Genomic DNA, 71,865 nt, shown 5'->3' with positions numbered 1-71,865 from the left:
GTCATGCTACCTCTGGTCCAGGTGCATGGGAAAACTGCAGATGCAGCGACATCCTTGGTGTTTGAGATCATTGCAGGCGCTGAGTTAGTCTTCATTTTCAGCACTTGGCATACGTTGGGAAGAGTCCAGGTCTTGAGAAACACTGCGGATGCTGGGAGAGTCTAAGCATCTGAGAACACTGAAGGTGGTGAAATATTGCAGGTGTTTGCACATGTTACAGGCTCAGAGAGGATTCAGGTGTTTGAGAAGAAAAAGTCGCAGAAGTCCTCCAGGTGATTGAGAACACTGCTGAGGCTGAAATACAGCAGGTGTTTGAGAACCCCGAAGATGCCAGGAATATTTTGTGTGTTTGAGTTCCTTTAAGATGCTGGATTGCCCCGGTGTTTGACAACTTTGAGACCCTGTAGAGTCCATGATTTTGAGACTTTGCAGGCACTGGGAATTTTCCAAGAGTTTGAGAACACTGTGGACCCAGTGTAGTCTATGTGTTTGACAACATTGGATAGGGTGTGAGTGCCAAGGTGTTTGAGAACATTGCACACTCTGAGATAGCAGAGACACTGCCAACACTGCTATGATTGGATGTTTCAGATCTTGCACATGCTGAGATGCGCTCGTGTTTCGGAAACACTGAAGGTGCTGGGATCCTCCACAGCTGAGAACACTGCAGATGCTGATTTAGCACAGGTATTGGAGAACATAGCAGAGGCTGAAGTAGCCCCTGTGTTTTAAAGCTCTGTCGAAGCTGGGATAGTCCAGGTGTTTGAAACACTGCAGTCGCAGCAATTGCCCAGCTGTTTGCCAACACTGAAGATGCTGAATCATCCAGGTGTTTGAGAACACTGCCAACAAGGGGACGGTACCCGAGATTTGAGAGAAAGAGCACAGGGATAATCCAGTTGCTGGAAGAAACTGTAAATGCTGTACTATTCGATGTGATGAGGGGGCAATTGTGTTCGTAGTGATTGTCCAGACTTTGAACATGAAGACATTGGGATAGTCTTGGTGTTTTCGATGCGGAAGTCCTGGCATAGTCACGTAGTTGTAGAATATTGCCGACGCTGGATTGTTTTAGGAGTTGAGAACATTGCAGGAGATGTGAATAATCACAGAGTTTGAGGTAGGTGCTGGATAGTCCAGTGTTTCAAGCACTGAAGATGCTGAGATCCACCTGTGTTTAATAAGATCACAGTCTCGGTGATGGCTTAGGTGTTTGGGCTGCCGAGCGGGCTGGATTTGTCCAGGTGATTGAGGCCACTGAAGATGAGGGAATAGCCCAGGTGTCTGAGGACAGGGCAGATGCTGGAACAGCCAGGTATTTGAGAACATTGCTACACTGAGAGAGACCTGATATCTGAGCAGAAGAAGATGCTGGGACACTGCCTCTGTTTCAAAGCAGTGCAAATGCTGGCAGACTTTAGAGTTTTAGAATCTAAACCTGTGTGGAAGAATCCAAGTGTTTTCTCAAACATTTCTGATGCTGGATAAAACCGTGGTGTTTTTGAAACATACAGGCCTTGACAAGGCTCAAGTGTTTGAGAAACCAGAAAAGGCTTGACTATTGCAGGTGTAGCGGAATATTGCCGATGCTGGAAGAGTAAAGATGATTGAGAACAAAAAGATGCTTATTCACCAGTTGCTAGGGAACATGGCAGACACTTGGGTATGCCTGGTGTTCGAACACTGAAGATACTGGTGACTACCCAAGTGTTTGTTTGAGATCATTGAAGATGCTGTGATGTACTGGTGTAAGCAAACAGTGAAGACACAGAGAAACTACGGCTGTTGAGCACTTTACAGATGCTGGTGCACTCCAGAAGTTTGAGAGGTTTCCAGACGCTGGAATAGACCAGGCAAGTGAGAACACTGCAGGTGTTGTAATAGTCCAGGTCTGTGAAAACCCAGAAGATGCTGGGAATTTATTAGGGGTCCTGGACTGTGGTCACAAGTTGTCCTTGAAAATCAGTTGACGACCCCCTCAGATTTCCTTTCAACTCCTGTGTTGCAGTAAAGCTTAGGGTGTGCAGACAAGGGCATTTCCCAAGGGCCAAGTACATTGTTAGCCAGAGGACTAATGGGCTCTGGCTAACCTGAAGCTTCTCCTCCTCAAGGTGACCCAAGATCATTCTAAATGCTTGGTCCTGGAAGGACCAGCGGTGCTACTTTCAGTGACTCCTGAGAAAGAGTAGGATACCTGATACATTGCTGGCCTGACGTGGCTCTACAGCACGTCTCCATTTCTCACAAGGTCAAATACCGGTATGAGGACTGTCAGGTGATTTGCCTGTGCACCCCTTGGCTACATGGCAGCCCGGTCCTACATATATGTCAGTGGAGTCTTCCCACCAGTATGCCTGGAAGGCTCCCTGTCCTTTATGAACATCCACAGTGAGCTACACTGATCTTTGACAACTTGTGTGTTCCTCTTCTGAAGACTCCTCAGTAGACGTCTGTGCATGTGAGCTGTATTTTTTTGTGGTTGTGATGATCAGGCTGTAGGGCCTGGCAGGTCTGGGTGGGCTGATAAGCCTTGCGCAGTGACTCGTGCTGTGTGTTAATCTCCTTGGTGCCTGCGGAAAGTGTGGCCATACGTGTTTAACTAGACATTGTGGGGCAAGAGCAATGTTATGAAAAAGGCCATAACCCCAAAGAGAATAAGCCCCAACAGGTTCACAAGAAAGATGCCAAGTGATTGCTCTCATTGGCTGGTGTGTGTCCTGATTTCCTGGAGTCTGCTTCCATTGGCTGGTGTCTGGGCCCACGAGCCGGGACAAATGTACACTGAGTACACCACACAGTGACATCTCCCCTCTCTTGTTGGTTTCAACCAGAGAGTACACTGATGGTGACCAGGTGTTGATGAACATCTTGTTGTGCCGAGGCACCAGTGATGTGAGCCGTGGTCACATTGTAGGTGTTCTCATCGCTGGCTGTGTCCATTGCTGTGACTTGAATCCTGGTGGTACCTGAAGACGTGGAGGGGACAGGAATAGATGTCAACAAGCAGCATGGCAATGCAAATTAGCAGGGAAATCTGAAATGCAACATGTTCCCTTTTCCTATGGATGTTAGCACTACATATGAAGTGACATGAGCAGCAAAATCAATCCAAGAATTGTAACAATATCAACGTTATTTGTTTACTCACCTAGAAACAGGGCTTCTTCTGACACGGCTGTAGCTGTGGGGACACAGTCCCTCATGAACATGAAACTGCCAGGGGCATGAGAGAAGGGGATGTGGCCATCGGACGTCTCACATCTCTGCCTCTCCATATGCTCCCAGGCTTTCTGTCCTTCTTTCCCTAACAACGTCAGGGGCGTCCTGCCTGGTACTGTCCTTGTGTCAGAAGCTGGGGCTGAGCACATAAGCCAGGGAAGAGAGCTGGGTGGGGGCAGTGCTTCCTGGTGCCTCAAACCAAGACTCAAGCCAGCTGGTGTCACAGGGATAGGCGAGTGTCCTCAGCTGCCTGTCACAAGACAAAAGACTTGGAATCCCGCATGTATCAGGCTCACTGATTCCATGGAGCATCCTTCTTCCACCTGAGGAATATGGGTCCAGCTGCTGACAGGTGTGTGATAGGGGAACGTAAACACCCAGCTCCATGCACTAGGTTATTTGAACCACGCCAACTATGCAAGCAAGGCTGAAACACAAGAGCCTGATTATGATTCAGTTAGGGATCCCAACACAACTTTCACAACACAGGTCAGCCGTGCTGTGAAGGTGGGTCTGCACAAGGGCAGGAGTGACAGGAGGAGGGTTTGGGGAACATCTTGGGGGCTGGCAGCCAAGCTAGGAATGTGTTTTGTGGAAGTAGGGAGAGGGAACACATTTCTACACATCTTGAATCACTCGGCTGGTTAGGAGAGTTTCAGGGCCAGTAGTGATGGAAGGGGTGGTTTACGCAGCCTATTGTATTTCAGTTCTGGCCCCTCTGCCAGCGTTATACCAGGACTCTGCCCTTCTGCCATGGCCCATGCCGAAGGCACAGTACTATGAAAATTTGGGGGTTCTCTCATGGGGACTGCCCAGGGAAGGAAAGAAACTCAAGACACACAGCTTTCTTTAGAAATAGAAGGGGGAAAAGAGAGAGCAACAGTGGGTACCGCTTATGGAAATCTATGTTGTTTATATAGACACCCTTCACAAGCCTGGCCCCAGGGGAGGAACACAAAGGCCATCCTTCCCTCTCATGGAATTTGGGACAGTTCGGACAGAGGCTGTCCCCAGGCTCATTTCTCAGCCAGGGCTGGGCAAGGGGATTTTCCACAGGTTTTACTTACTACAATGTGCCTGTATCTTGTGAACAATAGGGGGCTGCCCAGGTTCAGTGGCACAGTGTGGTGACCTGCAGAGAGAGAAGTCTGCAAACTCATGCACCCTGCTCAGGGCAGCCGAATCTATGTGGAGAAACCAGTGATGTCTGCTCAATGACTGAATTTGGACCCAGCCCTCTCCCCCATCCATATCTTCCCTTTTCCAGCATTGAAGGCCAGGAAGCCTTGACCACTGAAAGCATTATAACCAGAGGCTTGTGACAGCTTCTGCCTCAATTTGAAGTGTCAAGGCAAAAGGCTGCTGTTGCCCTTGCCACGGCACCAAATAGAGAACTGGCACAGAATGGTTGAGAATCTTGCTTTGGCTCACACAGTTGGAGGGGGCATTTCTGACACTCAGACATGGTAAGGACTGAAGCACAGTGTGGATGCTGTGAATCACGATTTGCAGACACTGAAGGCAAGCAAGGAATGAAGCAGATCAGGTGCCCAGAGGCGGCCTGGCTGACGTCGAGGCACATGCGCGCGCACACACACACACACACACACACACACACACACACATCCCTCCCTGCCCTTCACCCCTGAGTCTCAGAGTTCTGAAGACACCAGGACAGGATGCAGGAGAAGCCAAGGGAAGCGTGGGGTGTGCCCAATAAGGAGCAAAAGCCCCAATACCCGGGACCCTAGGGAAGTCCCTTTCCCGGTGAGTCTGCCTCCATTCCCTTTCCCTGGGCAGTACCTAACTAGATTGACTCCACCCTCAGGCCTTTGCAGGAGTTCAGTAGCAGTGGCTGACCATATGGGTTCTCTGTGGTCCTCCTGGAACTCTATATCTTCAGTGATAGGGAGAATGAGGTATCTGGGCTTCCAGTTAGTGTTGCAACAGAATTTATTAGAACACAGGATGGAAAAACCAGGAGTACATTGGTGTTGACATTCCCACAGTGACTGCAGAACTGTTTGTCTGTCACATCTCTTTTCATGGGTGCAGAGGGTTTCTTTAACAAGTGCCTTGTCTACTGATGACACTCTTGGGGAGAGTAAGGGGCCAAGTCACTTCAGCTGAACTCTGCTCAGAGCTGCGGTATGAAGTGTGTGGGCTACATTTGTATTATGGCACGTGAGGGACTACTCAATGCTAATCACGTATCGACCTCTATGAAAAATTGGGGCTACTTCTTGTAGAGTGTCTCTTCTGGTGTCTCATGAGATATGACTTCTGTGCAAAGCCTCGCCCACAGTCCCTACAAGTGTAGGGCTTCTCCACAGTGTGCGTCTTCTGGTGTAAGGTGAGACCTGACTTCGACGAGAAACAGTGCCTACACTGCATGCAAACATAGGGTTTTGACCCTGAGTGGGTCCTCTTGTGTTGCACCAGAACTGATTTCTCTGTGTATCCCATCCCACAGTCTTTGCAAACATAGGTTTCTTCCCTTGAATGAGTCCTCTGGAGGGTCATGACATCTGACATTCCTGCAAAGCCCTGTCCCCACTCCCTGCAAGCATTGGCCCTGTCCCCTGAGTGTGTATTCTGGTGTCTCTTCCACTGTGACCCATCACTGAAGCCTTGCCCACATCCTCCATACTTGCTAGTTACACTTCTAGGCACTCCTCCTCCCACAAATAATATTCCTGAATCCTCTTGATGCACTTTCTGCAGTATGTTCGGCTCTTCCTCCACGATTCTCCCACCCTCACTAGAGCTCCCCTTGGGTCCAGTGGGTGTTGTCAACAAGGCTCCTGAACGTCCCCCCTGTCTGATCCTTTTAAGCAAAGATTGGGCCCCCTTTTTGACCTCTTGACCTTCATCCTTGTCATTCCAGCTCTGCGTATCAGCATCTTGCTTCTGCTGACTGTGATCCCCTGAGCTGGGTTCCACTGATTGGAGGTGTTCTCTTGCAGATGTTCCCGGGCCAATCAGAGAGGGGTGACGGCGTTTCACATGTTGGCAGAGCAATTTCTTACTGGAGAAGGTCCGAGGGCAGGATGAACAGGGGTGCATCTCTGGTTTTGGTTGTACTGAAAGAGAAATTTGTGGTCAGCGCACATGCTGACAAGCCTGCCAGCATCACACACTTGTCTCCTGGACAGAAGGACAGCCCTACGAATCTATCTCATTGTGCTGACAATGAATGCAGCCTCTGTGTCCCACAAAGGATTCCTTCACAGTCTATTTTCCTTTTCATTCCCATGCACTGCCTCATCTTCAGGTATGCACAAAGCCCACATTAATTGTCTTTTCTACAAAGTTCCCAGACCAGGGACTTTCTAGCACCATCAGAGTCCGCTTGACAACCTCTATGGATGGAACTGCAGTGACCTTTCCCATATATATGTATTTTCTAGGTAGTGTTAAAGAGAGTAACTGGAGGCCCCAAGAGGAAGGGGCCTCCATTTTCTCTTTTCCAACATCATAAAAGAAAATTATGTCCTCCCGCAAACCTCTCACCAAGTGTCCACCCCTGATTTCATTCCCTGTGAGGCCAGTGCAAAAAAATAGTTATACTGATTTCTAAATATTCCTCCAAACATGCTTCTGACCCTGCTGACTCCCATACAGCTCCAACTGAACAGCCATACTCTGCCCCTTTGGAATGACGTAATCTCTGAGGGGGTCCACCACTGATATTTATTTTCCAAAAATTAGCGACACAGAATCTTAAAACAGAGATACCCCACTCTGCACTGGAAGACTGCACGATTGTCTCATCTCACTCAGAAAAATCCCTAGTGGCTGAGGTTATAGCATAGGCACTGCATTTTCCAGCTGCTAGGCATCCATCTGACTACCGTTCCTACTCTCTGTGTCCAGACTGAGACCTGAGTGGCCTCAGCCAGCTCGGTGCCCCACCTCACATCTTTCCTGCACTAACCGGCCCCACTGTTGCAATCCTTCGCCCACAGGTATCATGGTAAGTGTTATCTCCCGAGAGAGCCCTTTCCTGGCCATCTGCCACACCGCACCGCCCCCCAGCCGCCCGCACTCATAATGATATCTAGGCACTTGTCCTGCATTTGTTTTCTCCAAGCACTAATCTCTGTGTAATATTAGGCACATGCAAGCACGTGTACCCAGTTATCCGTCCTTCATCTGACAGCAGCTCAAGAGCCCTCCAGCACCTGTTTGGCTGTTATTAGCAATTCAACGCACAACTAAGTAAAATGATGATTCAGTGCATACAGATATACACATTTCATTTAGATAGACAAAGGACATTAAAAAGAAACAGCAAAATATGTTCAGAAAAATTTCTTTGTTGTCAAAGCTGGTTCTAACCTTCTGCACAGGGCAAATAAGCCCTTCAGTGCTATAGGCATTGGCATATTTGTGCGTGCATCGTTTTAAAAATTGGAAGAAAATTACATATATAAATATTGTCCCTAAGGATGAAAGGTATATGGGCTGAACCCTTGATTGATGAAGCGTCTCACTGGAAAACTTACTCACTTTACAGAGGATTTCACTCTACTTCAGTATTGGTCCATGACAATTTCTAAGGACAGACCTCTATTTTTTTTTTTCCACTTTGAAGAAACACAGTGGTGCCCCACTTGTCCCAGGTGGAAGCTCTCTCTTCCACTTACCGACTCCGTTGATGCCCAGCTGCTGGGCATACTCGTCCCCATACCAGACCAGCAGCTCACAGCCTGGCCTGATGACCTGGCAGGTTCGGTAGAATATCTGCCTGTGATATTGAAAGGCCACCAGGTTCTGCTCTTCATCATGCCGGGCACAGTTCACATACCTGGGATTGAGGCAGATGAAGGGAAAGAAACCATAGCAGTGACCTGTCACAACCACGTGTGTCTCAACCTCATTGACACTTCAGGTCCTCAGGCTTCCCACTGAGACACAACACTCCCGGGTAACCTTCTGTTCAGTGCCTGAGCCTCTGTCAGAACGTCAGTTAGAATGCCTGTCTCCAAGACCTGCTTACAGTGCCCCTCCTCCCTGGTACCATTTTCCAAAGTCCAACTGCAGACTTAAGCTCCAGCCTGACTGGCCATGAAGTCCAGTGAGCTCTGCCTTCTCTAAACGCTAATCAAATTTTCTTTCACACCACAGAACGTGGAGCTTGATCTAGGCTCTGCTTCCACATTAGCTCACAACATTCGATTCCCAGCACAAGTTCATCTTCTCTTGACAGGCCTTTCTCCAATCTCCCCCACACCGTACCTGGGGTACTTTTCACTTGTCCCCACCAGGTTCCCATAGCAACTTGGATCTCTCTGTGTCTTAGTGAAAGAACACAGAATAATAACGGTCTACACTCTCTTCCCACAGTTAAAAGGGAGCCTCTGAGGAGAGAGGCCCATGAGCGTTCCTCCGCAGGCCTCAGAACACAGTTCTAGTTAGAACAAATGCTGGGATGCATTGGCACTGGGCACTCCTCAAAAATTTGGAACACTACACTTAAGTGTTTCTAAAAGCAATTGCTTCTTGCCTGTCTGCAATGAGTCCTCCATGACAATACAAGTTGTGTAATATGTTCAAACAATGAACTCATGTGTGTAACCTGGAACACAGTCAGTGTCAATAGAAGTGCAGTCCAGTGTCCCTGGGGATTCGTGGTTCCTGCAGGTTTTCCCTAGGGTCCAAACTTTGTCTGGCATAGGGATTTATAGTTTCAGGACATGCGCTTTTTTTTTTTTTTTTACCTCCTTGTCTCTAAATACCTCTTGATTTGAAAGAGTACTGTGTAGAGAACAAAGAGGAACAGACGATTGGGGAAGAAAACTGAGGGAGGCATGATGACAGGGAAAGAAACATGGGCGGGTGGGGGATGAGAGTCCTCACTGGCACCCGGATACCTAAAGACCTTACCTCATCCAGTTGGAACAGGATTTGTCCTCTCCATCCACGTACTCACAGCAATTACTTCCTTTGGTGATCTGTAGGGTAGAAAAAGAAGTTAAAGATCTTTTTGTTTTTATCCTTTGGTGGGGAGGTAATGGTTCAAAGAGTTGTTTTACTCTACTGACACTAAGGCTCTTTCAGCCCGCCTGGGGATTCACCTGCCTCCTGTGACCACAAGATATTTTTCTTGCTTGTCATCTACACATCCAAGTCGGTCTGTCCAAGGAGGGCAGGAGCCCCAAAAGGGAGAAGCCTCTCCTTTGTGTCTGCACATCTTTGACCCTACTTCTGCTCTGACCCTTAAACAGGAGCCCCATGCTCATGCAAAATCCACCCAGTACACAGTGCTAGCCATATTATCCTCAGCCATGTGTAGCATGGGAGGCGAGGACCCACCAAGCCACAGAAGGGATGTGGGAAGCCAGAGAACAGGGTAAGAGGAAAACACTTCTCACCACCCAGGCGTATCCACTCCTGGATGCCTCTTCATCTTGTGTGACCTGGCCCTCAAAAGGGCCAAAGCAGAGACCCACCGGCAGATCAGATGCCTCATTCCACACTCCAAGCCCAGCGTGAGGGATGCCTGATGGTCCAATTCTCAAGCCAGGGGGCAGAGTGAGAGCTGAGCGATTGGGATGCCCCTTGTCCACTGCAGTGTCTTTTATAAATGTAGGGGGCCCATGCACAGGACAGCTGTCAATGAAGAAGTGCTGACACTTCTCACAATCTGCAGGTGAGAGGAGCAGGGATCAGGAAAGGTATAGGGCATGTCCTTGCCCATGAAGAGCTTCAGAGACAGCCCAGGAACTCACATCACAGAACCTCCATTCTCTACTCTGGGTGGAAGGGAATTCTCCACTGGGGGAAGGGAATGATTTATGGAACAAAAGACTACGTGAAATCACTATACCAAGACATGCCATGCTATTGTGTGAGAGGGTCACTTACAGAGGTAGTCATCATCCTGGGGCTCGCTGACCTCTTCGTACACATGGCCCCTTCCTTCTCGTAGGCCATACCTCTTCGTGTCAGTATCGTTTGTCCTCCGCTCTAAGTTGGAGAAGAGCAGGTGAGCAGGGTTGGTGGCATCTGTAGTGTTAGTCTCCCTGTGAACTAAAAACGCACAGTGTCCTCCCATCAAAATTTCCTCCTTCCTTCCTCATCGTCACAAATGCATTTATTGGACAATTGCATGTGTCCATTGTTTTGGATTTAACTTAATGCCTTCAAACAAGATATGAGCTATGTATTCTTAGTTTCACTTTACACATTAGCATTCAGGGGCTCAGAGAATTTAAAAGGTTTGGCCAGAGCTCCTGTGCCAACTTCAGTCTCAGCTCCATCCAGCATAAATCCAGGCCAATCTGTAGTGCACTCCACACAATGAGGCTATACTTATCAGCTGTTCTAGAGGACTTAGAGGAACTGTAGTGCCCAAATTACTTGCTCTTACCCAATTCTTTTCTGGAGTGCTCTGCAGAGATACTTGCTTCTCCAGGAGGGGTCACTGGTTTCTGGCCCTGCTCTGAGTCACATTTGGTCAGCAAAATTATTCTTCCGGACAATTTCTTGAACTTAGATTCATTACTAAACGGTGTCCTGGGCATTGCCTTTAATGTAAGAGTCACATACCAAAAGATCACATGCACTTATTTAATTCTTACCACATATTTTCCCATGTATGGCTTTAACTGCTACTTCAACAAGTCTTGGAAATGCCTGAGGAGGATGAATATTACAGGGAGGAAAGAGGGCCCATATGCATACCGAATTCAACTAGAACCCATGTCTTAAGGAAGTTTTCTTTTAAACTTCTCTATCCTAGTGAGAGTGAGGGATATGGGACAACGAGATATGGGACAACTCCTGGCAGAGTTGGCGGAGACACACGTAGACAATAAAGGAAATGATGCCCATTCACTAATCTTTATAACTAGGGAAGAATACTTGTACTTGGATTAGTTGGACCCCAAGGTTCTATTTGAATAGAGTTGTACCACTGGTAATGAGTTGTCTTCAGTTTCATGATCTATAACATGCTAATTCATAGTTTTGTGGTGACCATGACATATACAGTTGACCACTGACATGCTTTGTGAGCACCTAAGACCTCACAGTCTGAATGTGAGATTATGGCCGTGCTATCAAGTTACCCCTCAGCTGACTTCATATTTCACACCTCAGGATAAATTATCTTCAGTGTTCATTGACCCAATCTAGTTTAAACTGTAATTGTGAAATCATCCATGCAGCAACTTTTCAGGGGGCCCTCAGGGCCATGAGACTTTCCAGATGAATCAGGTATGGACCGGCCTCTCAAAGAGCTCACAATGCAGAGGCCAGGCAGGCTTAACAAATGACTCCAAAGAGGAAAATGACTGGCCTAATTAGCACTCAGAGAAAGAAGCTGTTACTTCCTCCTACATGGATGCACATTGGAAGTCAGTTGTAGACGGATGAGTTTCCGTCGAGTAGTGTGTAAATCTGTATGAAGTCTACTGAGTTACTTGCAATCCTTAAGTCATTGAATTACTTGTTTTTCTATCATGGAACGTGATGCTGCCCAGGGATGGCAGCTGCTTTCCTTGCGTGGGACACTGTGATGCTGGGGAGCCTATATCCTCCATCATCTAGGACCACCCGCTGTACAAATAGCCTGTACATCAATAGTCTGCCCTCAGTCAGAGAAGAAAGAAAAGTTCTTTTCAGTAGAAGAAAAGAACTGTGGTTGAAATCGTCAATCTGATGAAAGATATAGTGGTATATGGATATGATGGTGTAAACATTGTAAAACTGTGACAGTCTTAATGAGTTTTGAAGCACTTTAGAGGAGGTATGGGTTGGAATGCACTAGCACTGACACAGTGATCTGATACATAAAACCAAACATTTCTGTGTGTCGGAAACTCTTGGCATGTTCCTACTCTTACCTGCATTTGTATCCATGGGAAAGATTTTTTTTTTTTTTTGTTAACACACTTTGGGAAATACTCACCCTCTGTCCCCTTCTGAAGGTCACCCCAGAACGTTTGACTACAAGATAATGAAAAATCAGTGTTTCAATAGGAATGTGTTTCCAAAATCTGGAGATGCTAATTAAGTACACAAAATTCTGCATCAGAGACTAGACCGTGGCCAGTGCAAGGATGTTTGGAAAATGTTTTCAGAGCTATCACTAAGGCCTATGCTTCTCTTGTGGGCGTCGCCTAGTATTATTCAAATACCGAATTTCAGCGGAGCATTATCTGGGCTTTTCCCTTTGTTCATAAGCTATCTCTAAAAATAAGTTGGCCTTTCAGGACAAAAACATAATAAAGGTCCTGTATCCTTGCACATAGTCCATTTATGTAACAAGACCCTCTCTCCAATCTCACTTCCTCCTTCCAACTGTCCTGGCCCAGGCTCATGGCCCTGTGATAGGCTTGTCTCCTTTATTTCTTACCTTTGTACCACCTACCTTAATCATTCGTTCTGGTCAGCCTCAGAAATTCCTAGGAACAGGGTCTCTAGTCTCTTTACCACAGCATCAAAATTCCCATCAAGTTAAAGATATCACCTTGACTTCAGCTGTGTTTCAACTCCAGACCCATGAAAGTGGGCCGCCCCTACCTAGCACTGGCTCATGAAACCAGAGAGGATGACAAGATGGCTGACACCAGGAAGTGATACAAAACCCAGCTACTACCCCCTCTTCCCACAACCGCAACTTCCTTAGTCACCATGATTAATAATTTTACCCACATGCCCCCATGGTCGTCATCTGGGCATTCTAGTCAATTCTCACAGCCAGACTGACAGCCTTCCCTCATGATGACAGCTATTCCAAAGTAGGTATGTGTATTATACATTTTTATGTTTGCTACATTTACTGCTTGTTAACATATGTATAAGTATGCATAGTTACTTTACACATTTACAAAATTTACACGAACAGCCCCTTATTTTACAGTACTCTGATTTGTATTTTGTTTTAATTGTTGAATAGCAAAGACTTCCCTTGTTGCCTCCTGATATGCGGCCTGACCTAAATAAACCAGGTCCACGTCAGAAGGACAGCTCTGTTTCCTCTGGGCCCTTACCTTGCTGCCTCAGAACACATTCTTCATCAGAAGCCTCACTGTCCTCCACCGGGAGTATCGTGTAAAACATGCGTTGACACATGAAAGCTGGATGGGGGCTCCGAGACCTGGATAACAAACAAAAGCTTTCTCCTGAAAGTGAAGGGCTTGAGGGAGGATCACCCACCACAGAGCCATCGCGATTGATGCCGATGGGTCGGCGAAGATCAGGACAAGGCGCTGTGAGCTCTCCATTGCCGGTGCCAGCTCAGCTCTGACACAAAGGTGCAAAATTCACCCAGGTTGGTGTCCACACATAAGAGAGCTGGAAGCAGATAGAGCTACCTAAGCCAGAGCCAGCCTAGTAGCCCATCATGTTTACCGCTGCTCCAGCTCCCCTTACCACCACCCCATTACAAAGGCTGCAGCGCCTATGGTAACTACTTTTCATGTTCCTGTACTGGCTTTTCTCCCAGTTCCCCATCACTTCCCTCTTTTCCCTGGTGAAGTGATTGGAAATGTCCTTCAAAACTTCTTTGCCATGGAGAACATAATAGATCTCATCAGTAATTGAGTGATGTGAGTGAGAACCTGGAGAGGGCCTTCTCTTCCTCCTCAGTGCAAGGGGCAAGCTGAAGCCACTGGTGGTCTCTGCTCAGTGAAGAGGAAGCTCTCTGTCCCTGCCTCTACTTGTGTCCAGGTTGCCTCGGGACCCCAGACCTGCTCCAGTTTCACTGACATTGTTGTGCAAGGCTGGGTCCTATCGTCCCCATGAGTATTCCGTCCCATGCCCAGAGAGGTCCAGCCCATTATAGGGGTGTGGGCATAGCGTTGGGGCAGCTCTTTCAGCAGCGCTGTCCCTCCGAGTAATCTTCCTGGTTTCTAAGAGAGGGAACTCTGCGCCCTCTCTTAGGTTTGCACTGCAGTGTTCTGCGACCCCAAATCTCTGCTACCCCCCCGCCCACACCATGCATCTGAACATGCTCAGAGAGGACCAGTGCTGCTGCCAGGTGTTGGTGCAACTCACGTTGGCCCTGTCACGTGGAACACTGTTCACACCCTTACCTAGTGCAATACAAACAAGGGCAGAGGCTCCACCTGGCATGTCTGGTGCCGTCTGATTACTGGTGCTTCCCTGTGGCCAGCCCTGTCCCTCTTGGTAGAGTCCCTGGTCCCTGAGACTACCCTGGGACTTCTCCCCAGTGACCTCACAGCAACATAGGAGGCCCGGTCCTCCTTTCACCAGGTTCGCACTGCATAAGCACATGGTGGGCCAAGCTAGAGGCCCGGTGACATCGGAGTTCTGGGGCAGCTCTGCACCCGTGCTGGCCCCAAGCTCTTCAGGGACGCTACCACTCACTGTCGGCTTCTGCACCCGTTCTCGCTGATTCTTCCTCAGTGCGCTACTGTGGCACTATATCAGTGTTCCTGTTCCCCAAGCCTCGAGGACGAGAAGCCTCAGGAAGGAGAAATGGTGCAGAGTGCTGAGCACCTTCCGCCCCTTTTCGCAGACCATCCAGAGAGGGAAGACGTGGGATGGATGCGGCATAAGGCGGGGGGCAACACTGAGCACCCCACCGTGGTGTGCAGCGTTCCCGCCCTGACCCCATCGAGGTCGCCTCAGCAGAAGCTTGTTCTCTAGAACAGAGGCTCCCCCGACCTTTCGGAGGGTCTGCGATGGCGATAGAAAACGCACCTTTACCAGCGAAGGGGTTCTGGATTTCAACCGGGGTCCTGAAGTAAAACACGTGAGAGGCTGAAGCAGGCTCTAGGAGTCAGAAATCTCTTAGAGCCCAGGACTTGGGGTCCTTCAGGACAAGAGCTGGGGCCATTCAGTCTGAGCGCATGTGCGGTACTTATGGGGACAGGCTTCGCGACCTCTGAGGCTGAGTGGATTTGGTGTCTGTCAGTATGGGCTTTTGGTCCACTGACATTGCGTACCCCAGAACACAGGCATTCAGGGTGTCTGAGTAAGGGGAGATTAGGTCTTTCTGCGGGATCAGTGGGTGGGGTGGCCCGGGATGAGGAGATTGGGGTTTTCCAAATGTTTGGGGGTGTAAGCTCTTGGGGGATCCAGTGTTTTTCAGGGCGAGGATGTTTGGTGTCCTCCATGTAAGCGGACAGGTGGGGACCTCGAGGCTCAGGATGAGGTTACCTAGGCTCGCTTAGTCTGGGCTTTGAAGGTCGAGGCCTAAGGGTTTCACACAGCAAAGTACCCCATTTACCCGTCTGTCCCATGGAGCTCCTGCTGCGCAGCCACTCTTGGAGTAGGGTCCCCTCACGACAGCTGGTCTCCCTGTCCTCCGAAGGCGTGATGTCACAGAGGGCGAGGTTCCTGGAGGTCAGGCCGCGTGGTCGCAAGCCACCAATCAGCGCTCTGATCAGGGTCCCTGCCCACCAGTGGGTGGTAAGAAGAAGCTGAGAGGGCGGGGCAGGGAGTGGAACCTGTCTGTGAGATCTGTGCTGGGACTGGTTGGAGGAAGACGCGTCCCACCCCGCCAGGATTGGCTGTTCTGCGCCTGGCGCGTGCCTTTCACTCAGCCTCAGCCAGAAGCAGCGCGGCATGGAGGTTTGCGCGGCATGGAGGTTTCCACGGCTTGTTTTCCAGAGGCTGATGAGGGAGGGACCCGCCGTGCAGCAGCACGGAGCCCCGAGCCTGGGCAGGTCTTTAGGGTGGACGTGGCCCTCCTGCCGCCTGACAAGTGTCTTTGTTCCACCAGACTGTGGCTGGGATCTCCAACTTTCCTCTAGGCCCTGGTGCCCTTCCTTGTCAAGCCCGCTATCCGCAAGAGATGCATAAAAGTGAGGATGCACTCAATACTGCATTGCTTTCCGGGAAAACTGATGAGTCACGAAATTCTGCCATACACTTCATAGACACGAAATAACTTCCACAGTGTTTAAAGATTCAAACACAAGAAGTGGAGCAACAAGTGACCTAGGAAAACCAGGGGGAGAAGCACCGATGTCAGTAATGGGTATGTGAAAGTAACGCAGGTCTAAAAAGGATTCAAGACAAGATACAACTAAATGGAACACGCACGCGCGTGCGCGCACGCGCGCGCACACACACACACACACACACACACACACACACACAAACTCTGCGAAATCCTACAAGTATTTTACAGAAAAATGGAGCATCTAATCTACGGACATGTGTCCACAGACCAGAGCCACTATAGCTGCTGCTGGCTTTCATGGAATAAAATGGGGAGAGGATTCCTGGACCTTGCCTCTTTTGGACCACAGAAATATAACTTCATGTCCATGGATTGGAAACAAGCCAACTAATGGAAATTATTAATTATGTAATGGAAGTCATATCTGGTTTGACTTTTTCTTTAATTCCTTGGGGGTCAGAGCTCCGTGCAGTTTGATTTTCTGGCATCTGGTTGTTTACGGATTTTACATTGGTTGTTTTCCTCCTTTTGCTTGTGCAAGGAAGCACAGGCTTTCTACGTACACCTCCGTCTTGGCTGGAACCTGTCACTATTTCTTAAACCAAGTATTCTATCCCTTGATCTCTTTCTTCCCCTTTCAGTACCTCTGACATGAGAATATTGTTACATTTCATCTTGCCCCATCGATTCCTTAAAGTACCCTCCTGCTTTTTAACTATTATATCTTTTGCTGCTCTGATGAGGTTACTCTTTTCCTACCTTGTTTCCTACTTTGCTGATTTGATCCTCTGCTTTATCCAGCCTACTCATTGATTATTCCTTTGGTGTATTCTTTATTTTAGATACGTTATTCTTTATTCATGCCTTGTTCTTTTTCATGGTTTATATGTGTCTTTTCATCCTGTTGAGCATCCTTGTTTCCATTACTTTGAATTTACCAGTATGTTATTTTGCTGGTTTTCTGGACATTCCTTCTGTTCTTTCATTTAGGAAAATAGTTCTTTCTCTATTTCTGTCTGTCTGTTTGTGTTTGTTTCTACGTATTAAAGACCCGCTATGACTTCCAGACCTGGTTGGGTGTCCTTCTGTAGCAGATTCCCTTTGGGTTTCAGTGGTGCAGTCTCCTTTTCACCTGAGTTGCGTGCTCTAGGAATGACCGTTGTATACTTAAGTGAGCCCTCCTGTTGTGGTTTTTGTTGATTGCTGTTGTCCCATTTGCTGTCTCACTTAACACTCAGGGTGGTTGGTTTTAGGTGGAGGGAGAATCATTGATGTGGGAGAGAATCACTGATCAGTTGCCACCCCTCTGTGCCCCGACTGGTAATGGCACCTGCAAGTATTTTACGTGTGTGCCCTGGGTGGGAATTGAAACAGCCGTCTTCTAGTATGGGGTATGATGTTCCAACCCATTGAGCTCCCACTTGATTTATTTTTAATTTTCAGTGATATTGTTTACCTCTGGATGTTGTACTTGGTAGTTTTCAAACAGCCAGTATCTTCTCGATCATGGAATGTAGCTTTACCTTTGTTCATATTTCAGCAACATTCTTGAAATTTCTTGTAACTTATTATACACAATTAGTTCTTATTTTACCTCTGTGAATCCCAGCATCTGAAGTTCTTTTTGTGCAGGTTCTCACTTGGGCGTCTTTTTATAAATGAGCATATATGTATGCATATGTATTTATTTATACAGACACATATGTACATTTATAAATATGCATGCATATTGCCCTGGCTTATGTGGTTCAATGGATTGAGCACAGGCCTGGGAGCCAGAGGGTCACTGGTTCGATTCCCAGTCAGGGCACGTGTCCCAGTTGTAGGCCAGGTCCTCCGTAGGGGGCGCGTGAGAGGCAACCACACATTGACGTATCTCTCCCTTTCTTTCTCCGCCCCTTCCCATCTCTCTAAAACTAACTAAGTAAAATCTTTAAAAAATAAATAAATATGTATGCATATTTATTAATGTACAAATACATTTATGTATGTTTAACACATAAGTAAATCCACATGTAAAGTTAATAAATATAGTTTCTACATGTGAATAATTTTTGTCGTATATACACTTTATACTCAAAATATAGTTCATGTGTCGTGTGTGTGTGTGTGTGTGTGTGTGTACCATGTTTCTTGGAATGATAATCTGTCAAAATTATTTTGCAGCTGACATGTTAGAAGTGTTCTTCCAGACAGCACTGGTTTTGGAAAAACCCTGAATGACTACCATCCAGGACTACTTTAAACTCCATTCTGGTCTTAATCATTTGTCAGATAATTATTTTGTATGCCCTCAGTGAAAGCACAGCTCTTGGTTCTGGTTCTCCGAGGACACACTTTGACCACCTACACAGCAAAAAGTTCAAGGTAGCAATGTTTCTGACTGCTCCCTGAGAAGATGCAGACCTATTTGTCTCTCTCCCACCATTTCTCTAGACATGCCATCTGTTGGGGTCTCAATGGTAGGTGGAAGCTCTTTCCTAAGAAAACTCTATGTGTGCCATGCTTACCTCCTGTTGCCAAATGGCTGAGCACTGGTCACCTGCATTGGGCAAATGCCATCAAAGCGAAAGTAAACTTCCGAGCCCTGATTTTCAACCCTCGTTGAGTTTCTGGCCCCTGAGGAAATCTTCATTTTTGCCTTTGTATGATGTCACTAGAAGATTATTTAAATGCTTTGTCCAGCATCCTAAATTGTTTTAGTGGAAGGTTCAGCAAAAGTGTCTGACCAGACAGCCAGTAACAAAAGCCTGCATAGGTGGTTCTGATGTGTTCACGTTATTATTGCCCACTCTGTCTGAAAGGGTCTGTGAAGTTAATCATTTAGTATGGGTGAAAGAAAATTACATCTGCAGAATCCAAGGCTTTCTAACCCAATTAATTTCAGAAGGTGTTCACCAAAGATATTCCAGTTCCCAGGACTAGGGGACAATTTAGGATTATAAGACACCACTGCAGTCACAACATGGGTGAAAAATAGCCAACAAAGCCAGCAAACACAGGTTCTGCTCAGAATGGCCGCCAGTGCTATGCTGAGTTTTTTTTTTTTCTTTCTAGGTATTTAACCCACTCAAGTGCCATATGAGTTAGATAGAATTATTATTAGTACCATGACGGAGGTGAGAGAAACCAAGATGTAGAAGATTAAGTTACTTGCTGAGAGTGATATAGCTAGTAAGTTACATCATACTCAGAATATCTGGCTACATTAGTTTTAAAAAATCATATGGAAAACTAGAAAATAGTATATCTTGTGAGATTACAAGAGGAATAAGAGTAGGAGGAAGTCCTGAGGTAATGGCATCTGGAAGAGTCAGTCCACATTCAGAAATTGGACATCTGTGGGATGCCTGGCCATCATGCTAGCACACACACAGGTGACTTTGCATCTTCAGGACACTCATACGTCTTCTCTGACACACTCATTGCTGTAATTGCTCTGTAAGGGCAGGGACTCTGTGTAATTTTCCCTGACATCATGCAAGGCACAATCAGCCCAAGAAAACATCCATTACCACCCACTAAACCTTCAAGAAACTCGAAGAATGAAGCTCACCTTTGCACAGGAGTGGTTTCTCCTTTCCAAGTAGCAAACTAAAGGGCCAGCATATGGGCCACGAAGTCCTCACAGCAGCCACCAGAGGATGGGGAAGGTGAGCAATGACTAACTCAGGTATCTGTGTTAGCCAGCACCATCATCATCCAATCCTGCTGACCGCACTTTGCCACAAGCCCAGACCTCACTCTGTTGATTATCCCCATGACCCAGCAAGCTCCCAATATCCCGCAGAGACAGTAACTGGTCAAAACCTGCTCATTTCTGTGTCATATGTCCGCTGAGTTCTGGGAGAGCACAAGGCAAACATTTCTTACCTCATGCAAGTGCAACATTTTGCAAAAGTTACTTGCTACAGAAAGACCCGGAAGCATATCGTGGAACCCAGAGGAGACCCTGCCCAAAGGGAAATATAACTGAAATCGAAGTGTGCAGAGAGCCACAGCCCATGTTGCTATGCTCAGGATTTGTAACCAAGGATTACAAGGTGAATCCTCACTGAATGCAAGGATCCCAGTGACAGTGTGGTTTGGTCACCATGCCTAGCCAGTGCCATGGAAGACACACTGTGAAGCCCTCATGACAGGAGAGAATCGGGCCCTTGGCTCGGCAGCATGGAGTTCCCAATCTGAGAAAACAGACAGAGAAAAGTGATTTCCAAGTCACAGAGCCCTGCCAATGGTACATTAATTTTGCTGGGGTAAACGGCTTGTTTAACACCATTGAAAGTAGGAAAAATCCTTCTGGCATGGGGTCCAGGCAATGGGTAAAGAGGACAAATATCAGCATTTAGTGCTGGGGTCTCAGGGAAGTGAAGTGAACATCCTGACAGGGATGGGGCCTCAGCAGGGCTGGTGGGAGTGCCATCACCATCCTCTTGGAGCCTCACAGGCAAGATCAGTGTTCATGAGAGTGATCTCTGTGGAAGGGCTCACCTTGTTGTCCTCATGAGCCTGTAGTGCCTCCTACCCACAGGGAGGGTATGACTACTTACATAACATTACCCTTGCCCCACAAACCCTAGATAAAGACCTATGACCACACCTTGCCATACCACCGAGGACACTCCACAAGTCACTGCACAAGGCTCATGGTCCCACCCAGGCCTTCCAGGCCTTACATCCTGCTCGTGACAACCACAAGAAAGGAGCTCATTTGCACAAACATCTTTTGAGTACTCTGCAGAAGAGAGACCCATGAGTTGTCAAAGTGAGGAGAATGGGCAGTAAGGAGAGGGGCACTTCCAGGTGTACTGGTGGGAAGAGAAGGCACACAGATAGGTAGGACAGCAGTGCCCTGGAGCCACTGGGTTCATAAACCCCCTGGCAGTTCTTATATCTGTATTTTACCTTGTGAGAAATGCAGGTGTGCCATAGAGCCTGGTCAGCCCTGCAAAATATCACACATCCAACTCCTTCTCAGTTGCTCACTGAATGTAGCACAGCTGGTTCTTCCAGACCCAAGCTCTTAGAGCTATACAGGGGAATCTTGGGGAAGAGAAGCTTGAGGTTAGCCCACAGCCCATTAATCCTCTGGCTGATACCATGTTTGGTCCTTAGGAAGAGCCCTTGCCTTCACTCCCTGAAATTTACTGCATCACAGTAATTGAAAGGAAATATGAGGGGTCACAAACTGTGACTCTCAAGGACAATATCTGACCATAGTATCCAGAAAACCACTATAATGGGGAGAGCGTTTCTCTGGGTATTCATCCTGTGTGTGTGTGTGTGTCTCTGTGTGTGTGTGTGTGTTGTTTTAAAAAATTTTTATTGTTATTCAATTACAGTTGTCTGCATCTTCTCCCCATCCCTCCACCCCACCCCAGCTGAACCCACCTCCCTCCCCCACCTCCACCCTCACCCTTGACTTTGTCCATGTGTCCTTTATAGTAGTTCCTGTGATCCCCTCTCCTCACTGTCCCCTCCCCACTCCCCCCTGACCATTGTTAGATTGTTCTTAACTTCAATGTCTCTGGTTATATTTTGTTTGCCTTTTTCTTCTCTTCATTATGTTCCAGTTAAAGGTGAGGTCACATGGTATGTGCCCCTCACCGTCTGGCTTATTTCACTTAGCATAATGCTCTCCAGTTCCATCCATGCTGTTGCAAAAGGTATAAGCTCCTTCTTTCTCTCTGCTTCATAGAATTCCATTGTGTAAATATACCATAGTTTTTGGATCCTCTCATTTGTTGATGGGCACTTAGGTTGCTTCCAGTACTTGGCTACTGTGAACTGTGCTGCTATGAACATTGGGGAACATAAAATGGAGCAAAAACAGCCTCTTCAAAAAATGATGTTGGGAGACCTGGTCAGCTACGTGCAAAAGGATGAAACTCGATCACCAACTTACGCCATACACAAAAATAAATTCAAGATGGATAAAAGACTTAAATATAAGTCGTGACACCATAAAAGCCCTAGAGGAAAACATGGGCAGGAAAATCTCAGACATTCCACGCAGCAACATCCTCACAGACGCGTCCCCTAAAGCAAGGGACATAAAGGAAAGAATAAGCAAATGGGACCTCCTCAAAATAAAAAGCTTGCGCATGGCTCAAGAAAACAGCATTAAAATACAAAGAGAACCAACAGTATGGGCAAACATATTTGCCAGTGCTACCTCAGACAAGGGCCTGATCTCCAAAATATATAAAGAACTCACACGACTGCACTCCAGGAAGACAAACAACCCAATTAAAAAGTGGGTATTCCTCCTTAATTTCTCAAAGGCACTCTCAAGACCTACTTGGTTCTTCTGATTGTGGAATGAGAAAATTTGAGCAGATAACTTTGGAAAGACCTCTCACAGTGAGAAACAGTGGGCATAGGGGAATGGGCTGTTTCAGAAAATTCTTCATAGGAAAAAGTCAGCAAGCTACATCAGGTACGGTGACATGCAAGTCTGCTTGGAGGAAGAGAAATAGTCCTGGTGACCAGAGACATTCCTTGCACTATGTCTAAGGCCACACCCACCACGATGCAGGTGAGTCATATTCAGGATTACTGTCTGCCCTGGCACTGACACCACCTCCCACATTGCTGAGGGCTGTCCACAGGCAATCTCCCAAAACATGTCTAGGAACCTGTGAGGGCAATGGACTGCATACTACCAGCATCGTTACTCTGCACACCAAACCTGCCCCCATTTTCTGGCATCAAATTGAGGGTGGTTATGGTAACTAACCAAGGGATGGGGGAGAACTCGTGCTTTTGCCTGCACAATCACAGTATCCCTTGCCATCTCCTCCAGTGATTGACTTAGAGCTTATTCGTGGCACAAGCCCAGCAAATCAAAATCCTCCCTGGCACTTTCCTGGTATTATCCTGGGTAAGGCAGTTTTACCCTCTGGGATGCTCAGCTAGGACCCCCTGACTATGACACTGAGCTGCAGCTGCCTGTAGGCATCCTGCAGGGCTGTGTCAGAGAGTCCAAGAAGCCCAGGGAAAGGAGGAGGGTGGGGCTGACAGTCAGTCTAACAGCTGAGTTGATCATGAAACCCAGTGTGCCTCAAGGTCTTTGTTTCACAAGACATTCCGTCTTCAGCTTGTACAAGTTGGGTTACAAGCCAGAGATGGGGCTAATGGTCTGTGCTATTGCTGGATCCACTTTTCTCAGGTGAGCCTGCAAAAGTAGTCCAAAGCTACATTGTAAGGAACTTAGTGGAGTTGTAGGATTCTCCTGCTTGGCAATTGCTCGTGATCAAATCTAGGTTCCAGATCCCTGTCTTCAGGACACAGCAGTCAGCAGTGACAGCCATTTCCCATTCAACCTGAGGCAAAGTAGGTACAATATAGTTTCAAGTGGCTGAAAAAGAACGGCACAACCCAGATAGAACCCATTTATGTGGAGTTAGAATAGAAGCAAATAGATATCACCATCAATTTTCAGGGGCTCATCTACTACAGGAGAGAAAGAGCAGGCTCCACTGCACGTGACCGGAGAAAGGATAGACAAGGCATGTGTCCAGAATGGATATCGCATCAGGGTGGAAGTCCAGAACCACTTCCCTGAGATGGGGACGCTTGCTGTTGCCCCCACAGCCCCACCCAACTACACCTGCTGCCTCTGCTCTAGAGGCTGTGCTTTCCCTGAGGTGGGGCTTTGGTGGGAGGGTAGTGATGGGAACAGTGAGCCCTCCCACAGGCTGTCCTCTTGCTCTGTGGACTAAGCCCCATCTATGTTCTTGTCCCTCTGTGTCCACACATCTTCCCTTTCTAGATGTCCTGCTAAAGGGGGACAAAGGCAATCAGTTCTCTCAATGCGTTCTCCTTCCACAGTTGACTCAACCTCAATGTCAGGAGACCACGGAAGCTGACCTCGTGCCACAATAGTGCCCTGAGGGAGAAGCGGGGGCAACGGCCCCAAAGCCAAAGGTGAGTTGTGACATCTGGGAAATGCTTGGAGACAGCACTGGCGGCAGAGCTGCCTCAGAGCTCTCCTGTAGCCTAGACCCTGGGTGGGCCCACCTTGGGTATGTGCAGGCACAACCTGGTACAATGAGGACCCAGCATCAAAGGGATGCGTGAGGGCATTAGTGCAAAGGCCCGTGGTGTTCTCAGGGACAGGGACTCTACTGAGAGGAATGGGGCTGGTGACAGCTGGCCCAGAACTCCACAGTCACCCAGACTGCCCTATGGCACTGCTGCCCATGTTAGTATGCAGTGGGTGGGCAGGGAGAACAAGATAGAGGCATACAGAGCCATATGGGAGCAGTCGGGAGAAGGCCCCAAGTACCCTCATGGACCAGGGAGTCTATGAGGAAGGACAGGGGTGGTGGCAGAGCTACCTGAGATCTCTGCAGGACCCAGCCTGCTGGATAGCTTCTCTGTCCTGTTTGGAGTGCACTGGGTGTGAGGGGGAAAAGAATTCTCCATGGCAGGGCATTCTGAGGGGAAACAGGAGAGTTCCCAGAGTGCCCTCAGGTAAAAAAGGACAGTACCCAAAGGGACAGGACTGGTAAGAGTGCTAGCTGCTTCAGAAATGTGCCAACAACTGGCAGCTGTGGTATCTCTCTCTGACCTCATGCAGAATGCATGGGCTTGGCCATGGGTGCCAAGAAGTATAACAGGACAGGGCAGGGCTAGACACATATCAAGCCAGCTGGGAGAAGGCACAGGGTGATCTCAAGGAGAAGGGATAGTGCTGCTATGGAGACCGAGCTGCTGATGGAGCTGCCCCACGTTTCACTGATGGGTGTCCCGTGGATTGGCCCACTATGTGCATGTGCAGCATGCACTGGGTGTGGAAGAAAACAGCATGTAGGGTCACAGAACACGGTGTTTCAATCCTGAGGGTAGGCCCAGAGTGCTCTGAGAGACTGAGGGCATTACCTGGAGGGACAGAGCTGGTGACAGAGCTTCCTTAAAGCTACACAAACTCCAATCTCAGCATGGGGCAGAATGCTCAAGGGAATGACAGGAACCACCCTTACATAACAATGTCAGGGAAATGGGAACACTTTCAGTGTATGGGGGAACCACGACACCACTGGAGAGGCAGAGAGCTTTGTCTCGGTGGAGCAGAGACCACCAGAGGCCCCAGTCTGCCCCTTGAACTGAGGAGGAAGGGAAGTTCCTCTCCAGGTTCTCACTTGCATTGCTGAGTTACAAACAAAACCTTGGACGTTCTCCAAGCTAAAGATGCTTTCAAGGTCATTTCCATCTATTGCACCATTGGAATGTGGACAGCGATGGGAGAGTGGGAGAAAAGCTGCTATGAGAGCATGAAAAGGAATTACTTTGGGCTCTATAGCCTTCATAATGTGAGGTACTGGAGCAGAGAAGCCTGGTAAATAAGACCTGCTACTAGGCTTATCTATCTATCTATCTATCTATGCATCTGTCTGTCTATCTATCTGTCTGTCTGTCTGTCTATCTGTCCGTCTATCTATCTATCTATCTATCTATCTATCTATCTATCTATCTATCTATCTATCTATCCATCCATCCATCCATCCATCCATTGACAGTTCTCTTCTGTGTTGACACCAGTGTGAGGGAATTTTGCTCCTCTGTGTCAGAGCAGGGCTAGTGCTGACAAGGCAGTGCTCACTGTGATGATGGAGACTTCCCTGACCCATTAAAGTGAGTCACAGTGGATTTGTGGTGAGGTAACCTCCCTCAGCTCCTTCACCTTCAGGAAAAAGCTCTTGTTTTGTCTCCGTGCCTCAGAGCCCCTCCACCAGCTTTTGGGTGTCAATGCAGGCCTACCACGAAGCCCGTGGTGGAGGACAGTGAGGCTCCTAGTAAAGAATGGAGCCTGAGGCAGCAAGGTGACGGTCCAGGGGAGTCAGCACTGACCTCCTGATACAGACCTGGTTTAGGTCAGGCTGCATGTCAGGAGTAGACAAGGGAAGTATTTGCTGTTCAGCAACCATGCAAAACACAAGCGGTGTAATGTGATGTAAGTGGCTATTCATATCAACTTTTTGAATGTATAAAATAATTGTGCATATCTATACATCCATACATAAGCAGTAAATGAATACAATTTAAAAATGAATGATAAAAGCAGTTTGGAATAGCTGTCACCACGAGAAGAAGAGGTAGGTCTGTTGATTGAGCAGTGCTGTAACACCTGGCTGCCCAATGTGAGCAAGAAGACATGTGGGAAAAAATCACGGTGATTGAGGGAGTGGAGGCTGTGGGCCGGGGCAGGGAGCAGTTGATCATTGAATCAGTTCCTGGTTTCAAACATGTCATCATGCTCTCTAGGTTTCCTAACATGTAGTAAGCAGTGTTGGTCTGTTTTCATGGGCCTGCAGTTAAAACACAGCTGAAGTCAAGGTGTTATATTCCAATTCACGGAAACTCTGTTAGCCTGGTCAACAGACATGAAAATTCGTTTCTAGGAATCTCTGATGCTGCCCATAATCTAACGATTATGCAAGGGGGTGCAAAGATAAAAAAACAAAACAAACAAACCCAAAGGAGACAAAGTGAACAAGGGGCTGTTGGCCTGAACGAGGACATTTGGAAGGTAAAGAGAGAAAGGAGAAAGGGTCTGGGTAAATTCATGGAGTATGTGCAAGGATACATGACATTTATTCTACGTTTGTCCTCAAAGACAAATTTACTTTTGTAGGAAGTGTATGAATATAGCAGAAGTCAGAGATGATGCTTTGTCCAACTTAAGCATGTGAATAATAATACCAGGTGGTTCCCCCAGGAGAGGCACAGGCCTTAGTGATAGCTCAGAACACATTTTCCATTCATCCTTGGGCTGCCCTTGGGCTACTCTCTGATTTAAAATTGCCTACACCTAATGAGCGTCTCCAGATTTTGCAGAAACATACCTATCAAAACACTTCATTACCTTGTCGTCAAACATTCTGGGGTGGCATTAAGGGTGCAGATGGTGAGTATTTCCCCAAGTCAGTTGACAGGAAAACCTTCCTCATAGACACAAATGCAGGTAACAGGAGGAAAACGCAGAGAGTTTCAGAGATATAGAAATGGTTCCTTACCCGTTTGAGGTCACTGTATCATAGTAGTGTAATGTACTACTTAGCCCTTCTGAAGTACTTAGAAAGATGTTAAGACTCTCATAGTTTTATAAAGCTTACCTGGTCTTGTCTATATACCACTATATCATTCATCTGATGGATGATTTCGTGCACAGTTCTGCCACGTTGATTTGACAGAAGAACTATGACCCTCGGAGTGAGGGCAGCTTACTGATTGTAGAGTGAATGATCCCTGATGAAGGAGGATATAGGCTACCCAGTATCAGAGCATATCACTCAAATAAAGCATCTCCAATCCCTGTGGATCTTCAGGTTTGATGATCAAAAAACATAAGTTATGCTTGGCCTAAGGGCTTCTTATAGGTTACACACTATTCAACAGTATGGTCCTGGACTGACTTCAAATGGCCATCCATGTAGGAAGAAGTAACAGCCTTTTCTCTGAGTGTCAATTAGGTCGCCCTCATCATGTTTGGACTTGTTTCTTCAGCCTGCCCGCCCTCGGCGTTGTAAACCCTTTGAGAGGCCGGTCTATACCTGATTTTTCTCCGAAGACTCAGAGAGCCTGTTGAGAATTTGAAGAATGAGTGATTTCACTATTACAATGTAAACTAGATGGGGTCATTTATCGTGGGGTGTTAAAAGTGAGGGCAGATGATGGGTAAATTGATAGCATGACTGTAATCTCACATTCAGATTGTGTTCCTTTGCAAAACGCATTTGTGAACACCCACAGATGTCATGGTCACTGGAACATTAAGAATAAGCATGTTATAGCTCATGGAACTGAAGAGCAATTGCCGATACTACAACTGTACTCAAACAGAATTGATGGGATCCAACAAATTCAAATACAATATTCTTTGCAATATATGACAACATGCAAATTCCATGTCCCTTTCTTTTTTTGTCTAGATACATTTAAGCCACCTCTGTCTTTATTTCTTGTCCCATATCCATCACACTCACTGTTATAGAGAAATTTGAAACAATGAAGCCTGAAGGGATTGGTTTGAGTGGTGAATTCAGTATCCATATATACCCGCACATCTCCCTGTAATATTCATATTCCTCAGGTGTTTCTGAGAATTGTTGAAGTAGTAATTAAAGCCATGCATCTTAAAATATACAGTAAGAGCTAACAGTTAAATAAGGGCATGTGACCTTTTGCTATGTGACTCTTACTTTCAAGGCAATGCCCAGGCCACCTTAGTTAACACATCTAGGGTGAAGGAATTGCCGGGAACAGCAGAGCTGTACACCAAAAAAAAAAAAAAGAAAAAAAGAAAAAAGGCTCAGAAGGTGCCCAGATAACAGTGTCCCCTCCTGGAGAAGCAAGTACCCCTTGCCTCTAGACAAGAATTGGGTAAGAACAAATAATTTGGACCCTGTAGTTCCATCAAGTCCTCTAGAATGGCTGATCAGTATGGCATAGGTGTGTGGAGTGCACTTCAGATAGATCACGGACTATGCTCAGTGAAATGGAGGCTGAAGTTTGCACTGGGCCTTATAAATTCTCTGAGCCCCTAAATTCAAATGCGAACAGTGAGGATAAGAATATACAGTTAACATATGGTGCAAAAGCATGAAATTAAATATAAAACAATTGGCACATGTCGTTGTCCAATAAAATTGCCTGTGACGATAACACCCATACTATCTTGGTGTTGTATGCGCAGGCATGTGCTTATGCCTAAACTACAGAATGTGCCCTCAAGGAGTATTTTGTGAATGAGCAGGCGTTGGAAAGCTAAAACAGATAATGGGGAGATCCACATATTAAAATGGAACGAGCCATCTGTAGCTAGTGTGGAGTCTTTGGCTCTCTGGACCAATACTTAAGATAGCACATTACCAGAAAATGTAGAAGGACAGAGGAAAATTTGATGGGAGGACTTTGTGTGTTCCCAGACAAGAGAATCTAGCACTCCAGACCGCACCAATCTTGCTCTTCTCCAACTTAGAACTGAGGAGAAAGGAGGTCACTGTAAATGTGTAGCCATGAGAAGGAAAGGGGCATGTGTATCAGGAGGTCAGCCAGGTCCAGAATTTTGAATACCTCTGTGAGTGACCCTTGCAAAGTGGCATGGTATGTCTTGATACAGTAATTCTGTGTAGGCATTAGGTGCCTAAATCACTCCCTCCCTGCCTATGATATATGTCCCAGAATCCTGGATGAAGGCTCAGTGACACGAATGCCTGACCTCTCTCTGAAGCTCATCACATGCAGGAAGATGCCCTACAGCTGTCCTAATCCCTGCTCCTCTCACATCCAGATTGTGAGAAGTATCAGGACTTGTGCATTGACAACAGTCCTGTGAATGTGCCCTTACATTTATTAAAGACAGTGCTGTGGACATGGGGCATCCCAACCGTGCAGCTCTAAGCCTGCCCCCTGGGTTGAGGATCAGACCATCGAGCGTCCCTGGGGCTGGGCTTGGAGTGTGGAAGGAGGCATAGGATCTGCTGGTGGGTCTCTGCTTGGCCAGATCACACAAGAGGAAGAGGCCCCCCAAGGGTAATGAGAAGTGTTTTCCTCTTACCCTGTTCTCTGGTTTCCCACAACCCTTCTGCAGATTGGAGGGACCTCACCTCCCACATGCTAGACATAGATTGCCACAATATGGTTAGCACTGTGTACTAAGTGGATTTTGCATGAACATGGGGCTTACACAGGAGTGTAAGGTTCAGAGGGTAAGTGGGGCCAAAGATGTGCAGACACAAAGGAGTGGCTCTTCCCTTTGGGGCTCCTGCTTTCTTTGGACTGCCAGATTTTGGTGTGTAGATGACGAGCAAAGAAAATATCATGTGGTCACCATGATAGTGGCAGTACAATCCTCAGGAGGGCTGAATGAGCTTTGATTTCACGAGGTAAATAGTTTTTCTTACTACTGCCTCCACAACAAAGAATTATAATAGAAAGACCTTTGACAGCTTTGCTGCAATACAGACCACCAAATGGAGAAACTGCTATGAGTGTGTTGATTAAAGGACAAAACCTCTTCCAACTGGATGAGGTAAGGTCTTTATGTTCCTTACCTCAGAGACCATCATCCGCCACAGTCCCATGTGTCTTTCCCTGTCATCATACCCCCTCAGTGGCTGCCCTCAATCACCTGCTCCATTTGGTTCTCTGCACAATGCTTTTTTCCTATCAAGAGACCTGTGAAGAACTGGAGATAAAAAGACAGCGTTGGCTCTCAAAACACAAACCTCCATGCTAGGCAAAATTTTGGCTCTAGAAACCCGGGTGAACCCTAGATTCACCAGGGTGATGGAATTACACTTTAATGGACCTAATGAACATTAATGAAGCACTGACTCTATTTGAGCTTATGTAAATGGGTTCATTGCTTGAGCAGATTACACGACCCATATCCTTATGGAGGACATGCACGTGATTGTATACGTGTCATATTATGTATTGATTAGTACTTTGGAGAAAACAAATCCAGAACAAGCGCCTAAAGATCCATGTGAGGGGAGGGTGCGGTGTGACAGTTGGTCAGGAAAGGGCACTCTCAGGAGTTCACATTTACTATCATACCTGTGAATGGACAAAGGATCATGGCAGAGTGACCAGCTAGCACCAGAAAGGAAACACGTCATGGGGATCAAGCTGGCTGAGGCCACTCAGGTCTCAGTCTTGGTATAGAGAGTAAGAATGGAGGTAGGATAGATGCCATGAGGATGGAAACGCAGTGCCTATGATATATCCTGAGACACTAGGGACTTTTCTGGGAGAAATGAGACATTTGTGCATTCTTCAACCACAGAGTGTTGCTTCTGTGCTTTACGATTCTGTGGTGCAAATTTTTGGAAAATAAATATCAGTGGGGAATCTCCTCAGAGATTACTTCATATCCAAGGCATAGAGAATGGCAGTTTGGTTGGAGATGTATGGCAGTCAGCTGTGCAAGAACTATGATTGAAAAAATATTCACTCAGTAGAGGGCTTTCTATTGTATGTGAAAAGGGCTAACACGGAATGAAATCAAGTAGGGATACATGGTGAGAGGCTCAAGTGGGGACGTGTTTGTATTGTATGATTTTGGAAAACAGAAACCTCGGCCTTGAGGCTGGTGGTTTCTCTCTTTAACATGACTTAGAGATACATATATTTGGGAAACATCAGTGCAATTCCATCCATAGAGATTGTCAAATGGCCATTGATGCTCCTTGGATGTTGCTAGTCTGGGAACTTGGTAGAGAAGGAAATTATGTTGAGCTTTCCCCATATCTAAAGATGATGCAGTGCATGGAAATGAAAAGGGAAATAGACTGTGAAGGAATCCCTTGTGGGACCCGGAGCTTGCATTGTCACCACAATGAGAAGGATACATAGGGCCATTCCTATCCAGAGACAAAGCATATGGCTCTGGCAGCCTTTTCGGCATCCTCTCTGACCATAGGTTCCTCTTTCAGCACGGCCAGAACCAGAGACGCATCCATGTCCCTCCTGCTGTCTGGCCTTTTGCACGCAGAATTCGCTAACCCTAACCCGAACCCGAACCCTAACCCTAGTGCTGCATAGGAGGCCTGGGGTTGGGGCCATGACTCTGTGTAGGCCACTGCCCCAAACCATGGAGAGTGGGCCACCTCCTGTCCTCTCCAACACCCAGGAAGGTGGTATTGAGCATATCCTATGGAAAAGACCCTTGCCAAGCCCTTGCTGTGGACTGAGTTCAGGGACAGCACCTGGCTGAATTCTGTGCACCTCAACTGCATACAGCATTTACGAAGCCTCTGACAGAGCAGCTTCTGTAGGGCACCTGCCTTGTATCAGTGCCCCAATGGAGTTTACTATTCCACTGACACCACCTCAGAGCTCTTAACTGTTGTCTGGTTAAACACCTGTTTGTTAGTTGAAGTCCTATGGGAAAATAAACATAACAAGAGCACAGGAGATATGAACAACCTTGGTGATTCCTGGTCACCCATTCCCAAATGATGTCCACATAGGCCAGGTGCACAGAATCCCCCTGGGCAGCAGTGCGGGAGGCCAGAGAACTCACAGTTAGAACAGGGTAAACATCTATCTCTCTGTAAGCAAGGGTTCTGACAGAGCTCTGAACTCAAGATGTTCTTAGGAACAGAAATGACCTGAATACAAAGAGAAGACAAAAACAGCGAGTGAAGGATGCTGTCATATCCTTTCCTGCATGAGGAAGACCTAAGCACGATGGCCCCTGTTTTTGCTTTGGTGGGTTGACAAAAGAGGGACACCCAAACCCCATGACCTGGAATAGTGACCTTTGTGTGCCTCTCCTGGTGCCAGGCTTGTGAAGAGTGCATATGTAAACACTGTAGATTTCCATCCCAGTGAGCTTGGCAACCCGGTCACCAACATGGTGACCTGCAGAAATGGCTTGATTTCCTGCACCATGACCTTCCATTATCAACCCCAGATTCTGAGACCTCTTGAGGGCACTCATTGGAAGGCATGATGTGTGGAAAAAGCTACAAAATCAAAAATAATTAGGATAGGGTACTGTGGTCAATGTCCATGATCCTGCCTAAGAACCACCACTCAGTGTCCCATGCCAGCTCTCCTCCCCAGAAATCCTGGATCCCTGTACCTAACACCATCTCCATGATTTCAAAACTCCTTCCACAGGAGCAGAAGGCTGAGAGGACATTGACATCCTGCAGTCGTGACCTTGGGGTGTTCATTTTCTCCACAAATTCAGGAAACTGGACAGCTTTCATGAGCCCTAAGAATATTAATCACACTGCACATTCACATTTGTATGAAAACTAGGCAAAATTGTGCTATCCAGACACTTCCTGAAACACCATTCTTGCCCAACAAGAGGGGTTAGTTGAAGCAGAGCCCTCCCAGGGGGAGGGGTGTGGGACACAACATAAATGGGGAAACAGACTTTGGAGGGAGAGAGTTGTTGACAAACGGAGGTGGTGTTCTTTACTGTCAATAAAGAAAAAATGGTGCAGTTGTGCCCACGTGTGTAATGAACAGAAAGCTCCAATTCAGACTGTAAATTGATGTCCTTCTGGATCAGGAAATGCGCTCCCTTTTTTTCTCTAAGTCACTATTTTCTTTAAAAAAAAAAAACCCGAAGTACCGAAGATGGCGGCAACATAGGTGGGAGCGGAGTCCACTTCTCCTCAACGCCAGGGAAATACCTAGCTGATCTGAGGAGCAGAGCGAACAGCCAACAGTATTCCAGCATATACGAAGATCAGAGACCAAAGATAGAGGACACTGAAAGATCTGACGGTAAGAAGAGTGCTGAAGGACAATAAGGTCCACGGGACCCAGGACCGCGCGGTACAAGGGCGGCAGAGGCGCCAGCCCTGGCGCAGGGGCTCCTGCAGGAGTCTTGGGAGAGGGCCAGTTTGCGCTGTGAGCAGCCAGGTGCTTGATTAGACCAGGGGGGCTTGAAAAGGAGGAATTTCTCAAAAAGAAAAAGAAAATAGAGACACTCAGGGGCTAATTAGAGAACTCTCGGTAGTAGCCGAGGCCCCTGGCGCCGCTCCCCCTCCACCCCTGGACTGCTACGCTCACCTGAGGTCCGGTCGCGCGCGCGAGCAGATTAGCGAACGGGACCCACACTTGAAACCCCGGAGGGGCGCCCACACCTGAAACCTCCGAGATAATTTGGAGCAGAGACTAGCTGCTCCACCCACAGGCCCAAAACCTCGGAACCCAGTGCCGCGTGATTCAGTCCCAGGGCAGCCCCGCCCGCCCGAGAGACTCAAGCCCCGGGCAGCTGGATCGGGCCCCCAAGCACAGAGCCTGTGGCTCAGCGGGCTGCGCGCGCTCACCAAGCACAGGGCCGGCTGGGTGCCTGTTTTCCAAATACAAAGCTGCTGGCGAGTGTCCTAACCCCAAGGCGGCTGAATCCGCCACCTGAGCGCCAGCGTTCCAAGCCCTGGCGGCTCGATTGGTCCGCCGGCTGCGCGCTCAGGGCACAAAATAACGTCACAGACCCAAAGCAGCTGGATTCCCCTGCTGCGCACGCACGCGTCACAAGCCAAAGCGGCTGGATTGGCTGATCAACAGACTGATTGACTGCCAGTGACCACACCTACAAAACAGCGAAGAGTGTGACCCAGGAAGAGAGAAAAGTGAAACTAATCCTTCCAACCACCCCCTCCAGTTGCACAGACAGGACTCCAGCAGAAATAACCTGACCGGTTTAAAGCCAACAGAAGATTTTTTTTTTTTTATCCTTTTTCTTTTTTTTCCTTTCCCCCTGAATTCCTTCTTCCTCTCTCTTTTTTTCTTTTTTTTCATTCCTTCTTCCTCCCATCCTTTACCATTTTTATGTCTTCTTCCTGCCTTCTTTTATCTATTTCTATGTTTTAATTTTTGCTAAAATTCCTTCTTATCTTGCCTCCGATCTTTCTTTATTCCTTCTTCCCTCCTTCCTTCCTTTCCTCCTTCCCTATTTCCTTTTTCCCTCCTTCCCATCTTTGTTTTGGTTTGTTTTGTGTGTGTGTGTGGTTTTTTTTTTTTTCTTTTCTTTTGCCCCCCCTTTCTCTTTTTCCCACAGGTGAGACAACAAAACCTGGAGTGCTGAAAAGACTAGAGTTAGACCGTGTTAAACACATAAACGTCAGCTCAAGACCAGTGAGCACAGGAGAGTAAGGAGACAGCACCACCGAATCCCATTGGCATTCTACCATAGAAGTTCATATCATAAATCCAGGGAGTCAGAACAAAGCAATTTAAGACGCAGAGGCAACAAGAAGAGCCTCACAAACAATGGGAAGACAAAGAAACAATTCCCAAATGAAAGGAAAGGAGGAAGCCTCAGAAAGAATACTAACCGAAAAAGAGGCAAGTCAACTATCAGATACTGAGTTCAAAGCAATGGTCATCAGGAAGCTCACTGAGCTCTCTGAGCTCAAAGAGAACTACCAGAAACTACAAGGAAACTACAATGAACTCACTGCAAACTATATCAACATGAAAAAGGAAATAGAAAATATCAACAAGAGCCAAGAGGAAATGAAGAATACAATTTCTGAATTGAAGAACACAGTAGAAGGAATTAAAAGCAGACTTGACGAAGCAGAGGATCGGATCAGCGAGCTGGAGGACAAAGTAGAAAAAAACACCCAGAAGGAGCAAGAAAAGGAAAAGAGGCTCAGAAAGAATGAAGAGGCAATAAGGGAAATGCAGGACAACATGAAACGTAACAATATCCGTATAATAGGAATACCAGAAGGAGAAGAAGAAGAGCAAGGGATAGAAAACCTGTTTGAAAAAGTAATGATGGAAAATTTCCCTAATCTGAGAAGAGAAAAAGTCACCCAAATCCAGGAATCACAGAGAGTCCCAAACAAGAGGAACCCAAAGAGACCCACTGCAAGACACATCATAATTAAAATGGCAAATTTCCAAGACAAAGAGAGGATCTTAAAGGCAGCAAGGGAGAAAAAGGAAGTAACATACAAGGGAGCCCCAATAAGGTTAGCAACTGACTTCTCAATGGAAACGCTCCAAGCCAGAAGAGAATGGCAAAAAATATTCCAAGTACTGAGAACCAGAGGCCTGCAACCAAGACTACTTTACCCAGCAAGGCTCTCAATCAAGATAGAAGACCAAATAAAGAGTTTCCCAGACAAAAGAAGTCTAAAAGAATACAGCTCCACCAAACCAGCTCTGCAAGAGATGCTAAAGGGACTGCTTTAAGGAAAGGAAGGAAAAGAGAAAGACAGAGGAACACAGGTAGGAAATAATGGCAATGAATAACTACCTATCGATAATAACCTTAAACGTAAATGGATTAAATGCTCCAATCAAAAGACATAGAACAGCTGAATGGATAAGAAAACATGACCCACACATATGCTGCCTACAAGAAACCCATCTCAGGACAAAAGACTTACACAGACTGAAAGTGAAGGGCTGGAAACAAATCTTCCAAGCAAATGGACAGGAAAAAAAAGCAGGGGTAGCAATACTCATATCTGACAAAATAGACTTCCAAAGAAGGGCCATAAAGAGAGACCCAGAAGGTCACTTCATAATACTCAAAGGAAGAATCCACCAAGAAGACATAAACATTGTAAATATATATGCACCCAACATAGGAGCACCCAAATACATAAAGAAAATCTTGGAGGATTTCAAGAAAGATATTGACAGCAACACAATTATAGTAGGGGATTTTAACACCCCACTATCAAAAATGGACAGGTCTTCCAAACAAAAGATCAACAAAGATATTGTGTCACTTAACAATACCTTAGAGGAAATGGACTTAACTGATATATACAGAGCTTTTCATCCCAAAGAAGCAAAATACACATTCTTTTCAAGTGTCCATGGAACTTTTTCAAAGATAGACCACATGATAGGACACAAAGCAAGCCTCAACAAATTCAAGAAAATTGAAATCATATCAAGCATCTTCTCTGACCACAAGGGTCTGAAACTAGAAACCAACCCCAAGGGTAAAAACCCAAAACACTCAAAAGCATGGAGACTGAATAGCATGCTATTAAACAATGAATGGGTCAAGAATGAGATTAGGGAAGAAATCAAAAACTTCCTGGAAACAAATGAAAACGAACTCACAACAACCCAAAACCTATGGGACACAGCAAAGGCAGTCCTGAGAGGGAAGTTCATAGCAATACAGGCCTACCTTAAGAAGTTAGAAACAGTTCACACAAACAACCTAACCCTACGCCTACAAGAACTGGAGGAACAACAACAAAGACAGCCCAGAGCAAGCAGAAGGAAGGAAATAACCAAGATCAGAGCAGAACTAAATGACATAGAGACTAAAAGCACAATTGTAAGGATCAATGAATCCAGGAGCTGGTTCTTTGAAAAGATAAACAAAATCGACAAGCCTTTAAGTAGGCTCATCAAGAAAAAAAGAGAGAGGATCCAAATAAACAGAATTAGAAATGAAAGTGGAGAGATTACAACTGATACCACAGAAATACAAAGGATCGTAAGAAATTACTATGAAGACCTGTATGCTAAGAAATTTGAAAACCTAGATGAAATGGACACATTCCTAGAAAAATATAATCTTCCAAAACTGAATGAAGAAGAAGTAGAAATCCTGAACAGACCAATATCAGCAAAGGAAATTGAAGAAGTCATCAAGAAACTCCCATCACACAAAAGCCCTGGACCAGATGGTTTCACAGGAGATTTCTACAAAGCATTTAAGGAAGAACTAACCCCTATCCTTCACAGACTATTCGAAAAAATCCAAACTGATGGAAGACTCCCAAACTCTTTTTATGAAGCCAACATCATCCTAATCCCAAAACCAGATAAAGACACAACGAAGAAAGAAAACTTCAGGCCAATATCGCTGATGAACATAGACGCTAAAATTCTCAACAAAATATTAGCAAACCGCATCCAGCAATATATTAAAAAGATCATCCAACATGACCAAGTGGGATTCATCCCAGGGATGCAAGGATGGTACAATATTCGCAAATCAATAAACATAATACATCACATCAACAACAGCAAAGACAAAAATCACATGATCATATCAATAGATGCGGAAAAAGCATTTGATAAGATACAGCACCCATTTCTGATAAAAACACTCAGCAAAGTGGGAATAAAGGGAGCAGTCCTCAACATAATTAAGGCCATATATGAGAGACCTACAGCCAACATCACACTCAATGGACAAAAACTTAGAGCTTTCCCACTAAGATCAGGAACTAGACAAGGATGCCCTCTCTCACCACTCCTATTCAACATAGTATTGGAAGTCCTAGCCACAGCAATCAGACAAGAAAAAGCAATAAAAGGCATCCAAATTGGAAAGGAGGAAATGAAACTGTCACTGTTTGCGGACGACATGATAGTGTACATGGAAAACCCTATAGACTCCACTCAAAAACTACTCGACCTAATAAATGAATTTGGCAAAACAGCTGGATACAGAGTCAATACTCAGAAATCAAAGGCATTCCTGTACACCAGCAACGAAACTGCAGAAACAGAAATCAGGAAAAAAATCCCATTCGATATAGCAACAAGAAAAATAAAGTACCTAGGAATAAACCTAACCAAGGAGGTAAAAGACCTGTACTCAGAAAACTACACAACACTGAAGAAAGAAATTAAGGAAGATACAAACAAATGGAAGCATGTACCATGTTCATGGATTGGAAGAATCAACATTATCAAAATGGCCATACTACCCAAAGCAATTTATAGATTCAATGCAATCCCTATTAGAGTACCCATGACATATTTCACAGATATAGAACAAACATTGCAGAAATTCATATGGAACCATAAACGACCTCGAATAGCTGCAGCAATTTTGAGAAAGAAAAACAAAGCAGGAGGGATCACAATACCTGATATCAAACTGTATTACAAGGCCACTGTAATCAAAACAGCCTGGTACTGGCATAAAAACAGGCACATAGACCAATGGAACAGAATAGAGAGCCCAGAAATAAACTCAAGTCTATACGATCAATTAATATTTGACAAAGGAGGCAGGAGCATAAAATGGAGCAAAAACAGCCTCTTCAACAGATGGTGTTGGGAGATCTGGACAGCTACGTGCAAAAAAATGAAACTCGATCACCAACTTACGCCATACACGAAAATAAACTCAAGATGGATAAAAGACTTAAATATAAGCCATAACACCATAAAAGTCCTTGAGGAAAACATTGGCAGGAAAATCTCAGACATTCCACGCAGCAACATCCTCACAGACACATCCCCTAAAGCAAGGGACATAAAGGAAAGAATAAACAAATGGGACCTCATCAGAATAAAAAGCTTCTGCATGGCTAAAGAAAACAGCACCAAATTACAAAGAGTACCAACAGTATGGGAAAACATATTTGCCAACGATACCTCAGACAAGGGCCTGATCTCCAAAATATATAAAGAACTCACTCGACTCCACTCCAGGAAGACAAACAACCCAATTAAAAAATGGGCAAAGGACTTGAACAGACACTTCTCCAAGGAAGACATACAGAGGGCCCAGAGACATATGAAAAGATGCTCAGCATCACTAGCCATCAGAGACATGCAAATTAAAACCACAATGAGGTATCATCTCACACCAGTCAGAATGGCCAACATAAACAAATCCACAAACAAATGTTGGAGAGGATGTGGAGAAAAGGGAACCCTCGTGCAGTGTTGGTGGGAATGCAGACTGGTGAGGCCACTGTGGAAAACAATATGGAATTTCCTCAGAAAACTAAAAATGGAACTGCCCTTTGACCCAGTAATTCCGCTGCTGGGATTATACCCTAAGAACACTGAAACACCAATCCAAAAGAATCTGTGCACCCCAATGTTCATAGCAGCACAATTTACAATAGCCAAGTACTGGAAGCAACCGAAGTGCCCATCAGCAAACGAGTGGATCCAAAAACTATGGTATATTTACACAATGGAATTCTACGCAGCAGAGAGAAAGAAGGAGCTTATACCCTTTGCAACAGCATGGATGAAACTGGAGAGCATTATGCTAAGTGAAATAAGCCAGGAAGTGAGGGACAAGTACCATATGATCTCACCTTTAACTGGAACATAAGCAATAGAAGAAAAAAGCAAACAAAATATAACCAGAGACATTGAAGTTAAGAACAATCTAACAATAGCCAGGGCGGGGGTGGGGGGTGGGGGCGGGGATAGTGGGAAGAGGGTATTACAGGAACTACTATAAAGGACACATGGACAAAACCAAGGGGGAGGGTGGAGAGGGGGGAGGGAGGTGGGTTCACCTGGGGTGGGGTAGAGGGATGGGGAGAAAAGGCATACAACTGTAATTGCATAACAATAAAAAAAAAAAAAAAAAAAAAAAACCCTGAATATTATCAGAAAAAAAAAATCTAATCATTCAGGTGTTTGAGAAGAGAGAAGATGATGGCATCTTACCTGTTTTTGAGAATATTGCAGTTGCTGGGATAGTAGATGTTTGAGAAGGAGACACTCTGTCAAACAGCTGGAGCTTGCCGAGCAGGGCAGACACTGGCATATTCCAGGTGTTTGATATAACTGAACAGCCAGGCTACTCCAGCTATGTGACAGCATTACAGGTGCTGGTATGCTGCAGAAGTCTGAGAACTTTACAGATGCTGGAAGAGTACAGGTGAGTGAGAGCACAGCAGATGCCGTGGTAGTCCAGGTGCATGAGAAGAACACTGGAGATGCTGAGGAGGTCCCTGTTTTGGAGAAAACCGCAGGTGCTGAGAACAAGTACTGGTGTGTGAGAACAATGAAGATGCTGGGGTAGTCCGAGTGTTTCAGAACACTGAAAAATCTGGCATAGGCCAGGTGATTGAGAACACTGAAGATGCTGAGGAATTCCAGATGTTGAAAAATATTGCTAGGGTTGGGATCATCCACATGTTTGAGATCCGCTTGATGCAGGGATATGCTAGGTATCTAGGCACTATTGCCAACTCTGGAAGAAATGAGGTGCCCGAGAAGGCAGAAGATGCTGTGAAAAGTGCAGGTGTATTTGGAGGATACAGATAGCGGTGCAGTTCATGTTTACAAGAACTCAGAAGGTGCTGGAATATTGTGAGTGTTTTTGGAGTATCATAGAGGGAGGAAGAGGGCAGGTGTTGGGAGCAAAGTGAAACTAGGATACTCCTGGGTTTTGAAAACACTGCAGAAGCTGGAATAGTCCAGGTGTTTTGGTTCCTGGAAAGTTGAAGATGTCCAAGCATCTGTGAACTTCAGTCATGCTACCTCTGGTCCAGGTGCATGGGAAAACTGCAGATGCAGCGACATCCTTGGTGTTTGAGATCATTGCAGGCGCTGAGTTAGTCTTCATTTTCAGCACTTGGCATACGTTGGGAAGAGTCCAGGTCTTGAGAAACACTGCGGATGCTGGGAGAGTCTAAGCATCTGAGAACACTGAAGGTGGTGAAATATTGCAGGTGTTTGCACATGTTACAGGCTCAGAGAGGATTCAGGTGTTTGAGAAGAAAAAGTCGCAGAAGTCCTCCAGGTGATTGAGAACACTGCTGAGGCTGAAATACAGCAGGTGTTTGAGAACCCCGAAGATGCCAGGAATATTTTGTGTGTTTGAGTTCCTTTAAGATGCTGGATTGCCCCGGTGTTTGACAACTTTGAGACCCTGTAGAGTCCATGATTTTGAGACTTTGCAGGCACTGGGAATTTTCCAAGAGTTTGAGAACACTGTGGACCCAGTGTAGTCTATGTGTTTGACAACATTGGATAGGGTGTGAGTGCCAAGGTGTTTGAGAACATTGCACACTCTGAGATAGCAGAGACACTGCCAACACTGCTATGATTGGATGTTTCAGATCTTGCACATGCTGAGATGCGCTCGTGTTTCGGAAACACTGAAGGTGCTGGGATCCTCCACAGCTGAGAACACTGCAGATGCTGATTTAGCACAGGTATTGGAGAACATAGCAGAGGCTGAAGTAGCCCCTGTGTTTTAAAGCTCTGTCGAAGCTGGGATAGTCCAGGTGTTTGAAACACTGCAGTCGCAGCAATTGCCCAGCTGTTTGCCAACACTGAAGATGCTGAATCATCCAGGTGTTTGAGAACACTGCCAACAAGGGGACGGTACCCGAGATTTGAGAGAAAGAGCACAGGGATAATCCAGTTGCTGGAAGAAACTGTAAATGCTGTACTATTCGATGTGATGAGGGGGCAATTGTGTTCGTAGTGATTGTCCAGACTTTGAACATGAAGACATTGGGATAGTCTTGGTGTTTTCGATGCGGAAGTCCTGGCATAGTCACGTAGTTGTAGAATATTGCCGACGCTGGATTGTTTTAGGAGTTGAGAACATTGCAGGAGATGTGAATAATCACAGAGTTTGAGGTAGGTGCTGGATAGTCCAGTGTTTCAAGCACTGAAGATGCTGAGATCCACCTGTGTTTAATAAGATCACAGTCTCGGTGATGGCTTAGGTGTTTGGGCTGCCGAGCGGGCTGGATTTGTCCAGGTGATTGAGGCCACTGAAGATGAGGGAATAGCCCAGGTGTCTGAGGACAGGGCAGATGCTGGAACAGCCAGGTATTTGAGAACATTGCTACACTGAGAGAGACCTGATATCTGAGCAGAAGAAGATGCTGGGACACTGCCTCTGTTTCAAAGCAGTGCAAATGCTGGCAGACTTTAGAGTTTTAGAATCTAAACCTGTGTGGAAGAATCCAAGTGTTTTCTCAAACATTTCTGATGCTGGATAAAACCGTGGTGTTTTTGAAACATACAGGCCTTGACAAGGCTCAAGTGTTTGAGAAACCAGAAAAGGCTTGACTATTGCAGGTGTAGCGGAATATTGCCGATGCTGGAAGAGTAAAGATGATTGAGAACAAAAAGATGCTTATTCACCAGTTGCTAGGGAACATGGCAGACACTTGGGTATGCCTGGTGTTCGAACACTGAAGATACTGGTGACTACCCAAGTGTTTGTTTGAGATCATTGAAGATGCTGTGATGTACTGGTGTAAGCAAACAGTGAAGACACAGAGAAACTACGGCTGTTGAGCACTTTACAGATGCTGGTGCACTCCAGAAGTTTGAGAGGTTTCCAGACGCTGGAATAGACCAGGCAAGTGAGAACACTGCAGGTGTTGTAATAGTCCAGGTCTGTGAAAACCCAGAAGATGCTGGGAATTTATTAGGGGTCCTGGACTGTGGTCACAAGTTGTCCTTGAAAATCAGTTGACGACCCCCTCAGATTTCCTTTCAACTCCTGTGTTGCAGTAAAGCTTAGGGTGTGCAGACAAGGGCATTTCCCAAGGGCCAAGTACATTGTTAGCCAGAGGACTAATGGGCTCTGGCTAACCTGAAGCTTCTCCTCCTCAAGGTGACCCAAGATCATTCTAAATGCTTGGTCCTGGAAGGACCAGCGGTGCTACTTTCAGTGACTCCTGAGAAAGAGTAGGATACCTGATACATTGCTGGCCTGACGTGGCTCTACAGCACGTCTCCATTTCTCACAAGGTCAAATACCGGTATGAGGACTGTCAGGTGATTTGCCTGTGCACCCCTTGGCTACATGGCAGCCCGGTCCTACATATATGTCAGTGGAGTCTTCCCACCAGTATGCCTGGAAGGCTCCCTGTCCTTTATGAACATCCACAGTGAGCTACACTGATCTTTGACAACTTGTGTGTTCCTCTTCTGAAGACTCCTCAGTAGACGTCTGTGCATGTGAGCTGTATTTTTTTGTGGTTGTGATGATCAGGCTGTAGGGCCTGGCAGGTCTGGGTGGGCTGATAAGCCTTGCGCAGTGACTCGTGCTGTGTGTTAATCTCCTTGGTGCCTGCGGAAAGTGTGGCCATACGTGTTTAACTAGACATTGTGGGGCAAGAGCAATGTTATGAAAAAGGCCATAACCCCAAAGAGAATAAGCCCCAACAGGTTCACAAGAAAGATGCCAAGTGATTGCTCTCATTGGCTGGTGTGTGTCCTGATTTCCTGGAGTCTGCTTCCATTGGCTGGTGTCTGGGCCCACGAGCCGGGACAAATGTACACTGAGTACACCACACAGTGACATCTCCCCTCTCTTGTTGGTTTCAACCAGAGAGTACACTGATGGTGACCAGGTGTTGATGAACATCTTGTTGTGCCGAGGCACCAGTGATGTGAGCCGTGGTCACATTGTAGGTGTTCTCATCGCTGGCTGTGTCCATTGCTGTGACTTGAATCCTGGTGGTACCTGAAGACGTGGAGGGGACAGGAATAGATGTCAACAAGCAGCATGGCAATGCAAATTAGCAGGGAAATCTGAAATGCAACATGTTCCCTTTTCCTATGGATGTTAGCACTACATATGAAGTGACATGAGCAGCAAAATCAATCCAAGAATTGTAACAATATCAACGTTATTTGTTTACTCACCTAGAAACAGGGCTTCTTCTGACACGGCTGTAGCTGTGGGGACACAGTCCCTCATGAACATGAAACTGCCAGGGGCATGAGAGAAGGGGATGTGGCCATCGGACGTCTCACATCTCTGCCTCTCCATATGCTCCCAGGCTTTCTGTCCTTCTTTCCCTAACAACGTCAGGGGCGTCCTGCCTGGTACTGTCCTTGTGTCAGAAGCTGGGGCTGAGCACATAAGCCAGGGAAGAGAGCTGGGTGGGGGCAGTGCTTCCTGGTGCCTCAAACCAAGACTCAAGCCAGCTGGTGTCACAGGGATAGGCGAGTGTCCTCAGCTGCCTGTCACAAGACAAAAGACTTGGAATCCCGCATGTATCAGGCTCACTGATTCCATGGAGCATCCTTCTTCCACCTGAGGAATATGGGTCCAGCTGCTGACAGGTGTGTGATAGGGGAACGTAAACACCCAGCTCCATGCACTAGGTTATTTGAACCACGCCAACTATGCAAGCAAGGCTGAAACACAAGAGCCTGATTATGATTCAGTTAGGGATCCCAACACAACTTTCACAACACAGGTCAGCCGTGCTGTGAAGGTGGGTCTGCACAAGGGCAGGAGTGACAGGAGGAGGGTTTGGGGAACATCTTGGGGGCTGGCAGCCAAGCTAGGAATGTGTTTTGTGGAAGTAGGGAGAGGGAACACATTTCTACACATCTTGAATCACTCGGCTGGTTAGGAGAGTTTCAGGGCCAGTAGTGATGGAAGGGGTGGTTTACGCAGCCTATTGTATTTCAGTTCTGGCCCCTCTGCCAGCGTTATACCAGGACTCTGCCCTTCTGCCATGGCCCATGCCGAAGGCACAGTACTATGAAAATTTGGGGGTTCTCTCATGGGGACTGCCCAGGGAAGGAAAGAAACTCAAGACACACAGCTTTCTTTAGAAATAGAAGGGGGAAAAGAGAGAGCAACAGTGGGTACCGCTTATGGAAATCTATGTTGTTTATATAGACACCCTTCACAAGCCTGGCCCCAGGGGAGGAACACAAAGGCCATCCTTCCCTCTCATGGAATTTGGGACAGTTCGGACAGAGGCTGTCCCCAGGCTCATTTCTCAGCCAGGGCTGGGCAAGGGGATTTTCCACAGGTTTTACTTACTACAATGTGCCTGTATCTTGTGAACAATAGGGGGCTGCCCAGGTTCAGTGGCACAGTGTGGTGACCTGCAGAGAGAGAAGTCTGCAAACTCATGCACCCTGCTCAGGGCAGCCGAATCTATGTGGAGAAACCAGTGATGTCTGCTCAATGACTGAATTTGGACCCAGCCCTCTCCCCCATCCATATCTTCCCTTTTCCAGCATTGAAGGCCAGGAAGCCTTGACCACTGAAAGCATTATAACCAGAGGCTTGTGACAGCTTCTGCCTCAATTTGAAGTGTCAAGGCAAAAGGCTGCTGTTGCCCTTGCCACGGCACCAAATAGAGAACTGGCACAGAATGGTTGAGAATCTTGCTTTGGCTCACACAGTTGGAGGGGGCATTTCTGACACTCAGACATGGTAAGGACTGAAGCACAGTGTGGATGCTGTGAATCACGATTTGCAGACACTGAAGGCAAGCAAGGAATGAAGCAGATCAGGTGCCCAGAGGCGGCCTGGCTGACGTCGAGGCACATGCGCGCGCACACACACACACACACACACACACACACACACACATCCCTCCCTGCCCTTCACCCCTGAGTCTCAGAGTTCTGAAGACACCAGGACAGGATGCAGGAGAAGCCAAGGGAAGCGTGGGGTGTGCCCAATAAGGAGCAAAAGCCCCAATACCCGGGACCCTAGGGAAGTCCCTTTCCCGGTGAGTCTGCCTCCATTCCCTTTCCCTGGGCAGTACCTAACTAGATTGACTCCACCCTCAGGCCTTTGCAGGAGTTCAGTAGCAGTGGCTGACCATATGGGTTCTCTGTGGTCCTCCTGGAACTCTATATCTTCAGTGATAGGGAGAATGAGGTATCTGGGCTTCCAGTTAGTGTTGCAACAGAATTTATTAGAACACAGGATGGAAAAACCAGGAGTACATTGGTGTTGACATTCCCACAGTGACTGCAGAACTGTTTGTCTGTCACATCTCTTTTCATGGGTGCAGAGGGTTTCTTTAACAAGTGCCTTGTCTACTGATGACACTCTTGGGGAGAGTAAGGGGCCAAGTCACTTCAGCTGAACTCTGCTCAGAGCTGCGGTATGAAGTGTGTGGGCTACATTTGTATTATGGCACGTGAGGGACTACTCAATGCTAATCACGTATCGACCTCTATGAAAAATTGGGGCTACTTCTTGTAGAGTGTCTCTTCTGGTGTCTCATGAGATATGACTTCTGTGCAAAGCCTCGCCCACAGTCCCTACAAGTGTAGGGCTTCTCCACAGTGTGCGTCTTCTGGTGTAAGGTGAGACCTGACTTCGACGAGAAACAGTGCCTACACTGCATGCAAACATAGGGTTTTGACCCTGAGTGGGTCCTCTTGTGTTGCACCAGAACTGATTTCTCTGTGTATCCCATCCCACAGTCTTTGCAAACATAGGTTTCTTCCCTTGAATGAGTCCTCTGGAGGGTCATGACATCTGACATTCCTGCAAAGCCCTGTCCCCACTCCCTGCAAGCATTGGCCCTGTCCCCTGAGTGTGTATTCTGGTGTCTCTTCCACTGTGACCCATCACTGAAGCCTTGCCCACATCCTCCATACTTGCTAGTTACACTTCTAGGCACTCCTCCTCCCACAAATAATATTCCTGAATCCTCTTGATGCACTTTCTGCAGTATGTTCGGCTCTTCCTCCACGATTCTCCCACCCTCACTAGAGCTCCCCTTGGGTCCAGTGGGTGTTGTCAACAAGGCTCCTGAACGTCCCCCCTGTCTGATCCTTTTAAGCAAAGATTGGGCCCCCTTTTTGACCTCTTGACCTTCATCCTTGTCATTCCAGCTCTGCGTATCAGCATCTTGCTTCTGCTGACTGTGATCCCCTGAGCTGGGTTCCACTGATTGGAGGTGTTCTCTTGCAGATGTTCCCGGGCCAATCAGAGAGGGGTGACGGCGTTTCACATGTTGGCAGAGCAATTTCTTACTGGAGAAGGTCCGAGGGCAGGATGAACAGGGGTGCATCTCTGGTTTTGGTTGTACTGAAAGAGAAATTTGTGGTCAGCGCACATGCTGACAAGCCTGCCAGCATCACACACTTGTCTCCTGGACAGAAGGACAGCCCTACGAATCTATCTCATTGTGCTGACAATGAATGCAGCCTCTGTGTCCCACAAAGGATTCCTTCACAGTCTATTTTCCTTTTCATTCCCATGCACTGCCTCATCTTCAGGTATGCACAAAGCCCACATTAATTGTCTTTTCTACAAAGTTCCCAGACCAGGGACTTTCTAGCACCATCAGAGTCCGCTTGACAACCTCTATGGATGGAACTGCAGTGACCTTTCCCATATATATGTATTTTCTAGGTAGTGTTAAAGAGAGTAACTGGAGGCCCCAAGAGGAAGGGGCCTCCATTTTCTCTTTTCCAACATCATAAAAGAAAATTATGTCCTCCCGCAAACCTCTCACCAAGTGTCCACCCCTGATTTCATTCCCTGTGAGGCCAGTGCAAAAAAATAGTTATACTGATTTCTAAATATTCCTCCAAACATGCTTCTGACCCTGCTGACTCCCATACAGCTCCAACTGAACAGCCATACTCTGCCCCTTTGGAATGACGTAATCTCTGAGGGGGTCCACCACTGATATTTATTTTCCAAAAATTAGCGACACAGAATCTTAAAACAGAGATACCCCACTCTGCACTGGAAGACTGCACGATTGTCTCATCTCACTCAGAAAAATCCCTAGTGGCTGAGGTTATAGCATAGGCACTGCATTTTCCAGCTGCTAGGCATCCATCTGACTACCGTTCCTACTCTCTGTGTCCAGACTGAGACCTGAGTGGCCTCAGCCAGCTCGGTGCCCCACCTCACATCTTTCCTGCACTAACCGGCCCCACTGTTGCAATCCTTCGCCCACAGGTATCATGGTAAGTGTTATCTCCCGAGAGAGCCCTTTCCTGGCCATCTGCCACACCGCACCGCCCCCCAGCCGCCCGCACTCATAATGATATCTAGGCACTTGTCCTGCATTTGTTTTCTCCAAGCACTAATCTCTGTGTAATATTAGGCACATGCAAGCACGTGTACCCAGTTATCCGTCCTTCATCTGACAGCAGCTCAAGAGCCCTCCAGCACCTGTTTGGCTGTTATTAGCAATTCAACGCACAACTAAGTAAAATGATGATTCAGTGCATACAGATATACACATTTCATTTAGATAGACAAAGGACATTAAAAAGAAACAGCAAAATATGTTCAGAAAAATTTCTTTGTTGTCAAAGCTGGTTCTAACCTTCTGCACAGGGCAAATAAGCCCTTCAGTGCTATAGGCATTGGCATATTTGTGCGTGCATCGTTTTAAAAATTGGAAGAAAATTACATATATAAATATTGTCCCTAAGGATGAAAGGTATATGGGCTGAACCCTTGATTGATGAAGCGTCTCACTGGAAAACTTACTCACTTTACAGAGGATTTCACTCTACTTCAGTATTGGTCCATGACAATTTCTAAGGACAGACCTCTATTTTTTTTTTTCCACTTTGAAGAAACACAGTGGTGCCCCACTTGTCCCAGGTGGAAGCTCTCTCTTCCACTTACCGACTCCGTTGATGCCCAGCTGCTGGGCATACTCGTCCCCATACCAGACCAGCAGCTCACAGCCTGGCCTGATGACCTGGCAGGTTCGGTAGAATATCTGCCTGTGATATTGAAAGGCCACCAGGTTCTGCTCTTCATCATGCCGGGCACAGTTCACATACCTGGGATTGAGGCAGATGAAGGGAAAGAAACCATAGCAGTGACCTGTCACAACCACGTGTGTCTCAACCTCATTGACACTTCAGGTCCTCAGGCTTCCCACTGAGACACAACACTCCCGGGTAACCTTCTGTTCAGTGCCTGAGCCTCTGTCAGAACGTCAGTTAGAATGCCTGTCTCCAAGACCTGCTTACAGTGCCCCTCCTCCCTGGTACCATTTTCCAAAGTCCAACTGCAGACTTAAGCTCCAGCCTGACTGGCCATGAAGTCCAGTGAGCTCTGCCTTCTCTAAACGCTAATCAAATTTTCTTTCACACCACAGAACGTGGAGCTTGATCTAGGCTCTGCTTCCACATTAGCTCACAACATTCGATTCCCAGCACAAGTTCATCTTCTCTTGACAGGCCTTTCTCCAATCTCCCCCACACCGTACCTGGGGTACTTTTCACTTGTCCCCACCAGGTTCCCATAGCAACTTGGATCTCTCTGTGTCTTAGTGAAAGAACACAGAATAATAACGGTCTACACTCTCTTCCCACAGTTAAAAGGGAGCCTCTGAGGAGAGAGGCCCATGAGCGTTCCTCCGCAGGCCTCAGAACACAGTTCTAGTTAGAACAAATGCTGGGATGCATTGGCACTGGGCACTCCTCAAAAATTTGGAACACTACACTTAAGTGTTTCTAAAAGCAATTGCTTCTTGCCTGTCTGCAATGAGTCCTCCATGACAATACAAGTTGTGTAATATGTTCAAACAATGAACTCATGTGTGTAACCTGGAACACAGTCAGTGTCAATAGAAGTGCAGTCCAGTGTCCCTGGGGATTCGTGGTTCCTGCAGGTTTTCCCTAGGGTCCAAACTTTGTCTGGCATAGGGATTTATAGTTTCAGGACATGCGCTTTTTTTTTTTTTTTTACCTCCTTGTCTCTAAATACCTCTTGATTTGAAAGAGTACTGTGTAGAGAACAAAGAGGAACAGACGATTGGGGAAGAAAACTGAGGGAGGCATGATGACAGGGAAAGAAACATGGGCGGGTGGGGGATGAGAGTCCTCACTGGCACCCGGATACCTAAAGACCTTACCTCATCCAGTTGGAACAGGATTTGTCCTCTCCATCCACGTACTCACAGCAATTACTTCCTTTGGTGATCTGTAGGGTAGAAAAAGAAGTTAAAGATCTTTTTGTTTTTATCCTTTGGTGGGGAGGTAATGGTTCAAAGAGTTGTTTTACTCTACTGACACTAAGGCTCTTTCAGCCCGCCTGGGGATTCACCTGCCTCCTGTGACCACAAGATATTTTTCTTGCTTGTCATCTACACATCCAAGTCGGTCTGTCCAAGGAGGGCAGGAGCCCCAAAAGGGAGAAGCCTCTCCTTTGTGTCTGCACATCTTTGACCCTACTTCTGCTCTGACCCTTAAACAGGAGCCCCATGCTCATGCAAAATCCACCCAGTACACAGTGCTAGCCATATTATCCTCAGCCATGTGTAGCATGGGAGGCGAGGACCCACCAAGCCACAGAAGGGATGTGGGAAGCCAGAGAACAGGGTAAGAGGAAAACACTTCTCACCACCCAGGCGTATCCACTCCTGGATGCCTCTTCATCTTGTGTGACCTGGCCCTCAAAAGGGCCAAAGCAGAGACCCACCGGCAGATCAGATGCCTCATTCCACACTCCAAGCCCAGCGTGAGGGATGCCTGATGGTCCAATTCTCAAGCCAGGGGGCAGAGTGAGAGCTGAGCGATTGGGATGCCCCTTGTCCACTGCAGTGTCTTTTATAAATGTAGGGGGCCCATGCACAGGACAGCTGTCAATGAAGAAGTGCTGACACTTCTCACAATCTGCAGGTGAGAGGAGCAGGGATCAGGAAAGGTATAGGGCATGTCCTTGCCCATGAAGAGCTTCAGAGACAGCCCAGGAACTCACATCACAGAACCTCCATTCTCTACTCTGGGTGGAAGGGAATTCTCCACTGGGGGAAGGGAATGATTTATGGAACAAAAGACTACGTGAAATCACTATACCAAGACATGCCATGCTATTGTGTGAGAGGGTCACTTACAGAGGTAGTCATCATCCTGGGGCTCGCTGACCTCTTCGTACACATGGCCCCTTCCTTCTCGTAGGCCATACCTCTTCGTGTCAGTATCGTTTGTCCTCCGCTCTAAGTTGGAGAAGAGCAGGTGAGCAGGGTTGGTGGCATCTGTAGTGTTAGTCTCCCTGTGAACTAAAAACGCACAGTGTCCTCCCATCAAAATTTCCTCCTTCCTTCCTCATCGTCACAAATGCATTTATTGGACAATTGCATGTGTCCATTGTTTTGGATTTAACTTAATGCCTTCAAACAAGATATGAGCTATGTATTCTTAGTTTCACTTTACACATTAGCATTCAGGGGCTCAGAGAATTTAAAAGGTTTGGCCAGAGCTCCTGTGCCAACTTCAGTCTCAGCTCCATCCAGCATAAATCCAGGCCAATCTGTAGTGCACTCCACACAATGAGGCTATACTTATCAGCTGTTCTAGAGGACTTAGAGGAACTGTAGTGCCCAAATTACTTGCTCTTACCCAATTCTTTTCTGGAGTGCTCTGCAGAGATACTTGCTTCTCCAGGAGGGGTCACTGGTTTCTGGCCCTGCTCTGAGTCACATTTGGTCAGCAAAATTATTCTTCCGGACAATTTCTTGAACTTAGATTCATTACTAAACGGTGTCCTGGGCATTGCCTTTAATGTAAGAGTCACATACCAAAAGATCACATGCACTTATTTAATTCTTACCACATATTTTCCCATGTATGGCTTTAACTGCTACTTCAACAAGTCTTGGAAATGCCTGAGGAGGATGAATATTACAGGGAGGAAAGAGGGCCCATATGCATACCGAATTCAACTAGAACCCATGTCTTAAGGAAGTTTTCTTTTAAACTTCTCTATCCTAGTGAGAGTGAGGGATATGGGACAACGAGATATGGGACAACTCCTGGCAGAGTTGGCGGAGACACACGTAGACAATAAAGGAAATGATGCCCATTCACTAATCTTTATAACTAGGGAAGAATACTTGTACTTGGATTAGTTGGACCCCAAGGTTCTATTTGAATAGAGTTGTACCACTGGTAATGAGTTGTCTTCAGTTTCATGATCTATAACATGCTAATTCATAGTTTTGTGGTGACCATGACATATACAGTTGACCACTGACATGCTTTGTGAGCACCTAAGACCTCACAGTCTGAATGTGAGATTATGGCCGTGCTATCAAGTTACCCCTCAGCTGACTTCATATTTCACACCTCAGGATAAATTATCTTCAGTGTTCATTGACCCAATCTAGTTTAAACTGTAATTGTGAAATCATCCATGCAGCAACTTTTCAGGGGGCCCTCAGGGCCATGAGACTTTCCAGATGAATCAGGTATGGACCGGCCTCTCAAAGAGCTCACAATGCAGAGGCCAGGCAGGCTTAACAAATGACTCCAAAGAGGAAAATGACTGGCCTAATTAGCACTCAGAGAAAGAAGCTGTTACTTCCTCCTACATGGATGCACATTGGAAGTCAGTTGTAGACGGATGAGTTTCCGTCGAGTAGTGTGTAAATCTGTATGAAGTCTACTGAGTTACTTGCAATCCTTAAGTCATTGAATTACTTGTTTTTCTATCATGGAACGTGATGCTGCCCAGGGATGGCAGCTGCTTTCCTTGCGTGGGACACTGTGATGCTGGGGAGCCTATATCCTCCATCATCTAGGACCACCCGCTGTACAAATAGCCTGTACATCAATAGTCTGCCCTCAGTCAGAGAAGAAAGAAAAGTTCTTTTCAGTAGAAGAAAAGAACTGTGGTTGAAATCGTCAATCTGATGAAAGATATAGTGGTATATGGATATGATGGTGTAAACATTGTAAAACTGTGACAGTCTTAATGAGTTTTGAAGCACTTTAGAGGAGGTATGGGTTGGAATGCACTAGCACTGACACAGTGATCTGATACATAAAACCAAACATTTCTGTGTGTCGGAAACTCTTGGCATGTTCCTACTCTTACCTGCATTTGTATCCATGGGAAAGATTTTTTTTTTTTTTTGTTAACACACTTTGGGAAATACTCACCCTCTGTCCCCTTCTGAAGGTCACCCCAGAACGTTTGACTACAAGATAATGAAAAATCAGTGTTTCAATAGGAATGTGTTTCCAAAATCTGGAGATGCTAATTAAGTACACAAAATTCTGCATCAGAGACTAGACCGTGGCCAGTGCAAGGATGTTTGGAAAATGTTTTCAGAGCTATCACTAAGGCCTATGCTTCTCTTGTGGGCGTCGCCTAGTATTATTCAAATACCGAATTTCAGCGGAGCATTATCTGGGCTTTTCCCTTTGTTCATAAGCTATCTCTAAAAATAAGTTGGCCTTTCAGGACAAAAACATAATAAAGGTCCTGTATCCTTGCACATAGTCCATTTATGTAACAAGACCCTCTCTCCAATCTCACTTCCTCCTTCCAACTGTCCTGGCCCAGGCTCATGGCCCTGTGATAGGCTTGTCTCCTTTATTTCTTACCTTTGTACCACCTACCTTAATCATTCGTTCTGGTCAGCCTCAGAAATTCCTAGGAACAGGGTCTCTAGTCTCTTTACCACAGCATCAAAATTCCCATCAAGTTAAAGATATCACCTTGACTTCAGCTGTGTTTCAACTCCAGACCCATGAAAGTGGGCCGCCCCTACCTAGCACTGGCTCATGAAACCAGAGAGGATGACAAGATGGCTGACACCAGGAAGTGATACAAAACCCAGCTACTACCCCCTCTTCCCACAACCGCAACTTCCTTAGTCACCATGATTAATAATTTTACCCACATGCCCCCATGGTCGTCATCTGGGCATTCTAGTCAATTCTCACAGCCAGACTGACAGCCTTCCCTCATGATGACAGCTATTCCAAAGTAGGTATGTGTATTATACATTTTTATGTTTGCTACATTTACTGCTTGTTAACATATGTATAAGTATGCATAGTTACTTTACACATTTACAAAATTTACACGAACAGCCCCTTATTTTACAGTACTCTGATTTGTATTTTGTTTTAATTGTTGAATAGCAAAGACTTCCCTTGTTGCCTCCTGATATGCGGCCTGACCTAAATAAACCAGGTCCACGTCAGAAGGACAGCCCTGTTTCCTCTGGGCCCTTACCTTGCTGCCTCAGAACACATTCTTCATCAGAAGCCTCACTGTCCTCCACCGGGAGTATCGTGTAAAACATGCGTTGACACATGAAAGCTGGATGGGGGCTCCGAGACCTGGATAACAAACAAAAGCTTTCTCCTGAAAGTGAAGGGCTTGAGGGAGGATCACCCACCACAGAGCCATCGCGATTGATGCCGATGGGTCGGCGAAGATCAGGACAAGGCGCTGTGAGCTCTCCATTGCCGGTGCCAGCTCAGCTCTGACACAAAGGTGCAAAATTCACCCAGGTTGGTGTCCACACATAAGAGAGCTGGAAGCAGATAGAGCTACCTAAGCCAGAGCCAGCCTAGTAGCCCATCATGTTTACCGCTGCTCCAGCTCCCCTTACCACCACCCCATTACAAAGGCTGCAGCGCCTATGGTAACTACTTTTCATGTTCCTGTACTGGCTTTTCTCCCAGTTCCCCATCACTTCCCTCTTTTCCCTGGTGAAGTGATTGGAAATGTCCTTCAAAACTTCTTTGCCATGGAGAACATAATAGATCTCATCAGTAATTGAGTGATGTGAGTGAGAACCTGGAGAGGGCCTTCTCTTCCTCCTCAGTGCAAGGGGCAAGCTGAAGCCACTGGTGGTCTCTGCTCAGTGAAGAGGAAGCTCTCTGTCCCTGCCTCTACTTGTGTCCAGGTTGCCTCGGGACCCCAGACCTGCTCCAGTTTCACTGACATTGTTGTGCAAGGCTGGGTCCTATCGTCCCCATGAGTATTCCGTCCCATGCCCAGAGAGGTCCAGCCCATTATAGGGGTGTGGGCATAGCGTTGGGGCAGCTCTTTCAGCAGCGCTGTCCCTCCGAGTAATCTTCCTGGTTTCTAAGAGAGGGAACTCTGCGCCCTCTCTTAGGTTTGCACTGCAGTGTTCTGCGACCCCAAATCTCTGCTACCCCCCCGCCCACACCATGCATCTGAACATGCTCAGAGAGGACCAGTGCTGCTGCCAGGTGTTGGTGCAACTCACGTTGGCCCTGTCACGTGGAACACTGTTCACACCCTCACCTAGTGCAATACAAACAAGGGCAGAGGCTCCACCTGGCATGTCTGGTGCCGTCTGATTACTGGTGCTTCCCTGTGGCCAGCCCTGTCCCTCTTGGTAGAGTCCCTGGTCCCTGAGACTACCCTGGGACTTCTCCCCAGTGACCTCACAGCAACATAGGAGGCCCGGTCCTCCTTTCACCAGGTTCGCACTGCATAAGCACATGGTGGGCCAAGCTAGAGGCCCGGTGACATCGGAGTTCTGGGGCAGCTCTGCACCCGTGCTGGCCCCAAGCTCTTCAGGGACGCTACCACTCACTGTCGGCTTCTGCACCCGTTCTCGCTGATTCTTCCTCAGTGCGCTACTGTGGCACTATATCAGTGTTCCTGTTCCCCAAGCCTCGAGGACGAGAAGCCTCAGGAAGGAGAAATGGTGCAGAGTGCTGAGCACCTTCCGCCCCTTTTCGCAGACCATCCAGAGAGGGAAGACGTGGGATGGATGCGGCATAAGGCGGGGGGCAACACTGAGCACCCCACCGTGGTGTGCAGCGTTCCCGCCCTGACCCCATCGAGGTCGCCTCAGCAGAAGCTTGTTCTCTAGAACAGAGGCTCCCCCGACCTTTCGGAGGGTCTGCGATGGCGATAGAAAACGCACCTTTACCAGCGAAGGGGTTCTGGATTTCAACCGGGGTCCTGAAGTAAAACACGTGAGAGGCTGAAGCAGGCTCTAGGAGTCAGAAATCTCTTAGAGCCCAGGACTTGGGGTCCTTCAGGACAAGAGCTGGGGCCATTCAGTCTGAGCGCATGTGCGGTACTTATGGGGACAGGCTTCGCGACCTCTGAGGCTGAGTGGATTTGGTGTCTGTCAGTATGGGCTTTTGGTCCACTGACATTGCGTACCCCAGAACACAGGCATTCAGGGTGTCTGAGTAAGGGGAGATTAGGTCTTTCTGCGGGATCAGTGGGTGGGGTGGCCCGGGATGAGGAGATTGGGGTTTTCCAAATGTTTGGGGGTGTAAGCTCTTGGGGGATCCAGTGTTTTTCAGGGCGAGGATGTTTGGTGTCCTCCATGTAAGCGGACAGGTGGGGACCTCGAGGCTCAGGATGAGGTTACCTAGGCTCGCTTAGTCTGGGCTTTGAAGGTCGAGGCCTAAGGGTTTCACACAGCAAAGTACCCCATTTACCCGTCTGTCCCATGGAGCTCCTGCTGCGCAGCCACTCTTGGAGTAGGGTCCCCTCACCACAGCTGGTCTCCCTGTCCTCCGAAGGCGTGATGTCACAGAGGGCGAGGTTCCTGGAGGTCAGGCCGCGTGGTCGCAAGCCACCAATCAGCGCTCTGATCAGGGTCCCTGCCCACCAGTGGGTGGTAAGAAGAAGCTGAGAGGGCGGGGCAGGGAGTGGAACCTGTCTGTGAGATCTGTGCTGGGACTGGTTGGAGGAAGACGCGTCCCACCCCGCCAGGATTGGCTGTTCTGCGCCTGGCGCGTGCCTTTCACTCAGCCTCAGCCAGAAGCAGCGCGGCATGGAGGTTTGCGCGGCATGGAGGTTTCCACGGCTTGTTTTCCAGAGGCTGATGAGGGAGGGACCCGCCGTGCAGCAGCACGGAGCCCCGAGCCTGGGCAGGTCTTTAGGGTGGACGTGGCCCTCCTGCCGCCTGACAAGTGTCTTTGTTCCACCAGACTGTGGCTGGGATCTCCAACTTTCCTCTAGGCCCTGGTGCCCTTCCTTGTCAAGCCCGCTATCCGCAAGAGATGCATAAAAGTGAGGATGCACTCAATACTGCATTGCTTTCCGGGAAAACTGATGAGTCACGAAATTCTGCCATACACTTCATAGACACGAAATAACTTCCACAGTGTTTAAAGATTCAAACACAAGAAGTGGAGCAACAAGTGACCTAGGAAAACCAGGGGGAGAAGCACCGATGTCAGTAATGGGTATGTGAAAGTAACGCAGGTCTAAAAAGGATTCAAGACAAGATACAACTAAATGGAACACGCACGCGCGTGCGCGCACGCGCGCGCGCACACACACACACACACACACACACACACACACACACACAAACTCTGCGAAATCCTACAAGTATTTTACAGAAAAATGGAGCATCTAATCTACGGACATGTGTCCACAGACCAGAGCCACTATAGCTGCTGCTGGCTTTCATGGAATAAAATGGGGAGAGGATTCCTGGACCTTGCCTCTTTTGGACCACAGAAATATAACTTCATGTCCATGGATTGGAAACAAGCCAACTAATGGAAATTATTAATTATGTAATGGAAGTCATATCTGGTTTGACTTTTTCTTTAATTCCTTGGGGGTCAGAGCTCCGTGCAGTTTGATTTTCTGGCATCTGGTTGTTTACGGATTTTACATTGGTTGTTTTCCTCCTTTTGCTTGTGCAAGGAAGCACAGGCTTTCTACGTACACCTCCGTCTTGGCTGGAACCTGTCACTATTTCTTAAACCAAGTATTCTATCCCTTGATCTCTTTCTTCCCCTTTCAGTACCTCTGACATGAGAATATTGTTACATTTCATCTTGCCCCATCGATTCCTTAAAGTACCCTCCTGCTTTTTAACTATTATATCTTTTGCTGCTCTGATGAGGTTACTCTTTTCCTACCTTGTTTCCTACTTTGCTGATTTGATCCTCTGCTTTATCCAGCCTACTCATTGATTATTCCTTTGGTGTATTCTTTATTTTAGATACGTTATTCTTTATTCATGCCTTGTTCTTTTTCATGGTTTATATGTGTCTTTTCATCCTGTTGAGCATCCTTGTTTCCATTACTTTGAATTTACCAGTATGTTATTTTGCTGGTTTTCTGGACATTCCTTCTGTTCTTTCATTTAGGAAAATAGTTCTTTCTCTATTTCTGTCTGTCTGTTTGTGTTTGTTTCTACGTATTAAAGACCCGCTATGACTTCCAGACCTGGTTGGGTGTCCTTCTGTAGCAGATTCCCTTTGGGTTTCAGTGGTGCAGTCTCCTTTTCACCTGAGTTGCGTGCTCTAGGAATGACCGTTGTATACTTAAGTGAGCCCTCCTGTTGTGGTTTTTGTTGATTGCTGTTGTCCCATTTGCTGTCTCACTTAACACTCAGGGTGGTTGGTTTTAGGTGGAGGGAGAATCATTGATGTGGGAGAGAATCACTGATCAGTTGCCACCCCTCTGTGCCCCGACTGGTAATGGCACCTGCAAGTATTTTACGTGTGTGCCCTGGGTGGGAATTGAAACAGCCGTCTTCTAGTATGGGGTATGATGTTCCAACCCATTGAGCTCCCACTTGATTTATTTTTAATTTTCAGTGATATTGTTTACCTCTGGATGTTGTACTTGGTAGTTTTCAAACAGCCAGTATCTTCTCGATCATGGAATGTAGCTTTACCTTTGTTCATATTTCAGCAACATTCTTGAAATTTCTTGTAACTTATTATACACAATTAGTTCTTATTTTACCTCTGTGAATCCCAGCATCTGAAGTTCTTTTTGTGCAGGTTCTCACTTGGGCGTCTTTTTATAAATGAGCATATATGTATGCATATGTATTTATTTATACAGACACATATGTACATTTATAAATATGCATGCATATTGCCCTGGCTTATGTGGTTCAATGGATTGAGCACAGGCCTGGGAGCCAGAGGGTCACTGGTTCGATTCCCAGTCAGGGCACGTGTCCCAGTTGTAGGCCAGGTCCTCCGTAGGGGGCGCGTGAGAGGCAACCACACATTGACGTATCTCTCCCTTTCTTTCTCCGCCCCTTCCCATCTCTCTAAAACTAACTAAGTAAAATCTTTAAAAAATAAATAAATATGTATGCATATTTATTAATGTACAAATACATTTATGTATGTTTAACACATAAGTAAATCCACATGTAAAGTTAATAAATATAGTTTCTACATGTGAATAATTTTTGTCGTATATACACTTTATACTCAAAATATAGTTCATGTGTCGTGTGTGTGTGTGTGTGTGTGTGTGTGTACCATGTTTCTTGGAATGATAATCTGTCAAAATTATTTTGCAGCTGACATGTTAGAAGTGTTCTTCCAGACAGCACTGGTTTTGGAAAAACCCTGAATGACTACCATCCAGGACTACTTTAAACTCCATTCTGGTCTTAATCATTTGTCAGATAATTATTTTGTATGCCCTCAGTGAAAGCACAGCTCTTGGTTCTGGTTCTCCGAGGACACACTTTGACCACCTACACAGCAAAAAGTTCAAGGTAGCAATGTTTCTGACTGCTCCCTGAGAAGATGCAGACCTATTTGTCTCTCTCCCACCATTTCTCTAGACATGCCATCTGTTGGGGTCTCAATGGTAGGTGGAAGCTCTTTCCTAAGAAAACTCTATGTGTGCCATGCTTACCTCCTGTTGCCAAATGGCTGAGCACTGGTCACCTGCATTGGGCAAATGCCATCAAAGCGAAAGTAAACTTCCGAGCCCTGATTTTCAACCCTCGTTGAGTTTCTGGCCCCTGAGGAAATCTTCATTTTTGCCTTTGTATGATGTCACTAGAAGATTATTTAAATGCTTTGTCCAGCATCCTAAATTGTTTTAGTGGAAGGTTCAGCAAAAGTGTCTGACCAGACAGCCAGTAACAAAAGCCTGCATAGGTGGTTCTGATGTGTTCACGTTATTATTGCCCACTCTGTCTGAAAGGGTCTGTGAAGTTAATCATTTAGTATGGGTGAAAGAAAATTACATCTGCAGAATCCAAGGCTTTCTAACCCAATTAATTTCAGAAGGTGTTCACCAAAGATATTCCAGTTCCCAGGACTAGGGGACAATTTAGGATTATAAGACACCACTGCAGTCACAACATGGGTGAAAAATAGCCAACAAAGCCAGCAAACACAGGTTCTGCTCAGAATGGCCGCCAGTGCTATGCTGAGTTTTTTTTTTTTTCTTTCTAGGTATTTAACCCACTCAAGTGCCATATGAGTTAGATAGAATTATTATTAGTACCATGACGGAGGTGAGAGAAACCAAGATGTAGAAGATTAAGTTACTTGCTGAGAGTGATATAGCTAGTAAGTTACATCATACTCAGAATATCTGGCTACATTAGTTTTAAAAAATCATATGGAAAACTAGAAAATAGTATATCTTGTGAGATTACAAGAGGAATAAGAGTAGGAGGAAGTCCTGAGGTAATGGCATCTGGAAGAGTCAGTCCACATTCAGAAATTGGACATCTGTGGGATGCCTGGCCATCATGCTAGCACACACACAGGTGACTTTGCATCTTCAGGACACTCATACGTCTTCTCTGACACACTCATTGCTGTAATTGCTCTGTAAGGGCAGGGACTCTGTGTAATTTTCCCTGACATCATGCAAGGCACAATCAGCCCAAGAAAACATCCATTACCACCCACTAAACCTTCAAGAAACTCGAAGAATGAAGCTCACCTTTGCACAGGAGTGGTTTCTCCTTTCCAAGTAGCAAACTAAAGGGCCAGCATATGGGCCACGAAGTCCTCACAGCAGCCACCAGAGGATGGGGAAGGTGAGCAATGACTAACTCAGGTATCTGTGTTAGCCAGCACCATCATCATCCAATCCTGCTGACCGCACTTTGCCACAAGCCCAGACCTCACTCTGTTGATTATCCCCATGACCCAGCAAGCTCCCAATATCCCGCAGAGACAGTAACTGGTCAAAACCTGCTCATTTCTGTGTCATATGTCCGCTGAGTTCTGGGAGAGCACAAGGCAAACATTTCTTACCTCATGCAAGTGCAACATTTTGCAAAAGTTACTTGCTACAGAAAGACCCGGAAGCATATCGTGGAACCCAGAGGAGACCCTGCCCAAAGGGAAATATAACTGAAATCGAAGTGTGCAGAGAGCCACAGCCCATGTTGCTATGCTCAGGATTTGTAACCAAGGATTACAAGGTGAATCCTCACTGAATGCAAGGATCCCAGTGACAGTGTGGTTTGGTCACCATGCCTAGCCAGTGCCATGGAAGACACACTGTGAAGCCCTCATGACAGGAGAGAATCGGGCCCTTGGCTCGGCAGCATGGAGTTCCCAATCTGAGAAAACAGACAGAGAAAAGTGATTTCCAAGTCACAGAGCCCTGCCAATGGTACATTAATTTTGCTGGGGTAAACGGCTTGTTTAACACCATTGAAAGTAGGAAAAATCCTTCTGGCATGGGGTCCAGGCAATGGGTAAAGAGGACAAATATCAGCATTTAGTGCTGGGGTCTCAGGGAAGTGAAGTGAACATCCTGACAGGGATGGGGCCTCAGCAGGGCTGGTGGGAGTGCCATCACCATCCTCTTGGAGCCTCACAGGCAAGATCAGTGTTCATGAGAGTGATCTCTGTGGAAGGGCTCACCTTGTTGTCCTCATGAGCCTGTAGTGCCTCCTACCCACAGGGAGGGTATGACTACTTACATAACATTACCCTTGCCCCACAAACCCTAGATAAAGACCTATGACCACACCTTGCCATACCACCGAGGACACTCCACAAGTCACTGCACAAGGCTCATGGTCCCACCCAGGCCTTCCAGGCCTTACATCCTGCTCGTGACAACCACAAGAAAGGAGCTCATTTGCACAAACATCTTTTGAGTACTCTGCAGAAGAGAGACCCATGAGTTGTCAAAGTGAGGAGAATGGGCAGTAAGGAGAGGGGCACTTCCAGGTGTACTGGTGGGAAGAGAAGGCACACAGATAGGTAGGACAGCAGTGCCCTGGAGCCACTGGGTTCATAAACCCCCTGGCAGTTCTTATATCTGTATTTTACCTTGTGAGAAATGCAGGTGTGCCATAGAGCCTGGTCAGCCCTGCAAAATATCACACATCCAACTCCTTCTCAGTTGCTCACTGAATGTAGCACAGCTGGTTCTTCCAGACCCAAGCTCTTAGAGCTATACAGGGGAATCTTGGGGAAGAGAAGCTTGAGGTTAGCCCACAGCCCATTAATCCTCTGGCTGATACCATGTTTGGTCCTTAGGAAGAGCCCTTGCCTTCACTCCCTGAAATTTACTGCATCACAGTAATTGAAAGGAAATATGAGGGGTCACAAACTGTGACTCTCAAGGACAATATCTGACCATAGTATCCAGAAAACCACTATAATGGGGAGAGCGTTTCTCTGGGTATTCATCCTGTGTGTGTGTGTGTGTCTCTGTGTGTGTGTGTGTGTGGTTTTAAAAAATTTTTATTGTTATTCAATTACAGTTGTCTGCATCTTCTCCCCATCCCTCCACCCCACCCCAGCTGAACCCACCTCCCTCCCCCACCTCCACCCTCACCCTTGACTTTGTCCATGTGTCCTTTATAGTAGTTCCTGTGATCCCCTCTCCTCACTGTCCCCTCCCCACTCCCCCCTGACCATTGTTAGATTGTTCTTAACTTCAATGTCTCTGGTTATATTTTGTTTGCCTTTTTCTTCTCTTCATTATGTTCCAGTTAAAGGTGAGGTCACATGGTATGTGCCCCTCACCGTCTGGCTTATTTCACTTAGCATAATGCTCTCCAGTTCCATCCATGCTGTTGCAAAGGGTATAAGCTCCTTCTTTCTCTCTGCTTCATAGAATTCCATTGTGTAAATATACCATAGTTTTTGGATCCTCTCATTTGTTGATGGGCACTTAGGTTGCTTCCAGTACTTGGCTACTGTGAACTGTGCTGCTATGAACATTGGGGAACATAAAATGGAGCAAAAACAGCCTCTTCAAAAAATGATGTTGGGAGACCTGGTCAGCTACGTGCAAAAGGATGAAACTCGATCACCAACTTACGCCATACACAAAAATAAATTCAAGATGGATAAAAGACTTAAATATAAGTCGTGACACCATAAAAGCCCTAGAGGAAAACATGGGCAGGAAAATCTCAGACATTCCACGCAGCAACATCCTCACAGACGCGTCCCCTAAAGCAAGGGACATAAAGGAAAGAATAAGCAAATGGGACCTCCTCAAAATAAAAAGCTTGCGCATGGCTCAAGAAAACAGCATTAAAATACAAAGAGAACCAACAGTATGGGCAAACATATTTGCCAGTGCTACCTCAGACAAGGGCCTGATCTCCAAAATATATAAAGAACTCACACGACTGCACTCCAGGAAGACAAACAACCCAATTAAAAAGTGGGTATTCCTCCTTAATTTCTCAAAGGCACTCTCAAGACCTACTTGGTTCTTCTGATTGTGGAATGAGAAAATTTGAGCAGATAACTTTGGAAAGACCTCTCACAGTGAGAAACAGTGGGCATAGGGGAATGGGCTGTTTCAGAAAATTCTTCATAGGAAAAAGTCAGCAAGCTACATCAGGTACGGTGACATGCAAGTCTGCTTGGAGGAAGAGAAATAGTCCTGGTGACCAGAGACATTCCTTGCACTATGTCTAAGGCCACACCCACCACGATGCAGGTGAGTCATATTCAGGATTACTGTCTGCCCTGGCACTGACACCACCTCCCACATTGCTGAGGGCTGTCCACAGGCAATCTCCCAAAACATGTCTAGGAACCTGTGAGGGCAATGGACTGCATACTACCAGCATCGTTACTCTGCACACCAAACCTGCCCCCATTTTCTGGCATCAAATTGAGGGTGGTTATGGTAACTAACCAAGGGATGGGGGAGAACTCGTGCTTTTGCCTGCACAATCACAGTATCCCTTGCCATCTCCTCCAGTGATTGACTTAGAGCTTATTCGTGGCACAAGCCCAGCAAATCAAAATCCTCCCTGGCACTTTCCTGGTATTATCCTGGGTAAGGCAGTTTTACCCTCTGGGATGCTCAGCTAGGACCCCCTGACTATGACACTGAGCTGCAGCTGCCTGTAGGCATCCTGCAGGGCTGTGTCAGAGAGTCCAAGAAGCCCAGGGAAAGGAGGAGGGTGGGGCTGACAGTCAGTCTAACAGCTGAGTTGATCATGAAACCCAGTGTGCCTCAAGGTCTTTGTTTCACAAGACATTCCGTCTTCAGCTTGTACAAGTTGGGTTACAAGCCAGAGATGGGGCTAATGGTCTGTGCTATTGCTGGATCCACTTTTCTCAGGTGAGCCTGCAAAAGTAGTCCAAAGCTACATTGTAAGGAACTTAGTGGAGTTGTAGGATTCTCCTGCTTGGCAATTGCTCGTGATCAAATCTAGGTTCCAGATCCCTGTCTTCAGGACACAGCAGTCAGCAGTGACAGCCATTTCCCATTCAACCTGAGGCAAAGTAGGTACAATATAGTTTCAAGTGGCTGAAAAAGAACGGCACAACCCAGATAGAACCCATTTATGTGGAGTTAGAATAGAAGCAAATAGATATCACCATCAATTTTCAGGGGCTCATCTACTACAGGAGAGAAAGAGCAGGCTCCACTGCACGTGACCGGAGAAAGGATAGACAAGGCATGTGTCCAGAATGGATATCGCATCAGGGTGGAAGTCCAGAACCACTTCCCTGAGATGGGGACGCTTGCTGTTGCCCCCACAGCCCCACCCAACTACACCTGCTGCCTCTGCTCTAGAGGCTGTGCTTTCCCTGAGGTGGGGCTTTGGTGGGAGGGTAGTGATGGGAACAGTGAGCCCTCCCACAGGCTGTCCTCTTGCTCTGTGGACTAAGCCCCATCTATGTTCTTGTCCCTCTGTGTCCACACATCTTCCCTTTCTAGATGTCCTGCTAAAGGGGGACAAAGGCAATCAGTTCTCTCAATGCGTTCTCCTTCCACAGTTGACTCAACCTCAATGTCAGGAGACCACGGAAGCTGACCTCGTGCCACAATAGTGCCCTGAGGGAGAAGCGGGGGCAACGGCCCCAAAGCCAAAGGTGAGTTGTGACATCTGGGAAATGCTTGGAGACAGCACTGGCGGCAGAGCTGCCTCAGAGCTCTCCTGTAGCCTAGACCCTGGGTGGGCCCACCTTGGGTATGTGCAGGCACAACCTGGTACAATGAGGACCCAGCATCAAAGGGATGCGTGAGGGCATTAGTGCAAAGGCCCGTGGTGTTCTCAGGGACAGGGACTCTACTGAGAGGAATGGGGCTGGTGACAGCTGGCCCAGAACTCCACAGTCACCCAGACTGCCCTATGGCACTGCTGCCCATGTTAGTATGCAGTGGGTGGGCAGGGAGAACAAGATAGAGGCATACAGAGCCATATGGGAGCAGTCGGGAGAAGGCCCCAAGTACCCTCATGGACCAGGGAGTCTATGAGGAAGGACAGGGGTGGTGGCAGAGCTACCTGAGATCTCTGCAGGACCCAGCCTGCTGGATAGCTTCTCTGTCCTGTTTGGAGTGCACTGGGTGTGAGGGGGAAAAGAATTCTCCATGGCAGGGCATTCTGAGGGGAAACAGGAGAGTTCCCAGAGTGCCCTCAGGTAAAAAAGGACAGTACCCAAAGGGACAGGACTGGTAAGAGTGCTAGCTGCTTCAGAAATGTGCCAACAACTGGCAGCTGTGGTATCTCTCTCTGACCTCATGCAGAATGCATGGGCTTGGCCATGGGTGCCAAGAAGTATAACAGGACAGGGCAGGGCTAGACACATATCAAGCCAGCTGGGAGAAGGCACAGGGTGATCTCAAGGAGAAGGGATAGTGCTGCTATGGAGACCGAGCTGCTGATGGAGCTGCCCCACGTTTCACTGATGGGTGTCCCGTGGATTGGCCCACTATGTGCATGTGCAGCATGCACTGGGTGTGGAAGAAAACAGCATGTAGGGTCACAGAACACGGTGTTTCAATCCTGAGGGTAGGCCCAGAGTGCTCTGAGAGACTGAGGGCATTACCTGGAGGGACAGAGCTGGTGACAGAGCTTCCTTAAAGCTACACAAACTCCAATCTCAGCATGGGGCAGAATGCTCAAGGGAATGACAGGAACCACCCTTACATAACAATGTCAGGGAAATGGGAACACTTTCAGTGTATGGGGGAACCACGACACCACTGGAGAGGCAGAGAGCTTTGTCTCGGTGGAGCAGAGACCACCAGAGGCCCCAGTCTGCCCCTTGAACTGAGGAGGAAGGGAAGTTCCTCTCCAGGTTCTCACTTGCATTGCTGAGTTACAAACAAAACCTTGGACGTTCTCCAAGCTAAAGATGCTTTCAAGGTCATTTCCATCTATTGCACCATTGGAATGTGGACAGCGATGGGAGAGTGGGAGAAAAGCTGCTATGAGAGCATGAAAAGGAATTACTTTGGGCTCTATAGCCTTCATAATGTGAGGTACTGGAGCAGAGAAGCCTGGTAAATAAGACCTGCTACTAGGCTTATCTATCTATCTATCTATCTATGCATCTGTCTGTCTATCTATCTGTCTGTCTGTCTGTCTATCTGTCCGTCTATCTATCTATCTATCTATCTATCTATCTATCTATCTATCTATCTATCTATCTATCTATCTATCCATCCATCCATCCATCCATCCATTGACAGTTCTCTTCTGTGTTGACACCAGTGTGAGGGAATTTTGCTCCTCTGTGTCAGAGCAGGGCTAGTGCTGACAAGGCAGTGCTCACTGTGATGATGGAGACTTCCCTGACCCATTAAAGTGAGTCACAGTGGATTTGTGGTGAGGTAACCTCCCTCAGCTCCTTCACCTTCAGGAAAAAGCTCTTGTTTTGTCTCCGTGCCTCAGAGCCCCTCCACCAGCTTTTGGGTGTCAATGCAGGCCTACCACGAAGCCCGTGGTGGAGGACAGTGAGGCTCCTAGTAAAGAATGGAGCCTGAGGCAGCAAGGTGACGGTCCAGGGGAGTCAGCACTGACCTCCTGATACAGACCTGGTTTAGGTCAGGCTGCATGTCAGGAGTAGACAAGGGAAGTATTTGCTGTTCAGCAACCATGCAAAACACAAGCGGTGTAATGTGATGTAAGTGGCTATTCATATCAACTTTTTGAATGTATAAAATAATTGTGCATATCTATACATCCATACATAAGCAGTAAATGAATACAATTTAAAAATGAATGATAAAAGCAGTTTGGAATAGCTGTCACCACGAGAAGAAGAGGTAGGTCTGTTGATTGAGCAGTGCTGTAACACCTGGCTGCCCAATGTGAGCAAGAAGACATGTGGGAAAAAATCACGGTGATTGAGGGAGTGGAGGCTGTGGGCCGGGGCAGGGAGCAGTTGATCATTGAATCAGTTCCTGGTTTCAAACATGTCATCATGCTCTCTAGGTTTCCTAACATGTAGTAAGCAGTGTTGGTCTGTTTTCATGGGCCTGCAGTTAAAACACAGCTGAAGTCAAGGTGTTATATTCCAATTCACGGAAACTCTGTTAGCCTGGTCAACAGACATGAAAATTCGTTTCTAGGAATCTCTGATGCTGCCCATAATCTAACGATTATGCAAGGGGGTGCAAAGATAAAAAAACAAAACAAACAAACCCAAAGGAGACAAAGTGAACAAGGGGCTGTTGGCCTGAACGAGGACATTTGGAAGGTAAAGAGAGAAAGGAGAAAGGGTCTGGGTAAATTCATGGAGTATGTGCAAGGATACATGACATTTATTCTACGTTTGTCCTCAAAGACAAATTTACTTTTGTAGGAAGTGTATGAATATAGCAGAAGTCAGAGATGATGCTTTGTCCAACTTAAGCATGTGAATAATAATACCAGGTGGTTCCCCCAGGAGAGGCACAGGCCTTAGTGATAGCTCAGAACACATTTTCCATTCATCCTTGGGCTGCCCTTGGGCTACTCTCTGATTTAAAATTGCCTACACCTAATGAGCGTCTCCAGATTTTGCAGAAACATACCTATCAAAACACTTCATTACCTTGTCGTCAAACATTCTGGGGTGGCATTAAGGGTGCAGATGGTGAGTATTTCCCCAAGTCAGTTGACAGGAAAACCTTCCTCATAGACACAAATGCAGGTAACAGGAGGAAAACGCAGAGAGTTTCAGAGATATAGAAATGGTTCCTTACCCGTTTGAGGTCACTGTATCATAGTAGTGTAATGTACTACTTAGCCCTTCTGAAGTACTTAGAAAGATGTTAAGACTCTCATAGTTTTATAAAGCTTACCTGGTCTTGTCTATATACCACTATATCATTCATCTGATGGATGATTTCGTGCACAGTTCTGCCACGTTGATTTGACAGAAGAACTATGACCCTCGGAGTGAGGGCAGCTTACTGATTGTAGAGTGAATGATCCCTGATGAAGGAGGATATAGGCTACCCAGTATCAGAGCATATCACTCAAATAAAGCATCTCCAATCCCTGTGGATCTTCAGGTTTGATGATCAAAAAACATAAGTTATGCTTGGCCTAAGGGCTTCTTATAGGTTACACACTATTCAACAGTATGGTCCTGGACTGACTTCAAATGGCCATCCATGTAGGAAGAAGTAACAGCCTTTTCTCTGAGTGTCAATTAGGTCGCCCTCATCATGTTTGGACTTGTTTCTTCAGCCTGCCCGCCCTCGGCGTTGTAAACCCTTTGAGAGGCCGGTCTATACCTGATTTTTCTCCGAAGACTCAGAGAGCCTGTTGAGAATTTGAAGAATGAGTGATTTCACTATTACAATGTAAACTAGATGGGGTCATTTATCGTGGGGTGTTAAAAGTGAGGGCAGATGATGGGTAAATTGATAGCATGACTGTAATCTCACATTCAGATTGTGTTCCTTTGCAAAACGCATTTGTGAACACCCACAGATGTCATGGTCACTGGAACATTAAGAATAAGCATGTTATAGCTCATGGAACTGAAGAGCAATTGCCGATACTACAACTGTACTCAAACAGAATTGATGGGATCCAACAAATTCAAATACAATATTCTTTGCAATATATGACAACATGCAAATTCCATGTCCCTTTCTTTTTTTGTCTAGATACATTTAAGCCACCTCTGTCTTTATTTCTTGTCCCATATCCATCACACTCACTGTTATAGAGAAATTTGAAACAATGAAGCCTGAAGGGATTGGTTTGAGTGGTGAATTCAGTATCCATATATACCCGCACATCTCCCTGTAATATTCATATTCCTCAGGTGTTTCTGAGAATTGTTGAAGTAGTAATTAAAGCCATGCATCTTAAAATATACAGTAAGAGCTAACAGTTAAATAAGGGCATGTGACCTTTTGCTATGTGACTCTTACTTTCAAGGCAATGCCCAGGCCACCTTAGTTAACACATCTAGGGTGAAGGAATTGCCGGGAACAGCAGAGCTGTACACCAAAAAAAAAAAAAAGAAAAAAAGAAAAAAGGCTCAGAAGGTGCCCAGATAACAGTGTCCCCTCCTGGAGAAGCAAGTACCCCTTGCCTCTAGACAAGAATTGGGTAAGAACAAATAATTTGGACCCTGTAGTTCCATCAAGTCCTCTAGAATGGCTGATCAGTATGGCATAGGTGTGTGGAGTGCACTTCAGATAGATCACGGACTATGCTCAGTGAAATGGAGGCTGAAGTTTGCACTGGGCCTTATAAATTCTCTGAGCCCCTAAATTCAAATGCGAACAGTGAGGATAAGAATATACAGTTAACATATGGTGCAAAAGCATGAAATTAAATATAAAACAATTGGCACATGTCGTTGTCCAATAAAATTGCCTGTGACGATAACACCCATACTATCTTGGTGTTGTATGCGCAGGCATGTGCTTATGCCTAAACTACAGAATGTGCCCTCAAGGAGTATTTTGTGAATGAGCAGGCGTTGGAAAGCTAAAACAGATAATGGGGAGATCCACATATTAAAATGGAACGAGCCATCTGTAGCTAGTGTGGAGTCTTTGGCTCTCTGGACCAATACTTAAGATAGCACATTACCAGAAAATGTAGAAGGACAGAGGAAAATTTGATGGGAGGACTTTGTGTGTTCCCAGACAAGAGAATCTAGCACTCCAGACCGCACCAATCTTGCTCTTCTCCAACTTAGAACTGAGGAGAAAGGAGGTCACTGTAAATGTGTAGCCATGAGAAGGAAAGGGGCATGTGTATCAGGAGGTCAGCCAGGTCCAGAATTTTGAATACCTCTGTGAGTGACCCTTGCAAAGTGGCATGGTATGTCTTGATACAGTAATTCTGTGTAGGCATTAGGTGCCTAAATCACTCCCTCCCTGCCTATGATATATGTCCCAGAATCCTGGATGAAGGCTCAGTGACACGAATGCCTGACCTCTCTCTGAAGCTCATCACATGCAGGAAGATGCCCTACAGCTGTCCTAATCCCTGCTCCTCTCACATCCAGATTGTGAGAAGTATCAGGACTTGTGCATTGACAACAGTCCTGTGAATGTGCCCTTACATTTATTAAAGACAGTGCTGTGGACATGGGGCATCCCAACCGTGCAGCTCTAAGCCTGCCCCCTGGGTTGAGGATCAGACCATCGAGCGTCCCTGGGGCTGGGCTTGGAGTGTGGAAGGAGGCATAGGATCTGCTGGTGGGTCTCTGCTTGGCCAGATCACACAAGAGGAAGAGGCCCCCCAAGGGTAATGAGAAGTGTTTTCCTCTTACCCTGTTCTCTGGTTTCCCACAACCCTTCTGCAGATTGGAGGGACCTCACCTCCCACATGCTAGACATAGATTGCCACAATATGGTTAGCACTGTGTACTAAGTGGATTTTGCATGAACATGGGGCTTACACAGGAGTGTAAGGTTCAGAGGGTAAGTGGGGCCAAAGATGTGCAGACACAAAGGAGTGGCTCTTCCCTTTGGGGCTCCTGCTTTCTTTGGACTGCCAGATTTTGGTGTGTAGATGACGAGCAAAGAAAATATCATGTGGTCACCATGATAGTGGCAGTACAATCCTCAGGAGGGCTGAATGAGCTTTGATTTCACGAGGTAAATAGTTTTTCTTACTACTGCCTCCACAACAAAGAATTATAATAGAAAGACCTTTGACAGCTTTGCTGCAATACAGACCACCAAATGGAGAAACTGCTATGAGTGTGTTGATTAAAGGACAAAACCTCTTCCAACTGGATGAGGTAAGGTCTTTATGTTCCTTACCTCAGAGACCATCATCCGCCACAGTCCCATGTGTCTTTCCCTGTCATCATACCCCCTCAGTGGCTGCCCTCAATCACCTGCTCCATTTGGTTCTCTGCACAATGCTTTTTTCCTATCAAGAGACCTGTGAAGAACTGGAGATAAAAAGACAGCGTTGGCTCTCAAAACACAAACCTCCATGCTAGGCAAAATTTTGGCTCTAGAAACCCGGGTGAACCCTAGATTCACCAGGGTGATGGAATTACACTTTAATGGACCTAATGAACATTAATGAAGCACTGACTCTATTTGAGCTTATGTAAATGGGTTCATTGCTTGAGCAGATTACACGACCCATATCCTTATGGAGGACATGCACGTGATTGTATACGTGTCATATTATGTATTGATTAGTACTTTGGAGAAAACAAATCCAGAACAAGCGCCTAAAGATCCATGTGAGGGGAGGGTGCGGTGTGACAGTTGGTCAGGAAAGGGCACTCTCAGGAGTTCACATTTACTATCATACCTGTGAATGGACAAAGGATCATGGCAGAGTGACCAGCTAGCACCAGAAAGGAAACACGTCATGGGGATCAAGCTGGCTGAGGCCACTCAGGTCTCAGTCTTGGTATAGAGAGTAAGAATGGAGGTAGGATAGATGCCATGAGGATGGAAACGCAGTGCCTATGATATATCCTGAGACACTAGGGACTTTTCTGGGAGAAATGAGACATTTGTGCATTCTTCAACCACAGAGTGTTGCTTCTGTGCTTTACGATTCTGTGGTGCAAATTTTTGGAAAATAAATATCAGTGGGGAATCTCCTCAGAGATTACTTCATATCCAAGGCATAGAGAATGGCAGTTTGGTTGGAGATGTATGGCAGTCAGCTGTGCAA

General features: G+C 46.6%; 2 protein-coding genes across 2 annotated transcripts; both read right to left on the bottom strand.

Annotated features, from left to right (window-relative positions):
• Nucleotides 1-2,823: 2,823 nt before the first annotated feature.
• Nucleotides 2,824-10,748, bottom strand: LOC139440616 (histone-lysine N-methyltransferase PRDM9-like). Its single transcript, XM_071220443.1, has 9 exons — nucleotides 10,595-10,748; nucleotides 10,090-10,191; nucleotides 9,597-9,868; nucleotides 9,109-9,176; nucleotides 7,836-8,029; nucleotides 5,839-6,302; nucleotides 5,460-5,670; nucleotides 3,149-3,181; nucleotides 2,824-2,966 (listed from the first exon to the last, which is right to left on the bottom strand). The coding sequence occupies exons 1-9, from the start codon at nucleotides 10,746-10,748 to the stop codon at nucleotides 2,824-2,826; spliced, it is 1,641 nt and encodes a 546-aa protein (XP_071076544.1).
• Nucleotides 10,749-43,629: 32,881 nt separating this feature from the next.
• On the bottom strand, nucleotides 43,630-51,554 carry LOC139440615 (histone-lysine N-methyltransferase PRDM9-like). The gene is made up of 9 exons (XM_071220442.1): nucleotides 51,401-51,554; nucleotides 50,896-50,997; nucleotides 50,403-50,674; nucleotides 49,915-49,982; nucleotides 48,642-48,835; nucleotides 46,645-47,108; nucleotides 46,266-46,476; nucleotides 43,955-43,987; nucleotides 43,630-43,772 (listed from the first exon to the last, which is right to left on the bottom strand). The coding sequence occupies exons 1-9, from the start codon at nucleotides 51,552-51,554 to the stop codon at nucleotides 43,630-43,632; spliced, it is 1,641 nt and encodes a 546-aa protein (XP_071076543.1).
• Nucleotides 51,555-71,865: the final 20,311 nt, after the last annotated feature.

This window comes from Desmodus rotundus, chromosome Y (genome assembly GCF_022682495.2).
Source record: "Desmodus rotundus isolate HL8 chromosome Y, HLdesRot8A.1, whole genome shotgun sequence".
Taxonomy (NCBI): domain Eukaryota; kingdom Metazoa; phylum Chordata; class Mammalia; order Chiroptera; family Phyllostomidae; genus Desmodus; species Desmodus rotundus.
This window is presented reverse-complemented; position numbering and strand designations above follow the sequence as displayed.

Excerpts from the sequence above, each read along its gene's own strand:
- LOC139440615 (XM_071220442.1), bottom strand. The coding sequence starts at position 51,554 with ATGCCCAGGACACCGTTTAGTAATGAATCTAAGTTCAAGAAATTGTCC. Across the intron at positions 50,998-51,400 it reads GCACTCCAGAAAAGAATTGG|AGCGGAGGACAAACGATACT; the intron begins GTAAGAGCAAGT and ends TCTCCAACTTAG. Across the intron at positions 46,477-46,644 it reads GTGGGCAAGGCTTCAGTGAT|AAATCAGTTCTGGTGCAACA; the intron begins GGGTCACAGTGG and ends GGATACACAGAG.
- LOC139440616 (XM_071220443.1), bottom strand. The coding sequence starts at position 10,748 with ATGCCCAGGACACCGTTTAGTAATGAATCTAAGTTCAAGAAATTGTCC. Across the intron at positions 10,192-10,594 it reads GCACTCCAGAAAAGAATTGG|AGCGGAGGACAAACGATACT; the intron begins GTAAGAGCAAGT and ends TCTCCAACTTAG. Across the intron at positions 9,869-10,089 it reads CCAGGATGATGACTACCTCT|ATTGTGAGAAGTGTCAGCAC; the intron begins GTAAGTGACCCT and ends TCTCACCTGCAG.